This window comes from Giraffa tippelskirchi, chromosome 5 (assembly GCF_054371585.1).
Source record: "Giraffa tippelskirchi isolate mGirTip1 chromosome 5, T2T-mGirTip1v1.2.pri, whole genome shotgun sequence".
Classification (NCBI taxonomy): domain Eukaryota; kingdom Metazoa; phylum Chordata; class Mammalia; order Artiodactyla; family Giraffidae; genus Giraffa; species Giraffa tippelskirchi.
In genome coordinates, this window is record NC_137279.1 from 74,797,146 (window position 1) to 74,868,699 (window position 71,554).

At 40.3% G+C, this 71,554-nt stretch overlaps 2 protein-coding genes and 1 long non-coding RNA gene across 7 annotated transcripts; 2 read left to right on the forward strand and 1 right to left on the reverse strand.

The window, feature by feature from the left end:
- The first annotated feature begins 3,674 nt into the window (after positions 1–3,674).
- On the forward strand, positions 3,675–10,693 carry RAB29 (RAB29, member RAS oncogene family). Of its 4 annotated transcripts, none has more exons than XM_081491092.1 (6): positions 3,675–3,875; positions 4,052–4,302; positions 6,173–6,244; positions 7,418–7,599; positions 7,887–8,008; positions 10,599–10,693. In XM_081491092.1, the coding sequence occupies exons 2-6, from the start codon at positions 4,179–4,181 to the stop codon at positions 10,675–10,677; spliced, it is 579 nt and encodes a 192-aa protein (XP_081347218.1). In that variant the 5' UTR covers positions 3,675–3,875; positions 4,052–4,178; the 3' UTR covers positions 10,678–10,693. The 4 variants fall into 4 exon arrangements, with proteins under 4 accessions (XP_081347218.1, XP_081347217.1, XP_081347220.1 ...); XM_081491091.1 differs by lacking the exon at positions 10,599–10,693 and adding an exon at positions 8,287–8,805; XM_081491094.1 differs by lacking the exon at positions 10,599–10,693 and adding an exon at positions 8,287–8,805 and having other exon boundaries at positions 7,423–7,599.
- LOC145506430 (uncharacterized) lies at positions 10,250–24,565 on the reverse strand. Its single transcript, XR_014053916.1, has 4 exons — positions 23,891–24,565; positions 23,303–23,363; positions 14,582–14,724; positions 10,250–11,994 (listed from the first exon to the last, which is right to left on the reverse strand). It is a non-coding gene; the product is annotated as an uncharacterized LOC145506430 (long non-coding RNA).
- A 185-nt stretch (positions 24,566–24,750) lies between these two features.
- Positions 24,751–58,782, forward strand: NUCKS1 (nuclear casein kinase and cyclin dependent kinase substrate 1). Of its 2 annotated transcripts, none has more exons than XM_081491089.1 (7): positions 24,751–25,000; positions 42,592–42,641; positions 44,191–44,296; positions 47,159–47,214; positions 49,965–50,117; positions 50,935–51,084; positions 53,136–58,782. In XM_081491089.1, the coding sequence occupies exons 1-7, from the start codon at positions 24,984–24,986 to the stop codon at positions 53,333–53,335; spliced, it is 732 nt and encodes a 243-aa protein (XP_081347215.1). In that variant the 5' UTR covers positions 24,751–24,983; the 3' UTR covers positions 53,336–58,782. The 2 variants fall into 2 exon arrangements, with proteins under 2 accessions (XP_081347215.1, XP_081347216.1); XM_081491090.1 differs by having other exon boundaries at positions 50,938–51,084.
- The last annotated feature ends 12,772 nt before the right edge of the window (positions 58,783–71,554 follow it).

Consider the following 71,554-nt stretch of genomic DNA (forward strand, 5'->3'; position numbering starts at 1 on the left):
GTTCAGTCACTCGGTTGTGTCTGACTCTTTGCGATCTCATGGACTACAGCGTGCCAGGCTTCCCTGTCCATCACCAATGTCCGGAGCTTGCTCAAACTCATGTCCATCAAGTCAGTGATGCCATCCAACCATCTTATCCTCTGTCATCCTCTTCTCCTCCTGCCTTCAATCTTTCCCAGCATCAGGGTCTTTTCCAATAAGTCAGTTCTTCACATCAGGTGGCCAAAGTATTGGAGTTTCAGCTTCAGCATCAGTCCTTCCAATGAATATTCAGGGCTGATCTCCTTTAGGATGGACTGGTTGGATCTCCTTGCAGTCCAAGGGACTCTCAAAAGTCTTCTCCAACACCACAGTTCAAAAGCATCAATTCACTGGCACTCAGCTTTCTTTATAAGTCCAACTCTAATATCCATACATGACTACTGGAAAAACCGTAGCTTTGACTAGATGGACATTTGTTGGCAAAGTAACGTCTCTGCTTTTTAATATGCTGTGTAGGTTGCTCATAGCTTTTCTTCCAAGGAGCAAGCATCTTTTAATTTCATGGCTGCAGTCACCATCTGCAGTGATTTTGGAGCCCAAAAAAATAAAGTCTTACACTGTTTCCCCAACTATGTGCCATGAAGTGATGGAGCCAGATGCCATGATTTTAATTTTTTGAATACTGACTTTTAAGCCAACTTTTCACTCTCTTCTTTCACTTTCATCAAGAGGCTCTTTAGTTCTTCTCCACTTTCTGCCATAAGGGTGGTGACATCTGTATATCTGAGGTTATTGATATTTCTCCCAGCACTCTTGATTCCAGCCTGTGCTTCATCCAGCCCAGCATTTTGCATGATGTACTCTGCATGTAAGTTAAATAAGCAGGGTGACAATATACAGCCTTGACGTACAACTTCACCGATTTGGAACCAGTCTGTCATTCCACGTTCAATTCTAACTGTTGCTTCTTGACCTGCATACAGATTTCTCAGGAGGCAGGTGAAGTGGTCTGATATTCCCATCTCTTGAAGAATTTTCCACAGTTTGTTGTGATCCACACAGTCAAAGGCTTTGGCATAGTCAATAAAGCAGAAGTAGATGTTTTTCGGGAACTCTCTTGCTTTTTTGAAGATCCAACAGATGTTGGCAATTTGATCTGTGGTTCCTCCGCCTTTTCTAAATCCAGCTTGAACATCTGAAAGTTCATGGTTCATGTACTGTTGAAGCCTGGCTTGGAGAATTTTGAGCATTACTTTGCTAGCATGTGAGATGAGTGCAACTGTACAGTAGTTTGAACATTTTTTGGCATTGCCAAAGAATACATATGTGTGTATATATGTATGTGTGTGTATACATACACACACAATGGAATATTATCCAGCATAAAATGAATGAAACGGAGTCACTTTTAGAGAGGTGGATGGACTTATTATAGACTGTTATACAGAGTGAAGTAAGTCAGACAGAGGAAAACAAATACTGTGTATTAACACATATATGTGGAATCTGAAAAAATTGATATAGATGATCTATCTTATTTATGAAGCAGAAATAGAGACACAGATGTAGAGAACAAATGCATGGATACCAAGGAGGAAAGGGAAGATGGATGAACTGACAGATTAGGGTTGACATATATACACTACTGATACTATGTATAAAACAGATAACTAGTGAGAACCTTTTGTATTGCACAGGGAGTTTTACTGAACTCCTGAATTTACTAAACTCCACTGACTTCTATAGTGACCTACATGTGCAAGAAATACAAAAAAGAGGAGATACATTTATACACATAACTGATTCATTTGGTGTACAGTAGAGATCTACACAACAATGTAAAGCATCTATACTCCAATAAAAATTTTAAAATAGAATTAAAAGTTGTATATGCATACAATGTAATATTATTTGGCCATTAAAAAGAAGGAAATTCTGCAATAAATGACAACATGAATGAACCTTAAAGATATTAATTATGCTAAGTGAAATATCCAAGAAAGAAAAACTACTGCATGATTTCACTCATACAAGGTATCTAAAATAGTTAAATTTATAGAAATAAAGAACGGACTAAATAGTGGTGACTAAGGGCTGGAGGGAGGGAGAAATGGGGAGTTAATAATCAAAAGGCATAAGATTCATTTAAGCAATATGAATAAGTTCTAGAGATCTGCTGTACAACACTGTACCTCTATTGCACACTTAAAATTTGTATTTTTATATTACTGTGACTGCATACTTTAAAACTTAAAAAAAAAAACTTAAGAGGTAGGTCTCATGTTAATTGTTCCTACCACAGTAAAATAAAAAATTTCAGGTCTGAGTGGAAGGAAGAAATGATGAGGCCAGTGACAGAAATAGTTGTTTTTGAGGTGAAGCAGTGAGAGGGAGGCTCTGGCAGGACAGCCAACCAAACGTACCCTTATATCAGTTGAGCAAAACTGATTGGAGATGAAGATATAAATAAAACTTAGACAAAGAGAAATGCGAAGCCAAGGGCAATTCACCAAAGTAAAAAGTTTAAAGAATGATCAGCTCAGGGACCAAGAATCAAGCCTTTAGAAATACTTAAAGAGTGACAGAATGAAAGGAAACGGTGAAATAAGAAGGTGATCATCAGAGAAGAAGGAGGCTGAACAAGAAAGAACGGTGTCACTAAGTCACATGAGAAGCAAATTTCAAGAAATGGTCAACTATGTCAAAGCCAACGGGAATTGAGAGCAGACCATTGGGAAGGAAACTGAGACATTCCAAAAAGGTGAGAAGCCTAGCCTGACCTTCCTTACCTGGGTAACAAACATTGTGAACCATGCTGATGGTCTCTTCTCAAGGTTAAGAAGGTCAAGAGACCTGAGCAGGGCTGATATTTCCATCTTCCTGTTGCTTTCTCTTCTATTCCTGGGAAAAGCATAGAAAATGGAGCTTATTTTGTTTTCCATGAAGCTCACGTCCAGTTAACTCCTACCTAAAGGGCATGCAGGTCAGAAGTTACAGGCTAAAAAATTTAAAGTATTTGCAAAACTGTAGTTTAATCATTATTCATGAGCAACAGCAAAAACAAATGGAGGAGGACTGGCAGTGTACTTCAATCAGCTTCCAACTCAAATGATGTGAGCGGTGTAGTGTGACTGAAGATTGTGCAAGTGAGAATGAGGAACCGTCTGTTGTTTTCTGTCTTTACTGCAGTAGCAAGTTATTAAATATTAATAACTAACATTTAACGACATGGGATTTCCTGAGTCGGTCTTTTAATCTGTCCTTGAATTTGACTGGTTTGGGGTCTTTTGGAGTGGGTATGTTTATCCATTTGGAAGAATAGGAAATGGACTTGAAGCATGAGGGATGAGGCTTGAGCTTTTATTAGTGGAAATAATGTATGGAATAATTTTTTAATCTTAGCTCCATGAAACTTTTATTATTAAAGATGAGAAATGTATGTGGGGACAGATTTAGGAAGGTTAGATCATGTCGGACAAACCGCTTTCTGAAGGATGTTTTCTATTCCAGAATTATTTAAAAATAAAATCCCAAACCATTGAAGGAGTTTGAAACTGAGGGCAGATTTTTTTTTTTTTTAATAGTGCATAAACTACACTCCCAGGAAGCCATGCGGGCGACTCGCTGCGCTCGGCAAGTAGCCTTCGCCGCAAGTTACGCTGGGAAATGTAGTGCGCCAAGCGACGCTGCACGTGACACACGGGGAGACAGGCGAGGGGACCGCGCCACCTGAGGAGGTCCGGGGTCCAGGGGGGCTAGGCGGACGCCTCTCTTTACCCCCGAATTTGGTCTGTGCAGCTAGGGGAGGGCCCCCATCTCCTCCCCACCGTGAGGTGAAATAAGCTGGCCGTGTTCCGTCGCCCGCCGGAGCAGCTCCGGGGACGTCCGGATGGGTAAGGCATCGTGGTGCCTCGCCCCTTTTCTCCGCGGCCGGGCGGGCAGGGGAAGAAGGTAACAGCCGGGGGCTCGGAGCCTGCGCCCTGCGCCCCGCCCAGGCTGCGGCCGCGCGGGGAGGAAGCGCGTCTAGTTGAGCGCAAAGTTTCCTTTTTTTTTTTTGCTTTCTCTTCAGAGTCGCCCTAAGGGGCCGTGGGGCGAGCATGCCACACTTCAATTTGAGCGGGGGTCCCGAGACCAAAGGGTGGAAATAAACGAGCCTCCCCACTCTCCGCCTCCGTAAAGCGTCCATCACGCTAGCCATGAGCAGCCGCGACCACCTGTTCAAAGTGCTGGTGGTGGGGGACGCAGCGGTGGGCAAGACGTCCCTGGTGCAGCGGTATTCCCAGGACAGCTTCAGCAAACACTACAAGTCCACGGTGGGAGGTGAGACGTCGCTGCGGGGGGCGGCCAGGGGAGCGGGTCCTGGGACTCCAGCCGCGGACAGGAGTCGCCTGGAGGCCGGGGGATTTGCGGTCTTTAGGTCCTTCCCCGGGCCAGGAGGGAGCTGTCCGGGACCTGGTGTTTGATGTGCGTGCCTCTCGGGGCTTGTTCCAGTTAAGTTTTCCCAGTCAGAGCTGACTGTCTCCAGAGAGAAAGGCAAAGGTGTGACGGTAGAAAAGGGGAAGGGTGGGTGAGAAAATGAGCAGTTGCTGCGTTTCGCTGGGGAACTGTGAACTCAAGTCTCTAGCCTTCCTAGCCGTCACCGGCAAATCTCTGCGACAAGCGGACGCCGCTGAGACCTTCTGGAGAACCTGGTTAGGTAGCAGCTGGGGCTGCTGTTCTACCTTTCACGAGAGTTACAGACAGCTGTTGAAGGAACAGAAGGGTGTTTAACCTGGCCTCAAGGAGCCTGGCCTTGTTACGGAGATGCCTGCCTGGGAGAGCCCCTTGGACACTCAGTCAGATGCTGATGAGCTCTGTGGTTTTTGTCCATTGATTGCTTAAATAAAGACAACCTATTCCTAGTGTAAAATAGACCACTTTTCTGACCTATTTTCCCACCCTTTTTCTCTCAAACTGGGGAGGCAAAGGACAAAGGGAACACCCAGGGTTAATTCACTTCTTCCCAGGTGTGGCCTTTGGACTCAACTATCTTTCCAAAAGTGGAAGCATGCCTTTTAATTAGAAGTTTAGCTGGGGAGAGCTGGTGAAGAGGGAAAGTAACAAACATTTATTTATCTCCATTAAAAGAACTTTTGTAATGTACACTAGTCTTTATTGAAAATGTACACTAGTGTTTATTATGGAATAACATGCAATTACATTGCAATTAAAACAGCTTCCTTAAGAACATCCATCAAAATGAAGGGTTTTAAGTTTCAAACAAAAAAAAAAAAAAGTAACATGAGGACCCCTAATTCATGGATTTGGTTTAAAAATGTTTAGCAACTAATTTTTAGCAATTGCTCTAGTTTTCCTGTAGTAAAGAATATAATTGACTGTCTATTTTTTCAGCGTTTATTCTAAATTCCCCTAGCTTTCATTTCTGTCATAGATGTGAAGAAATATATTTCCAAACATCGTAAATTATCCTGTTTCTGTCTTCGTCAAAAGCTCTTCCCCCTTGGCCTTAACTCATGGAGTCTCAGCATCTACAGATGTGGCAGTAGCTTCCAACACAGCTCTTAAGCATCACCCATGGAGTATCTTCTTCCTGGTGAATCCTCTGGGACCTTTTCACTTTGTCCCATTCCTGCCCAGGATAATTCCTACAGCCTTATGAAGGATGTAGCATTCCCCCAAGGGTGTGATTTTCTCATAATACAATTGGATTAGAAACCAACAGTGAAATTGAATGTGGAAGATGCAAAGGCCAACACACTTACCTCATTTCCCTCTTCTACCTCATCATCCCTTCCCTGAGAAAGCCCCCTAAATCTTCCAAAAACTGTTTAACCTGAGATAAGGAGTTGTTTTTGTAATTACTCTCACCTAATATTCTCCAACTGAGTTTTCTCAGCCTGAGCTGACTGTCTGGAAAGAGATAAGGCAATATTAGTAGGATCAAATAATTGGTTTGACAAGAGAGTAAAAGCCAGAGATTCCTTCAGAAGATACATGTGAATTATATGTCCCATATTTAGTACATGGGTGTGGTCCATTGAGGGTTTAAAAATAACCAAATAAACAAACAATGAATGAATGAATGGGATTGGAGTTGTGTGTCCCTAGGGTTGTATCTGTATATTTGATATGACTTTGTGGACTTTTTAAAGGTAAACTTTATTCAAGTATATTATACATATATTTTCAGTGGATTTTGCTCTGAAGGTTCTCCAGTGGTCTGACTCAGAGATGGTGCGCCTCCAGCTGTGGGATATTGCAGGTAGGATGGGAAGACGGGACAAGAACAAGGGGAGACATTTTGGTTTAACCAACAAGCTTTCAGAGAAAAAGTAGAACCAGAAGTTTTTTCTGAAGCTGGAGTGATCAGACTGCTCTGAGGATATGTAAGCTGAATAGATGTAGAGCTTTTGTAGATGTGTCCTGTAAATGTTTTACCCTGAATAAATATAGAGCAGTCTCTGTGTGGGTGGAAGGGCTGGTGAGGTAGTGAACTATGAAGACCATAGGTGGATGCTCCCACAGCAGGCAGAGGGTGCTCTTTCTAAGGTTTCCAGCTGACCTTGGTGAGAAACAAGAGAAAAGAAAATAATAATAGCTATACAGTGTATTAAAAAGCAGAGACATCACTTTGCTGACAAAGGTCTGTCTAGTCAAAGCTATGGTTTTTCCAATAGTCGTGTAGAGATGTGAGAGTTGTACCGTAAAGAAGGCTGAGCACTGAAGAATTGATGCTTTCAAATTGTGATGCTGGAGAAGACTCTTGAGAGTCCCTTGGACTGCAAGGAGATCAAACCAGTCAACTGTAAAGGAAATCAACTCTAAATATTCATTGGAAGGACTGATGCTGACGCTGAAGCTCCAGTACTTTTGGCCATCTGATGTGAAGAGTGGACTGATTGGAAAAGACCCTGATGCTGGGAAAGATTGAAGTCAGAAAGAGAAGGGGATGACAGAGGATGAGATGGTTGGATGGCATCACAGAGTCAATGGACATGAGTTTGAGCAAACTCCAGGAGATAGTGAAGGACAGGGAATCCTGGCATGCTGCAGTCCATGGGATCACAAAGAGTTGAACACGACTGAGAGGCTGAACAACAACCCTTATTTATTATTTGCTAATCACTTTTCTAAGCATTTTAGATTCACTGACTCAGTAATCTTTACAACTAGCCTATAATAAAAAGCCACTGCTTTCCTCCCACTTTACAGATGAGCGATCTGAAGCACTGAAACCTTGACTTATCCAAAGTCACATAGATAGTAACTGACAGAGCAGCAATTTGGAAGTGGATGATCTGGGTATAGAATCTGGACTCACCCACTCCTCATACTGCTCTGTTTCCCTTAATGAAGATGGAAAGGGCAGGGTGTCAGAGAGGGTCCCCAAGCTGGTTCTGAGGATCACCTTCTCAAGAACTGTCTTACTTCCCAGGGCAGGAGCGCTTCACCTCTATGACCCGACTTTACTATCGGGATGCCTCTGCCTGTGTTGTTATGTTTGATGTTACCAATGCCACTACCTTCAGCAACAGCCAGAAATGGAAGCAAGACCTGGACAGCAAGCTCACACTGCCTAGTGGTGAGCCGGTGCCCTGCCTGCTCTTAGCCAATAAGGTATGTGGTCAGTCTTGGAAAACGGCCCCTGGCTTCAATCTGTGGTCAGAGTAAGTGAATCTAAAAGGCACTCTGATTCTAGGTTTCCACTTGCCCTTCTCAAGCTGGCAAAATCTTCTCTACCTCTTTTCAAGAGATGTTGAAACTTTGAGAACAACGTTGACTGTAGATTTCTGATGCTTCTGTTCTAGCCAGTGGGGGAACTATTTTAAATCCACGTGTATCTGAGCAATGTTCCTATTCCCAGGAAGTTAATGGTGTTGCCTTTGATTTATTTTCTTTGCCAGTGTGATCTATCCCCTTGGGCAGTGAGCCGAGACCAGGTTGACCGGTTCAGTAAAGAGAATGGTTTCACAGGTTGGACAGAAACCTCGGTCAAGGAGAACAAAAATATTAATGAGGCCATGAGGTGAGTAGCTTATGCTGTTCTAGGGATAGGCATACAGATTTACCCATCTTTCACTGCAGCATCTTGGACCTTCTTGTTTCTGAGCAAACAAGAACAGACTGAGCCAATGGAATGCCAGCTTCTGAAGGCCAGGGATTCTCTCTTCTCTCCTCAGATAATTGGGGACAATGAGGCATTTAAACCTTGTGGCTTTACTAAGTGCCATCTGGTGACGAAACAGACAATATCTCCCGTTTCTCCATTCAGTTTCTCAGGCTTATTTTTTATTTGATTTTTAGAGTCCTCATTGAAAAGATGATGAGCAATTCCAGAGAAGATATGTCTTTGTCCACCCACGGGAACTACATCAACCTGCAAACCAAGCCCTCCTCCAGCTGGGCCTGCTGCTAGTAGCATTTGGCATGTTTTCCCTCCCAGCTCCAGGAGGTCTTTCTCTTCCCTTGGGTTGCCCACCCAACAGTTTTACTAAGTACATTTGACCTGTCTGCTGGTGACTGTCTGATAAGGAGAGCCATCATCACTAAGAAAAGACACGTGGGACCCATGGGCATTTCTGCCTCTTGCTTGCTGCTAGCTTAGAGACCACTCAGTGTCTTCTGTCCAGACAAGGTCATCTCATCCCTCAGTTTGTGATCTGGGATTGATTTTGTGGGAAGGATTAGAAATTAGCACCTGTGTTTCAAGAAGCATAATTTTCACCTGCTTTTGAGTGTATTTTTCCATTCAATGTATGTTGATATCCCAGTCTGATAGGACTTCAGTTACAAGGAAAGTGAGATTAAAGCTCATTTCCCAAATTCCTTGTCGGCCATTGCTTTCAGATTCTTTCTGTTTTGCCTTTGAATTAAACATTTGATTCCAAGATGCAGGAGGAGTGGAGCCAGATAATATGGGTTTAGGGCTACTGGAGGTCCTAAACCAAAAGCCACTGTATTTTTTAAGATTCTAAAGTTGTATTAGCTTTCTCTTGTCTTGGCTTTAAGAATAGCCAAGCTTTAAAATGAACTCTTTGCTGAGAGCATTTCTTTCTCTAAAGAAATTAATTCTCACGTTAATGTTTTCTAGTCTCTTTTTCCCAGTGGGGTAGGGACCGGGTTTGCAGGTTTCTGGGTTGATGTCTTGCTGCATAATGCTGCAAGTGACATCAGTTGGCCATGGTGCCCTAAAATAGGTCTGTTCCTCAAAGCTCTGGGAGTCTGAGTGGAAGAAGAAGAAGAGGTTAACAGAACAAAATCCTGTGGGGCAACTTGCTTATGAGCACTTTTGTGGCGCTAGCCATAGGAAATAAATATTGTGTATAGACCTTTGCCTGGGGGTGGAAAGTAGATAGACAGAAAATCATTAGGTAATTTAAGTGCTAAATTGGGTAGAGTTTTTAGTATCCAATCACTTCTAGACAGTTTAATTTGTTAAATTATCACAGGATGGTGATTTATAACCTACCTAGAGTTATGAATATTCTTTTAGTGAGCTCAGACTTAGAGCTCTGTGAGAGACACTTAGCTAAATAAATGTTCTAAGTCTGTGGTTCCCACATCTGATCAAAACCACCTAGAAAGTTTGTTTAAAGATTTAAAAATAAAATGTTTTAAGATTTGTGTTTCCCAGTCTAACCTACTAAATCAAAATGTCCAGGAGTGAAACCTGGGGATTCATTGTTGTTATTTTCAAAACTTCCCAGGCAATTCTGATCAGCCCAGTTTGGAAACCACAGCTGGAGAATGGGGTAAAAATGCAGAGATCCAGGCCTTCCCAATGAAATGTTCCTGGGCTTCTGTAGGCTCCGTTATTTCTCTAGATGATTTTGACACACACCAGCCTGGGGCTTCCCAGGTGGCACTAGAGGTAAAGAACCCACCTGCCAATGCAGGAGACATAAGAGATGAGGGTTGGATCCCTGGGTCAGGAAGAACCCCTAGAGGAGAAAATGGCAACCCACTCCAGTATTCTTGCCCAGGGAATCTCATGGACAGAGGAGCCTGATGGGCTACAGTCCACAGGGTTCCACAGAGTCTGACATGACTGAAGACACTTAGCACTCACGCATGCAGATTGAAAACCACTGTCTTAAGAGATCAGAAGCCGGATACCAGAGCCTTTGGTGGTTTGTTTTTAATGCCAATTGTTATAAATTTTGCACAGTCTTTTTAGACCTTCAGGTTCTCTTTTGTATTACCCATTCCAGGTAGAGTTTTGATTACAATGATTCTGAAAATAATAGTGGAAGAACAAGTTCTCTGTGAGAAGAAAATTGATTTTATTCACTGATTTGAACCCCTGCAAAATCACAAATAAATGGGAAATAAGTGTTGTATTTATGGTAGTTATTGACCTTCAATATGAGTTTGTTAAAGTGTTATTTTATACTTATAAGAATATTGTGGAAACGGAGACTTTTTAAAATACCTTCTTTAAAATGAAGGTAAATGTTATTCTGTTTATCTGTTAATTTACTAATATCAGTTGCCTTGTTCCAATTCAGTACTTGATGTAACTTCTCAAACACTGCTTGGAAATGTGACCATTTAAAAAAAATTGAATATGCTTTCTTTTCCCACTTGCTGACTCAGGATATTTCTGCCTTTTCAAGCATTGCTAGAGGCTGGCCTGCCAGCCCTTCTGGATTTTCTCTCCCAGCTGGTGAACATTATGGCCCTGAAACCAATTAAAGAAAGTGAAATATAATTCCTCTCCATATCCCTATCTGTAAAGAAAAGAGAAAGTAATTAAGATAAGGAAGAATAAAAAAATATTTACATGATTAGAAATGTGATTATATTAAAAATAATTAGATCTAATCATTTGGATGCTACCTCTTCAGTAAAACTGTTCGGAACATGGATATCACTGTAGCCCTTCCCTAGAGAAATTTACATATTTGAGACAAGATGCCCCTCCACTCATCCAGCTAGTCTGTGGCCAAGAAGAAAACATAGGCATTCCCTGCAGAGTGTTCTAAGAGATGCAAGGAAGGGCTGAGAACAGAGCTGTGAGATTGTGACTTCCCTGGCTTGCTATTTTGAACAGAATAGCTGAGTGATCAAACATGCTGGGAAAGGAACCACAGGTCACAGAAGGCCCCTCAGCAGTAAGTGATGGTTCGCTCTTCTGTGCTATAATGAGCCAGAGTTGCTGTAAGATGATTTCTCTAACTCACTTAGCAGTAGCTGAGGAATATTTGGGTTTCTCATTTTCCCCTTATCTCCAGATTTAACTCTTTTCCTAAGTTGGTCTGTATTCTGTCCTGAGAACACTGTCCCATCTAACAGAAGGCCCTTCCTGCCTTTTATCCTTTTGTAGGCAGTGGCCAAGGTTAGCAGATGTAAAAATTTCCATGATAGATATTCTGTACAATCCAGTGATTAGATTGCTCAAGGAAATAAACTTCAGTGCCCTTTTCTCCTTTACCCCCTTGGTTCGCTATGTATAGGAAGAGGCCCCAGCTGTGTGACTCATTTATTAAAGGCAAATACCCACCATGCTGCACATTGGAATAGGTAGAAAGCCACTTGGAAATGTGCATTGGAAAGAACTCTACATGTATTTTTGACTTGAGAATATATCTACGCATGATCTTTGTTGTTGTTAGAAAAACCCTGCCCTCTCTTTGGCTTTCAAGCGTAATCCGAATTCTGTTCCGTTTTATCTACAGAGTTTTAGTATGATAATGGTATTGCTCTGCTTTAGGTTTCTCCAGGGAAATAGAGCTAATAAGATACAGATATGTATGTATGTATATGAATATGTGTGTGTGGTGTGTATATCTGTAAAGGGATTTATTATAAGAATTTGGCTTGTGTGATTATGGAGGCTGGCAGGCCTAAAACCTGTGGAGCTGATGCCCCAGTTCAAGTCCCAAGGCTGGCAGACTGGAAGAGCTGATGTTCCTGTTCAGAGGCTGTCAGACAGGAGAATTCTCTGCTACTCAGGATGGGGGATCAACCTTTTGTTCTGTCCGGGTCTTCAACTGATTGGACGAGGCCTACCTACATTAGAGAAAGCAATCTACTTTATTGCATCTACCAATGTAAGTGTTAATCTCATCCCAAAACACCCTCACAGAAACACCCAGAATAATGTTTGACCAAATATCTGGGCAAACCCATGTTCCAGTCAAATTGACACACAAAATTAACAGCTTTACTATGTAATGGTGCTGTTTTGATAACTTTCTTCACACTTAAGTTTAACTTGATTCACGCTTATCTGATTAGGAACTAACTACATATAATGGGAGTAAAGAGGAAAAGCAGATACAAAAGGAAGAAGATCAGATAGACATTTTATGATTTATCATGACAGAGAAGGGCAGCCTGGTAGTACTGGATACCAGTATCTGACTTTGTATAAACTCTTCCCTCAGATCTGTGAGTTGTGCCTGTTTCTTACACTACCCTGGGAATGAGAAAGCAAACAGTTCTCATTTTATATTTGAGGGAACAAATATCTCAAAATTTGACTAACGAAAGGCAGCCGTTTGAATCTGTAATAAAGCCAAGACATAACTGCAAATCTTCAAATTCCCCATTTCCATTCTATCATTTAGGTTTCTGGGAAGCATTTGACCTGAAAAACCTATTTTATTAATAGAATATGAGCCCAGACATTTAGAGAAAGAGAACTGGCCCTTTTTGGGTTTGAAATTTAGTTTGTTTTAGATAGACTTTGAGATCATGTTCATGTGTGGAACAGAGACATGTGTAATTAAATTTGGGGCCAAGTTCAGTGCTGTTTGATAGCACACAGCACAGATATGTCCTGAGATGTTTGACAAGTTCCAATGACTAAGATATGTCACCCAAATGCAGTGACTGTCATTTAATTTTGAACGTCAGCTTTCTTGTTTGCAAATACAGGAATTAAAAAAAATTATTCTTTTCCGTTATAGTTTATCACAAGACACTGAATACTTTCCTGTACTATACAGTAAGACCTTGTTGTTTATTGTATATATGCAAGTACATGGATTTTAACAGCCATTCCATTTTCAACTGTTGTTGCCAGTAGCTAACATTTGAATGTTTCTATAAGCTAAATACATATTCTTCTAAGCACTTCACATGGATTATTTTTATTTTCACAATGATCCCATGACTCTATATATATAGACACTTAAGGACAAAAATTAAGACTGCTCAAGGTTAGACAGCTAGAGAGTGACAAACTGATTTTTAACCTTTAGCAGTGTTAACTTCAGGAGCTCCTTTTACTAAATAAACTGCCTCCTGTTTTGTATGTGTCTGTTTTGGTGATGGCATCCTTGAAGTTTTCCCACATAAACAGTAATTTATTGAATGGGTGTACAGGTTTTAAATACTTCTATAACAATTTTAAATCTGCTCCTTAAGGAAAATGTCCCACAATCCAAACAAAACCTCTATTTACATTTTGATAAGTTTATGTTCAGTCCATTTTTTTTCATGTACAGACTTTTTTCATATAATTGTATTCACACTTAAGTCAGTTTTGATTGCATACTTTTTATGTATCCAGTATTGCAGTAGGAGTTTTGGAGGATATAAAGATCTATGCCGTAGAAGTTCATGGAAGGAGGTCAAGAAAGATTTCTTAAAGGGAAGTCGTACATGAAATGGATACCAATCGAGAAAGAGGTGGGATAGGATTTCAGGTTGGGAAGAAAGGGGGCTTAGAGTTTTTATGCTAAGAGTTTTTATGCAGGTTTAAGTAGTAAACAGTAGACCAAAGGGGTCATGTTATAGAGCAGTGGGAAATAAAGTTAGAAAGACCATGGAGAGATTATATAGGTCACTAATTAAGTGGTATACCTATCGTTATAATTGTGGGATGAGACCTGGGGAAGAAATGCTTTCTGTCCAGGAAGGGCAGTCCAGAAGAAAGCCAGGCATGTAAAAGAATTGCATCTCGCTGCAGGGAGTCTACTTCTTGTAGTGATGGAGGATAAAAAAGGAGGTCAGGAAAAACCACATGGAAGAGGGCACTCCAACTGGAGGACTACAAGAGGAAATGCATTCTTAGATAAAATAAAGTGGAGGGATTCACTAAACAGTAGAGCTTGCTGTAAGGGCGGTAGAGGATGTTAGACCTGGAGCTGTGTGTGTGTGTTGGGGGCTGGCTGGGGTAGAGAGAGGATGGATGGAGGAGAGCAGGGGACTGTGGGAAAATGAGATTGGAGATAGGGTAAATCAGGAAGAGCGCTATAGGCCATGCTGAGGCATCTGAACTTCATCTTGTTGGAGAACTGTTAAAGGGTTTAATTGTTTTTTAATATTTTTTTCTAATTGAAAAATACATAAGCATCATTACTTTTTAAAAAATGGCTTAAAACAACACAAATGTATTTTATAATTCTGGAAGTCAGGACTTCCCTGGTGGTCCAGTGGTTAAGACTCCATACTTCCAATGCATGGGGCGCGGGTTCAATTCCTGGTCAGAGAACTAAGATTCCACATGTGGCCAAGAAATAAAACAAACAAACAACAAAAGAAAATTCTGGCGGTCAGAGATCCAAAATAGGTTGCATTGGACTAAAACTGAGTTGTTAGCAGGACTGCATTCCTTTCTAGAGGCTCTAGAGAAGAATCATTTTCTTACCTTTTCTGGCTTCTGGAGGCCATGCACATTCCTGGGCTCATCGTCCCCTTCTTCTATCTTCAGAGCCAGCAAAGGTCCTTCAAGTCTTTCTGACAGCTTATCACTCTGACATTTCTTGTCCCTCTCTTCAACTTTTAAGGACCCTTGTTCAGATAATCCAGGTTAATTTTATGTTAAGATCAGATGATTAGCAATCTAGTTCCCCTTCCCACATTCACAGGTTCCAGAGGTTAGGTCATAGAACTGAGGAGTAGTGGGTTAAGGATCTTGTCTGGAGTCACACAACTAGCTGGTAGTAGGGCCAAGAACATTATTGTTATAATTCAAATAATATATTTTTTAGAAAGAAATAGAATTCTTTTATAATTTGACCTCTGAAAGACAACTTGATTAAAAGTATGAATATTCCTCCAGGATTTTCTCTACATATGCAGTCCCAGCTGTACAACTCTTTTTCCTAAAATCAAAACAAAACGAATTTATACACGGCTTCCTGAAACTTGCTTTTTTTTCTTCTTTAATGTATCTTGGATATCTCCCCTTGTTAAAATACATAGTTCTACCTCGTTCCTTTTACTTGCTGCATAGGATTGTATGGATGTATTATAATTTACTTGACCAGTTATCTATTAACGGATGTTTCGATTATTTCTTTTTCCTCTCTTCAAATAGTGCCACAAAATCTCTCTATAAATGTATAGACTTGTGTGAAACCTTTATGAACTCCTAGAAGTAAGTCAAAGGGTATACATACTTTAAATATAGTGCCAAATTTCCCTCCAAAATGTTGGTCCCATTGTATACTCCCACCAGTAGGATATGAGGGGCTAGTTTATCCATATCCTTAACAAGACTGTTTTCAACCTTTACCAATTTAAGTAGTGAAATGTAAAAAAAATTTTTGGTTATGATTAAATGTAATTGTCAATTTTTATTTCTTATGTTAGTCACCTATTTGTATCCTATGTCTGTTTTTACTTTGTTGTCTTTTTTTAGTGCTTTTGTAAAAGCTCATTGTATATTAAGGATATTAACTTTTTCTTGTACATATTGTAAATATTTTCCCCAGTTCATGGAGAGATTTAAAGTAGAATAATATTAGACTTGTGCCTGCGAAACTCTGGCAACAGCTTAAATGTTAGTATAAAGCATCAAGACTTTATTATGAGAACTGCAAGGACATATTGAAAATTTAAGTATAGGAATGCCATGAGTGCTGTACTTCAGGAAGATAGTATTGTCTGTTGTATCTACCACACATTCCAAAAAAGGAAGAGAAGCTGTTGCAGTAATTTAGGCATGAATGGTGACAATGGACATGGCAAGTGAATAGTGAATTTGAGAAATGCAATGAAGAAAGAATCAAGAGGTTTCCCTGTTGAAGACTAACAGTGAAGGGTTGGGGTGGAGTCAGTAGCACCAAGGATTTGAGCTCAGGCGATTAAGAAGATGCTGCTGACAGAAATGAGGAGTCAGGAAAAGAATGTGGGTAGGGGAGATAATCTGTTTGGCATAGATGAACTGAGCTTGTGGTATTCAAGTGGAAATTTCTGCTAAGCAGTCAGGATACTGGACTGGAACGCCAATATCCTGGAATTCATTGGAGGCAGAGAGGCTGGCAGCAGTTGGTAGAATCATGTCCATACTGGGTGTGGTCAGAATACAGTACTTCTCCTAGGAATGGTTAGGAGATAGTGGAGAATGAGTGACAGCACCTTGGACATGTTATTGTTGTTCAGTCACTAAGTCGTGTCCAGCTCTTTGCGACCTCATGGACTGCAGCGTGCCAGGCTTCCCTGTCCTCCACTATCTCCAGGAGTTTGCTCAAGTTCATGTCCATTGAGTTGGTGATACTATCTAACCATCTCATCCTCTGCTGCCCTCTTCTCCTTTTGCTTTCAATCTTTCCCAGCATCAGGGTCTTTTCCAATGAGTTGGCTCTTCACATCAGGTGGTCAAAGTATGGACATACCTCCTTGTACATTCATGGAGGTAAAAGATGACTGTCATCACTTCTCACTGTCACCTTTTCTCCGTGTGTAGCTGTGGGCACTCTTTGTTTACTCTCTTCCCAAGGATTGTTATGTTCCGGTGGAGGCATAAACCAGCTGTTGGATTTGGGGTTTTCTCCTCAGTGAAGACAGTGTAATCCATTCTATCTCCTACAGTGCTTCACAGTGTCCAACCTACTTTCACAAGGGAGCCCCTTTTGTTGCTTTTGTTGCACCGATCTCGTGAAGTAGGGAAGGACAACATAATTATCCCCATTTTACAGATGAAGAAGCAGAGGCACAAGAATTTAAAATTTGCTGAAGATCACCTAGGTAGTAAACCACAGTGCTCAAGGTCAGTATTCTTCATCACAAGTTCAGTGCTCTTTTTGTTATACCTTAGGGCCTCCCCTTTCAGCAGTGTTCACTTAACAGTGTTTGTTGGTGGTTTAGATGGTAAGGCTGTGTCATCTTCCATGTTAAAAGTGCAAGTTTTCTATGGATTTTACTGCTGTTGAGCAGAACAGCAAGTGTTAGTGTTTTGGGGTTTTCTCCTTCAATCTGATGTCGAGTTATACATCCTATTTTTCTTAGTAGCAGAAACCCACCTAAACTTAGCTCTTAACATTCTTTTATTTATTTATTTTTGGCTGTTCTGGGTCTTCCTTGCTTCGTGGGCTTTTCTCTCGTCACGTCGAGTGGGGGGTGCTCTTCCTTGTGGTGCGCAGGCTTTTCATTGCTCTTGTTGTGGCGCATGGCTCTAGAACGCAAGGATTTCAGTAGCTGCAGTGTGTGGTTCCCGGGCTCTAGAGCACAGGCTCGGTAGTTGTGGTGCACAGGCTTTGTTGCTCCATACTATGTGGGATTTTTCCAGACCAGGGGTTGAATCCATGTCTCCTGCACTGGGAGGAGGATTCTTTACCATTTAGCCACCAGGGAAGCCCCAGCTCTTAACACTCTTAGGAGTAGAAAGGAAGATGGAAGTCTGGAGCAGAAGAAATATACACTTGAGAAAATAAGAAATGCACACTTGAGAAAATGAATTAGAAAGTTTAAATTGACTTTGGCCCAGTCTTTCTATGGCTGTGACCTGAGGCAAGGGAGCATCCTTCTTAACCATGAACCTATCTCCAAGAAGGTTTTTGGCCCCTGGGGTTACAGAAAGACTAAACACACAGCTTCTCTATCTCACCCTTTCTTATGAGTGTTGTGATGCGACAGAGAGTCAGCAGGTTGGAGGTAAAAGATTTTTAAAAAGAAGGAGGAAAAAGAAAACACAACTCTGGAGAATCTTTCTTTAATTTCCCGGCAGGGTCTTCAAAGACAGGTCCCTTTCTGAGCTCCTGTAGACAGTAGAAGCAGTGTCTATCTTTATTTTTTTTTTTTTAATGGACAATGCGGAATCTTTAATTGAAGTATTTAATGTAAGAAAGAACATTTGTCATTCTGTTATGGTTGATGTAGCATACAGCCTTACATAGTTTCTTTTTAAAAAATTTTTTTATTTATTTTAATTGGAGGCTAATTACTTTACAATATTGTGGTGGTTTTTGCCATACATTCACATGAATCAGCCGTGGGTGTACATGTGTTCCCCATGCTGACCCTCCCTTCTACCTCCCTCCCCATCCCATCCCTCAGGGTCATCCCAGTGCACCAGCCCTGAGAACCTTGTCTCATGCATCAAACCTGGACTGGTGATCTGTTTCACATATGATAATATACATGTTTCAGTGATATTCTCCCAAATCATCCCATCCTCGCCTTCTCCCACAGAGTCCAAAAGTCTGTTCTTTACATCTGTGTCTCTTTTGCTGTTTTCCATATAGGGTCATCGTTACCATCTTTCTAAATTCCATATATATGCGTTAATATACTGTATTGATGTTTTTCTTTCTGACTTACTTCGCTCTGTATAATAGGCTCCAGTTTCATCCACCTCTTTAGAACTGATTCAAATGCATTCTTTTAAATAGCTGAGTCCCTCTTGATGAAAGTGAAAGAGGAGAGGGAAAAAGTTGGCTTAAAGCTCAACGTTCAGAAAACTAAGATCATGGCATCTGGTCCCATCACTTCATGGGAAATAGATGGGGACACAGTGGAAACACTGTCAGATTTTATTTTGGGGGGCTCCAAAATCACTGCTGATGGTGATTGCAGCCATGAAATTAAAAGACGCTTACTCCTTGGAAGGAAGGTTATGACCAACCTAGATAGCATATTTAAAAGCAGAGACATTACTCTGCCAACAAAGGTCCGTCTAGTCAAGGCTATGGTTTTTCCACTGGTCATGTATGGATGTGAGAGTTGGACGGTGAAGAAAGCTGAGCGCCGAAGAATTGATGCTTTTGAACTGTGGTGTTGGAGAAGACTCTTGAGAGTCCCTTGGACTGCAAGGAGATCCAATCAGTCCATCCTAAAGGAGATCAGTCCTGGGTGTTCACTGGAAGGACTGATGTTGAAGCTGAAACTCCAATACTTTGGCCACCTCATGCGAAGAGTTGACTCATTTGAAAAGACCCTGATGCTGGGAAACATTGAGGGCGGAAGGAGAAGGGGATGACAGAGGATGAGATGGTTGGATGGCATTACTGACTGGATGGACATGGGTTTGGGTAAACTCCGGGAGTTGGTGATGGAGAGGGAGGCCTGGCGTGCTGCAGTCCATGGGGTCGCAAAGAGTCGGACACGACTGAGCGACTGAACTGAACTGAACTGAATATTCCATTGTGTAAATGTACCACAGCTTTCTTATCCATTCATCTGCCGATGGACATCTAGGTTGTTTCCATGTCCTGGCTATTGTAAACAGTGCTGCGATGAATATTGGGGTAAACAATTCTGGTTTCCTCAGTATGTATGCCCAGCAGTGGGATTGCTGGGTCATTTGGCAGTTTTATTTCCAGTTTTTTAAGGAATCTCCACACTGTTCTCCATAGTGGCTGTACTAGTTTGTATTCCCACCAACAGTGTAAGAGGGTTCCTTTTTCTCCACACCCTCTCCAGCATTTATTGTTTGTAGACTTTTTGATAGCAGCCATTCTGACCGGTGTGAGATGGTACCTCACTGTGGTTTTGATTTGCATTTCTCTGATAATGAGTGATGTTGAGCATCTTTTCATGTGTTTGTTAGCCATCTGCATATCTTCTTTGGAGAAATGTCTGTTTAGTTCTTTGGCCCATTTTTTGATTGGGTCACTTATTTTTCTGGAATTGAGCTGCAGGAGTTGCTTGTATATTTTTGAGATTAATTCTTTGTCCGTTGCTTCATTTGCTATTATTTTCTCCCATTCTGAAGGCTGTCTTTTCACCTTGCTTACAGTTTCCTTCATTGTGCAAAGCTTCTAAGTTTAATTAGGTCCCATTTGTTTATTTTTGCTTTTATTTCCATTACTCTGGGAGGTAGGTCATAGAGGATCCTGCTATGATTTACGTCAGAGAGTGTTTTGCCTATGTTTTCCTCTAGGAGTTTTATAGTTTCTGGTCTTACATTTAGATCTTTAACCCATTTTGAGTTTATTTTTGTGTATAAGGCAATGGCACCCCACTCCAGTACTCTTGCCTGGAAAATCCCATGGACAGAGGAGCCTGGTAGGCTGCAGTCCATGGGGTCGCTAAGAGTCGGACATGACTGAGTGACTTCACTCTCACTTTTCCCTTTCTTGCACTGGAGAAGGAAATGGCAACCCACTCCAGTATTCTTGCCTGGAGAATCCCAGGGACGGGGGAGCCTGGTGGGCTGCCGTCTATGGGGTCACACAGAGTCGGAGACAACTGAAGCAACTTAGCAGCAGCAGCAGCAGCATGGTGTTAGAAAGTGTTCTAGTTTCATTCTTTTACAAGTGGTTGACCAGTTTTCCCAGCACCACTTGTTAAAGATTCTTTTCTCCATTGTATATTCTTGCCTCCTTTGTCAAAGATAAGGTGTCCATAGGTGCTTGGATTTATCTCTGGGCTTCCTATCTTGTTCCATTGATCTATGTTTCTGTCTTGATGACTGTTGCTTTGTAGTATAGCCTGAAGTCAGGTAGGTTGATTCCTCCAGTTCCATTCTTCTTTCTCAAGATTGCTTTGGCTATTTGAGGTTTTTTGTATTTCCATACAAATTGTGAAATTATTTGTTCTAGTTCTCTGAAAAATACCGTTGTAGCTTGATAGGGATTGCATTGAATCTATAGATTGCTTTGAGTAGTATACTCATTTTCACTATATTGATTCTTCCAATCCATGAACATGGTATATTTCTCCATCTATTTGTGTCATCTTTGATTTCTTTCATCAGTGTTTTATAGTTTTCTATATATAGGTCTTTTGTTTCTTTAGGTACATTTATTCCTAAGTATTTTATTCTTTTCATTGTAATGGTGAATGGAATTGTTTCCTTAATTTCTCTTTCTGTTTTCTCATTGTTAGTATATAAGAATGCAAGGGATTTCTGTGTGTTAATTTTATATCCTGCAACCTTACTATATTCATTGATTAACTCTAGTAACTTTCTGGTAGAGTCTTTAGGGTATTCTATGTAGAGGATCATGTCATCTACAAACAGAGTTTTACTTCTTCTTTTCCAATCTGGATTCCTTTTATTTCTTTTTCTTCTCTGATTGCTGTGGCTAAAACTTCCAAAACTATGTTAAAGCAGTGTCTATCTTTAAACACTGTGTCTATCTTTAAACAGTGTCTACCTGGCTGGCTGATTTTCACATGGCCACAGAACTGGAAGTGCCCAGCATGGAGTAAGTGCTCAAAAATTTTTACAAAGCTCCCAGAAACTATAGCATAGCCTTAAAGGGAATGGGTCTTTGTTAGGGGTAGGAAAGAATCATCAGACCCACTGCCCCCATGCTGTCACTTCTTACTGTCTTTAACATATGCAGGGGAGAGGGAAAAGGCTAATTCTCAAAATGTAACTAAAATCATAGGGAAAATTAAGCATTGGGTTCCAAAAGCCATTAAATCTCATTTCCTGGGAAAAAGAATAACTGTCTTTTCTGTCTCCTGAGCTTGTTTCATTTTTACAATTTCATATATTGTCTCTTCGAGGTTAACTGACAGTGCATCTAAGATCTAATGCATCAGATGATCAGTGTCTTTATTCAGTTTCCTACAGAATGGCTGTGCTTGAGACATGTGTCCAGGGAAGATTGTGTGGGGATGCACTGGCGGGATCTGACCTTGGAAATTGCATTTCAGATTCTCCTGATGGCTAGGGAGACAGTTCTAGGGGTCTTGTAGGCATAACTCTGCACTTGCTCACTAAAAAGTAAACTAGAAGTTCAAGTCTTACTTTTTCCCTGAGAGACAGTGTTTGTTGAAATACTGAGTAAAGGGACTTCCCTGATGAACCCGTGGTGAAGACTCCCCACTTGCACTGCAGGGGGAACAGGTTTGATCCCTGGTTGGGAAACTAAGATCCCATGTTCCACACAGTGCAGCCAAAAAAACAAAAAGAACAGTACCTTGAACAAATGAAAAGGGTATCCAGTGTTTTAAAAAAGAGAAAAAAAAATTAGTGAATAAACAAGCAAACAGAAGCTGTTCACTGAAGCTGAGATAAGGAGAAAGATAGGATATGACCCTCACTTTGGAAGAGGAATAGCCTTCATTCAGTGGCCATCTGTACATAGGCCTGGAAGTAAACTACAGTGCCAAGGCCTGGAAGACCTGTTCTGAACTTTCCATCTGCCTGGATATGTAGACTGGCCAGTTCCTTTCATTGCCTAATAAATGAATAACAAGAATTCCTCTGCCTCATCTCACAATAACAAATAATGGTATTTGCTAAATAACAGCAATCTGACCTAATAAAAGAGCTTCCAAGAAAGTCACCTGTGACTGCACCATGCCAGCCTCTGCACTGGTATTTTGACAATAATAGATGACAATACTTAGTCAAAACATATTTGGACATCCACTAAGACGACTATCACCAGAAAGAAAAAAAAAAGATTACTACCATCAAAAAACACCGAAACAAGGGTTTCCCTGGTGTCTCAGGGGTAAATAATCCACCTGCCAATGCAGGAGATATGAATTTGATTCCTGATCCAGGAAGAGCCTATATGCTGCGAAGCAACTAGCCTGTGCGCCATAACTATTGAGCCTGTACTGTAGAGCCAGGGAACCACAGCTGATGAGCCCATGTGCTGCAACTACGGAAGCCCACATACCCTAGAACCTGTGCTCTGCAACAAGAGAAGACATCACAATGAGAAGCCCTTGCTCTGCAACTAGAAAAAAGCCTGTGCAGCAATGAAGACCCAGCACAGCCAAAAGTAAATAAATTATAAAACCAAAAAAAGTGTTGGCAAGATATGGAGAAACTGGAACCCTTGTGCACGGTTGGTGGGAATGTTAAATACTGCACCTGCTATGGAAAATAGTATGGAGATCCCTCAAAAAAATTAAAAATAGAATTACTGTATGAGCTAGGATTTCCACTTCTGGGTATATACTCCCAAAAATTGAAAGCAGGTGCTGGAAGAGCTATTTATATATCACATTCATAGCAGCAATTATTCACCATAGCCAAAATCTGGAAGTGACCCAAGTGTCCACTGACAGAGGAATGGATAAACAAAATGTGGTATATACATAGAATGACATAGTATGCAGCCTTAAAAGGTGGAAAATTTTTATACATGCTTCAATATGATTGAACCTGAAGGGACATTATGCTAAGTGAAATAAACCAATCACAAAAGGATAAATACTATATAATTCCACTTACGTGAGGTTCCTTGCGGAGGTCAAATTCATGAAGACAGGAAGAAGAATGGTGGGTACCAGGGCTGGGAGTGGAGGGAATGGGGGATTGTGTTTAAGTATAATGTTTAGTTGAAAATGTTCTGGAGATGTGAACGTACTTAATGGTAAGCTTTTTTTTTTTTTAACTACCAACAACATTCGGGGGGAAAGGGTGGAGTGACATGGAAGAGAAAATGTAACTTGTTTAACGCTTTACTGATGGACTGTGCTATTCTTTTCCCTTAGGAAAGCCAGATTTTACAAGGGGAGACATTCAGAAGGCAATAGTAAAGGTTTGGTTTGTTTGTTTATGGACTGTGGCTTCAGTTGGTTATTAACAGGCTGCCTGTGACAGGGATTGAAGTCTATTTTACAATGGTCGGGTAAACCTTGGCCTTTCCCATAGGGATCCTGAGCTCTACCTCTGAGAATTCTATGCGTCCAACACGTTCATAGATTTAAATGGAACGATCCGAGTTACCCTCAGTTATATGAATTGAGTCTTAAGCCAGCCCCTCCCCCACACCACCAAGGAATTAGGAATATGAATTTACTAATAACAAATACTTACATTCCGCTTACTGTTCCAGAGACTGCCCTGACGCCTTTTAATATATCAACTCATTTAGCCCTAAGAATCCTATGAATTCAGTACTACTGTTGCCCAGTTTACACATGAGAAAACTGAGGCACAGAGCGGTAAACTATACACCTATTAAGTGGTGGACCTGAGGTTCAAACAGAAAAACCTTCTGGCCCAGCGCTCTTGCTCCTAATCTTTAGGCCACTAAGGTCCACGACTGGGACGTTAATGACCCTGAAGTGATCTCAAGGTCCTGAATGGAGAGTGGAAATTGGTGGTGAAGTTATTCCTTGACTGAGAACCTGCCTCCCTGCCCCAGCAGTTGTTGGGCTCCTGAGGTCTAACGGTGAAGCAAGGCGAAGGGGTTTGTGGGTTTAAGGTCAAAATTTTTGAAGCTGTTAAGTTTCCCTCCAATTCAGAAGCAGCCCCTTGCTGACGAATCAGCTGCCTAGCCCACAGGTTTTGCTGTCAGTGGAGTTTATAAATGACCAAGACAGGCGAAATGATGTATCATTAAACTAACATTAAATAACACTGAGCCCTTCATAAACCTATTTTCTCAGTCATCCTAAGACGCGACCCAAGACGAATCTGCAACTCCGGAGCGGCAACCAGGGGGCGGGACAAGCAGCGACCATTTTTGTTTTGCGGCCGTGCGCTCTCAGAGCATCTTGACAAACAGGACCTCACGGAGGAGGTGGGGCCTCTCCGCGGGCAAGGCGGAGCCTGGGGGACGTGATGATTCAAACGGGCCAATGAGCTCCGCGCATCTGGCAGGAGCTGCCAATGACCGGTCGTGCTGGGGCGGAGCCCACAGGCCCTAGTGTGTTCGGTTGTCCGGCGGCTTTGGCGCATTTTCGGCTGGTTTGATTCATCCATTTTGAAGAGACTGGGGAGCGGGGGGCTCGTCTGATTAAGGGGCCCTGAACCAGGGAGCGGCGGAGTCTGAGAAGCCAGCAGCTCGGGGCTCGGCGGCAGCGGCCTCCTCGGCCGAAGTTGGGGGGGGTGGGGCGCCGAGCGCGCGGGGTGGGGGGGGTCCTGGTCTTTGGCTCTTCGACTCGGTCCTGTTTCGACAGCGAACATGTCTCGGCCTGTCAGGTCAGTGCGGAGTCCGAGGCCTGGAACGGGCTGGAGGGGGCTGGGGTGAGTGGTGAGGGAGCGGGGGGCGGGGGGGCCGAGGCGCAGCGCCGGCCCTCTCCGCGCTGCGCGCGGCCTCCTCCCTTTCGGGGCCCGCGCGCACCCCTGAGCGCGGGGGGCCTGGCTGGCGCGCGGGGCTGCGCGGGGGCGGTGGCCGCGCGCCCAAGCGCGGGCTCCTCCCCGCCCCGCGCCGCTGCAGGGCCCGGGGCTGCGTTGCCGCCTCCCCCACTCGCTGCACTGGGGCGGGTCGGGGGGGAGGGGTGTGAAGTCGGCGCCCCCGCGCAGGCCCCACCTCCTCGGGCTGGCCCCGCGGGCTTGGCCCCCGGCCTCACTGGGGGTGGGGATGGGTGGGTGGCGGTGGGGGAAGAGACGCCGTGGAGCGCCTGCCCTGCGCGGCCTGCTTGGGGGTGGGGGGAGGCGGCCCGCTCTCTCCAGCGAACGGGGGTGCTCCCTGCCGGGCGGGAGGAGCCCCACGGTCGGCCCCGCCTCCGTCCTCCGGGGTCTCTGCAGCGCCCCGCCTCCCGGTTCGGGGCCGGGCGTGGGCGGGACGCCTTCTTTTCCCCTCCGGCCGGAGGGAGAGTTCGGGGCTGGGCCCAGGCGCGGACCGAGGCCTCTACCCCGCCTACGGGTTTTTGAGCGGGGTGACCCCCCGCTCCTCCCGTCCCGAGTTCGCTCTCGGTCCCCGTCTAGAAATGCCCTTTCTCGGGAAAGCGTCCCTGCTCAGGGAGGTGCGGGTCAACTTGAACGGCCCAAATCCCGAGTGCTCGTCCTTCCCGCTACCCCGCTCTCCTCTCACGTGGCCGAACACGTCTCGGGTGTGTTTGTAATCTTCTCTTCACCCCCCGAATAACTTTAATAATAAACGAGCTAGGGTCGGGCAATCGTTGGACTTAATTCTGAGACTGTCAACAAGTTTGCCGTTCCCCAGCGCCCGGTGGAATCGCCCTCTGCCCTCCTCCTGGCTATTGTATGGAATGTGCCATTTATGGAGGGGTGTGGCTTAATCCAATCTGTTGCGGCCTTAAGAAGGAGCGCTGTTGCTAATAAATGTTATTTTTAACATAATGTCCTTGAGGCTTTCAATGTAAGGATTGGCTACTTGGCTTAGTGTTTTTTGGATAAATAGGTTTCGTTTTTAGGTATTTTAACAGTTTTCTTCCCCCTTCTCCATTCCAAGTTTTGTAAGAAACGGAAGTATTTTGACCTAGAGCTGTAAAGGGAGGTTTGGAACCCCGGAAAGGGTTTTTAAATGTTGCACACCGTTCTGTCTCCAGACTAGACTGTCCGCTCCAACTGGTGGTGGTCTGGGGCTGCATACTCCTGCGCTCCGGGTGGGCCTGAGGAGAGTGCTCACTAACTACCTGACAGCCTTTCTGCTTAATTTCAACCCGCATCTCTGATACCTTACCATCGCCACTGGGAAGAGTTATGCCTGCATTTTTGCACGGAGTCTGAATCGATATTTCAAATTATAGTATGCATACTTTTTTGCATAATAATTGACCGATGTATTCGGTCAGTTTTTGTATTTTCTTTAGGATCAGGACAAATAAGACAATTATCATAATAAAAATTTGTTTAAACGGGATTGGATCTTCTGTCTTCTGAAAGTAAATTACTGCGTGATGAAAATGGATTTATTTTTCTCTACCCTCTAACCGCAGTTCACTAGGTTTTGATGACTTGTCATTGTTGTAACTTTACTCCTCTGCCTGAGTTTGTGCTCCCAGATTTATATGTTGGGACAGGAACATCTTTTATCTCTTGAAAACTTGGATTTTTTTAATATCAGCAGGTGGGAATAAATACATTAAGCATGGTCTAATGAGGTTTTTTGTAGGCATTGGTATTTGTGCACTTTTTTCTTAGTATGTTAAAAGTAATTTTTTTTAAGTGTTTATTTGCCCCTAATTGAAGAATGAAGTTAAATATATTGTAGACTTTTTTGGGTCACTTTCAAATTATTAATTTCAAGCAACTTGGTTTCTGACTATATATTTAGTGATGAAGTCTCTTTGTAACTGTTTTTTAAGTCTTACGTACTCTTGATCAATAATAAAGCAGAAATAATTAAACTCGAGTTTGGTGGTTTGTTAAATTTGCAATAAAAAAAGTTCTGTCTTAGGGAAGTGCTTTTATTTCAAGGTGTAATTAAATATTTACTCGAGGGAATGTAACCAAAAATTACAGATGTTGACCCAGTATCAGAATGATCAACCTCGTTTAAAAACAAACCAAAAACAAACAAAAGCACGTGTTGGATAAGTGTCTATGCAGCTTCTTTTGGGATATGTTTCTGTCCTTAGGCCTGTATATAATTTTGAGAGTTTTCTGGTTTTCGTTTTTACTATGACTATTTTAATGTTAACCTAAGCATTTAAAGAAGATTTAGAAGTGTACTAATGACTGCTTGACACCAGTTTCCATATAAGTGGAATGATGAATTGATGAGCTATGGCAGGATTTTCCATAGATGTGTGCGCAACACATATCTAAGTAGTTTTGTTTAGGCTGTATTGCTCTCTTCACCTTTTATAGTATATGACTCACATATAAATGAGAGCTCAAATATTTTAGGCCTTGGGTTCAAATTTATAGCATAAAATTACAGTCTTAGAGCCAGAAAGAAATTTAGGCAAATTCATCTTGCGAATGACTTTATGTGGGGACCTGGACAAGTGAAGTGCCTTGTGTACCCCGCTAGTACATGCCGATATTGGGCCTGGAGCCTGGATTTCTTCATTTCCAGCCCTGCTTTACCTGCATCCTCCCCCTTTCCACATAAATGCTCTACCTTCTACCAGATGAATATTGATGGTATTTGATCGTATGACACTTTTAACTTTTGTTTTTATGACTCTTACCCTTTGGGGTAGGGACTAAAAATGCTATTACTTGTAAAGATGAAAAAGCTCAGAGATTTACTGATTTGCCCAGACTAGAAAGTGGGCTTTTTGAAATTCAGCTTGGTGTATTCTCCAGAGATTGTCTCTTACTGAAAATAGTCCAAGTCACTCAGATCAATCTATTTTTCCTTTCTTCATCTTGTAAGTGTACTTGATACATGCCTCTTTTTGTTTAGTACTTGAGATTGCAAAGAACCTTTAACATTGAAAGTTTAGATGTGAAAGCATAGGCTCTTACAGATTGATAAAAAATATTTTTGGTCTTGTTTATAGTTTTGTTGAGAATTAACAGGTTGTCCAAGATTTCAGATTGCATTATTTTCAAAGAGAATTTTGTTTGGAATGTGTCTGGATTTCTTATTTAAAAAAAAAAAAAAACAAAACACCATTCTCTCTTACTGGGAAATTAGTTTCAAAAAGGCCTGTTAAAGGGAAAAACTTAGAAACCTGAAAATTTTAGATAGTTTGGATTTTGATTCCAAGTATACACAGTGCCAAGTCGACTGCGACTGTAGCCGGCCAAGCTCCTCTGTCCAGGGGATTCTCCAGGCAAGAATACAGGAGTGGGCTGCCATTCCCTTCTCCAGGGGATCTTCCCTACCCGGGGATCAAACCCGCATCTCTAACGTCTCCTCCTGCATTGGCGAGCCAGTTCTTTACCACTAGCGTCACCTGGAAAGCCCTCAGGTAGACACAGGAAGATACTTAGAAGTGTCATGTACTAATAAATGTGGTTTTAGATGAGCCTGGTTCCTTGTATCTCATCTTATTCTCTATGTCCATGGTGTGTGTGTGTGTGTGTGTGTGTGCATGTGAAAGAAGTGTGATTTTTATTAACCTTGAATCTGTACATTGTTACTTACATGTCACTTTCCTCTAAAAAGACAAACTCTTCACAAACTTTACCTTCCAAATTATCTCACATAACTTGCAAAGCCTGAATAATGGAGGAGTTAATTTTATAACAACACTTAAATACTCAACAATTCCCAACATATATATATTTAATATGAAAACTATAATAAGACAATGTTGGGAATTCTCTGGTGTTCTAGTGCTTAGGACTTGATGCTTTAACTTGGATGGCCCAGGTTTGATCCCTATTTGGGAAACTTAAGATCCTCCTGCAAGCTGTGTGGCACAGCCCCCCCAAAAAAGTGTTTTGATTTTAGAGAAATTACCAAATAAACATTTACTAAGTATAAATACAGAATCAGGTACTCTGCTAGAGGATTTCACTTTATCTTGTGTTATCTTTATCACCCTGTAATAGAACATTTTTTTAAACTTCCAAATAACAGATGACAAAATAAGTTTCAGTAGTATGTTACTCAGTGTCACAGAACTATCAAACAGAGCCAGTATTTGAGATTTTCTGAATACAATGCTGGCATTCATTCTGTGGTACCACTCTTTCCTTCCTAGTGTTTGGCATGAAGATGGACAAATGCTACTTGATTTAGTCATCTCTAATGGTGAGTGCATTCTGTATGCACTGGTGGTTAAGATTTATATAGAAAATAGTTGAGGGGAAATATATGGCCAAAATGTTCTAAATGGCAATCTGTGTTTTTTCCCAACTCAAATCTTCAACTTTCAGAGATAAGTTTTAATTAAAAGCATTTTTTAAAAAAACAACTAGAACTTCAGCTTAGTCCAATACCATCCATTTAAAGTGATAACTTTGAAGTCAAGGAGCTATGGTGTAGAAATAATAGTAAGGGTGGATTTAGGCTGCATGAGTCTTACTTAATTTAACTCTCTTCCAGATTTGTATTCATTGTATTTGATTACACACCGAATGTATTACAGGTCCACAATCCTTAGTTTGAAACCATTAGGGGACTATATGTGTTTGAGAGTTCAATATTTTCAAAAAATGTAAGCAGGTAACAAGATTAAAAAACCAAAAAGGAACAGGTTTCCTATACTGTATATACAATGTACCATCACCAGTCTGGGGTAGTGCTCCTATAATGAAATACATTAATCTCTGGTAAAACCTAGGAATTTTCGCACTAAAGTTCTGAAAATCCTCTCATTTGCCCCTCATATGTTTACCATCATATAAATTATGAAAAAACTTGGTTTTCAGAACTTTTTGAATTTCCAAATCATAGATGAGAGAATGGACCTTTTAATAGTGCAGTCCCTTTCTCAATCTTTAATTTTAGAAAAAATCACTCAAAACTCAATAGAGCTATCACTGAGAAACACTTTGTGCCAATTCTGCAGGGTGCTTGACACATTTTTCAAAATCTTGAAACAACTCTTTAAGCAAAGTGTATATATTATCCCTATTTTGTATGTGAGATAGCTGAAACTTAGATAATTACATAATTGGCCCAGTTGACCTAACCATTAAGAGGAAGCAGGAATTCAAATAGAAACTATGGCCAATTCAAAGCCAGTGTGATCTTTTTCTGTGAGTCACTGCCACAGGGTGTTACTCACATGGTAGTAGCACACTTTGCCATCTTTGAAGGGGTTTATGGTTCATAGCAGGACTTCGGTGGGCAAGACCAACTTTAAAGTGAGTGGGGAGGGGTGTGAATGGAGAAAAGGAGAGTTTGGGGGGAAGAATAAGAGAATATGTGAAGAGGTTCATTAAAGGAAAAGAACACCTGAATGTAGAGGAAAATGCACTGAAGTGTGGTGTGAAGCTTTTGTGGGAAGAAAATAGCATTGCTGTAAGTGAATACAGTTCATAAGTTGGGCATTTTTCCCCTGACCGAAATAAGTGAATGGATTCCAAAACCACCTAAAGGACACCACAGGAAATGAATGGGCTCATTTTACGTATACACATAGATGCAAGAATGCCAAATATAGCTAACTGAATCTACTATGTATTAAAAATATCAAGTAGAATATGTCCCAGAGACAAAATGTAGAATCTTTCACTGATTTCATCATATTATTAAACAACTAAAGGAGAAAGACCATAGCATTTGAAAAGGTTCAGCACCAATTATAAAACTCATTGCTGCTAAGTCGCTTCAGTCGTGTCCGACTCTGTGCGACCCCATAGACGGCAGCCCATCAGGCTCTGCCATCCCTGGGATTCTCCAGGCAAGAATACTGGAGTGGATTGCCATTTCCTTCTCCAGTGCATGAAAGGGAAAAGTGAAAGTGAAGTCGCTCAGTCGTGTCCGACTCTTAGCGACCCCATAGACTGTAGCCTACCAGGCTCCTCCGTCCATGGGACTTTCCAGGCAAGAGTACTGGAGTGGGGTGCCATTGCCTTCTCCGATAAAACTCATTAGTATACTACAATTAGTAGGAAATTAAGATTAATAAATTGGAGTTGATTTAACTTGACATAAGTTATAAATTAAGGTAAGTGGTTGAGTTTTAGTGATTGAAATCATTTAGCAGTACAACTCATTAGTAAGGAGAAAGTAATTTGGACTAAAGAAAGGGAGATTGGTTTTATTTATGTTTTTGGTCTGTTTTCCCCAGAAGTAAAAAACAAGGCCACCATTCTGTGTAACTCGGGGATACCCCACATTACAGTCCATGTGAATGGTGCCTCTGGAGTTGAGAGTTAATGATATACAGTCACATAGAGTTTGCAAATGAGTCACTTGAACTTAATAAAGTTGAGTATCCTGAGAAGTGTTACTTCTGTTTGCCTTTTTAAAATTCTTAGCTGCAAACAGAGATAAACATGATATCACTCTGGATTATGAAGAAGTGGCTTCTTGGATTGTTGTGTCTAGAAATAGAGACTGCAGTGTTGTAGACAGTAAGAGAAAACATTTGATCTAGCACATGACAACCTGATCAAACTGGGGCATCCCTTTGTTTTGTGTCAAAAAATGTATTACTATCTAGGTCCTAGGAAGTGGAACTGATTGTTACAGAATTGCAGTGCCATATTTTAAAATAACTAGTATCTAAATAGTCAGAGGTGTTTGAAAAACTTTAGGTTGCCAGAGTGTTTCAACTGGCTATATTTTCAGGTGCTTCTTAGTATTTTTTGAACTGTTCACCTGTACAGTTACCTGCAAAGCAAGGTGATCTTCAGGAAGATTTCATCTGTCAAGATAAAATGACCCAGAAAGTGAATTTGTTAAGAAACTAAAACTTAGCTCCACTGAGAAGTAAAAATCCAGCCAGCTATTCATTGGGCTGGGATAACAGACTATCTTCCACAGAAGCTACAACTGGAAAGATTTATAATAATTTATAATAATATAAATGATGTATAAAAATATTTTGACTACTGCTTTCCCACTGAGTTCTCTAAAATCAAACCGTCAAACTCTGCTGTTTGATATTGCGTCATTTAGAGTGAAACATCACACTTTTGTCAGGAAAAGCTGTCCTTTTGATGCAGAGAACTGTCCTTGATTTACAGCTTTAGAGCTTCAAATAAGGGCTTCCTGGGCACAAAATTCACATCTACCTTGACTTCTTTGCCAAGAAATAGGACCCAAGATCCACTTCACAGTCTAAACCTGATGAAGACCTCTTTTCACACAGTCCTACTGTGCTTTGAGTCCATCAAGACACTGATTCATTTAAATTTCACTTAAATTTACCCTTCCCCAAATCCTTTTCGGTTTTTCTGTTTGGTGAGATGCTCCACACTTCTGATGTTCCATCATCTTTATTGTAATGAATCAGTAAATCTGACTTTGTTAGGCTACAGATTTGTCCCTGATAGTCGTGTTAAGACAACTGGAAGAGTCCACTGAAGTTTCCAAGGCTTTTCTGCAGACAGGACTCTACTTGGTAATGTGCTCCTCTGAGACCCCTTTAATCTCACCTGCTTGAGGTTAATTGCATAGTTTTTTGCACTAAACTTATGCTGGGAAATGTTTTCCTATATGGAGGAACTGAATATATTTTGGGAGTAAGGAGTGCCATATTTATTCACCTGGACTGAAATACCAGCAAGTTGATAAAAGGTTTAGGAGGGAATTGTGATAACTATCTAATATATATCTGGCTCATCATTCAGAATGCCTTTATTCTCGTGCAGAAATTAGAAATTTACTTTTCCCATTTGAAGAACTGAGAACTCTTTGCTGTAATGTTCTTGATTTTTTAATTTTTATTTAAAAGTTTTTGCTTTCTTCTTTCTTGTGACTGGATTTGAACTCTATTTAATTGTAAAAAGCAGAATGATATAAGATACAGTTAAAGCAACATTTCTTAGCCAAAAGGAACATGAAGCTCAAAGATAAGCAATTGTGAGAAATTACCCTGAATTGAATTTACGGATCTCAGCTTCTATGAACTAATTTTCTTACATCCTGAGAAAATCTGGCACATGAATAATCTTGAGAGCTAAAAAATGGAGAGAGGCAAATGTCCGAAGTTTTAAAGGGGAGAGTGGATAGTGATTGTTGATAAGCAGAAACTTTCATATTTAGCCTTGAAGGAAAGAGTGGAAACGGTCACATCAATTTTAAGGGCTGCTCTATGGAAGAAAGTTTAGATTTAGACCATGGTAATACCAGGAACTAGACAAGACAATTGGTGAGTGGACTTTCCAGGCAGATCTTGCTGCACTGGAAACTTCCATTATGGAGTTTTCTTAGAATCGACAGCCTTGGGAGATCATGAAAGGTCCTCAGTCAAGCCCTGAGGTACATCTGTTAATAGGATAACATGTTTTAGGTAAGACTGGATTAGCTATCTAAGGTCCAGTACCTGGTGGTATAATATATCACCCATCCCCCGACCCCCCACAGGCCACTAATCTTTGATAGGCTTTATGAGTGCTTAAGCTTAAAAAAGTGATTCTCTTGAAGAGATGAATTAAAGTAGAAAGAAATGTTACACTTTTGTGGCCATGGATTATAAATCGTTTCTTGTAAAAGTGAAACTACTTTGGAAATCAGTATATTCTAAAGCAGTGGCTCTCGACATTTTTGATGAGGTTCCTGTAAGAAATAGGTTTGACATTGCAATTTTGTTACACGTGAGAATACAAACACTAGAACAAGCTTCAGGCACTTGTCAGTTATTTAGGATCAATTTTCTCTGATATTTTCTATTTGCTGCTTTTTCTTTTAAAGAGCTAGTTACAGGGAATTCCCAGGCGGTCCAGTAGTTAAGGCTCAGTGCTCTCACTGCTAGGGAACTTGGGTTTGATCCCTGGTGGGGGGAACTAAGATCCCCTGCCTGTGTGGGAAAAAAAAAATGCTGATTACACATCAGTAAGGGCTTCCCTTTGGAACAACAGACTGGTTCCAAATTGGGAAAGAAGTACATCAAGACTGTATATTGTCGCCTTGCTTATTTAACTTAATATGCAGAGTACATCATGTGAAGTGCTGGACTGGATGAAGCATAAGCTGGAATCAAGATTGTTGGGAGAAATAGCAATAATCTCAGATATGCAGATGGCATCACCCTTATGGCAGAAAGCGAAGAGGAACTAAAGAGCCTCTTGATGAAAGTGAAAGAGGAGAGTGAAAAAGTTGGCTTAAAACTCAACATTCAGAAAACTTAAGATCATGTCATCCTGTCCCATCACTTCATGCAAATAGATAGGGAAACAATGGAAACAGTGACAGACTTTATTTTTGGGGGGCTCCAAAATCACTGCAAATGGTGACTGCAGCCATGAAATTAAAAGACATTTGTTCCTTGGGAGAAAAGCTATGACAAGCCTAGACAGCATATTAAAAAGCAGAGACATTACTTTTCCAACAAAGGTCCATCTAGTCAAAGCTATGGTTTTTCCGGTAGTCATGTATGGATGTGAGGATAAAAGAGCTGAGTGCCAGAGAATTGATGCTTTTGAACTGTGGTGTTGGAGAAGACTCTTGCGAGTCCCTTGGACTACAAGGAGATCAAACCAGTCAATCTTAAAGGAAATCAGTTCTGAATGTTCATTGGAAGGACTGATGCTGAAGCTCCAATACTTTGGCCAGCTGACGTGAAGAACTGACTCATTGGAAAAGACACTGATGCTGGGAAAGATTGAAGGCAGAAGGAGAAGGGGACGACAGGATGAGATAGTTGGATAGCATCACCGACTCAATGGACATGAGTTTGAGCAAGCTCCAGGAGTTGGTGATGGACAGGGAAGCCTGGTGTGCTACAGTGCATGGGGTTGCAAAGAGACACGACTGAGCTACTGAACTGACTAACTGAATGACTTCCCAGGTGGCTCAATGGGTAAAGAACCTGCGTTCAGTGCAGGAGACGCAGGAGTCGTGGGTTTGATCCTCGGGTCAGGGAGATCCCCTGGAGGAACGCATGGCAACCCACTCTAGTATTCTTGTCTGGAGACTCCCATGGACACAGGAGTCTGGCAGGCTACAGTCAACAGAGTCGCAAAGAGTTGGACCCGACTGAAGTGACTGAGCACACTTGCAGGCATAAGGATGCATCAGTAAATTGACTTCAGGACCCAATGATGGGTTGTGACTGACAGACTGAAAAACATTGTTCTAGATATTTATCACTTACATGATTAGTGAAAAGAGCTATGTTAGCTGTTTTGGGTTCCTCAAAACTCAGATTTCAAGTGCATTTTAAGTGCCTCTAATGGGAAACTAAATTCTAGAAAATTAGCTAGGTATTTCTTCTTCCCTGCATTGACCATAGCAGTGTGATTTCTTCAGGGTTACAAATGGAGGGATAGTCTGCTTGAATGAGCTAAACAGTGTAAGTTGTTTATAAGTTCTCTCTGGTTTTCCTTGAGAAAATGATTTTGTGCTCTTTAAGTAGTATAAAGCTTAAGGTGTCAACAATTAAATGTGTGTTTCTATTTTAAAGTTCTGCTTCCTTACCTGGAATTTGATGTGAATGTTTGTTATAGATTAGCATCAAATTTTGTGGTTTTAGGTGTTTTCTCATCTGTAAGGTTAAAAGGGTTAGTTGAGATCCTCTCAAAGGTGTGGTAATTTTCATCTCTGAAATGCTGTTGATTCCCTGATAGCTCAGTTGGTAAACAATCCACCTGCAATGCGGGAGACCTGGGTTCGACAGCTGGGTTGGAAGATTCCCTGGAGAAGGGAACAGCTTCCCACTCCAGTATTCTGGCCTGAAGAATTCCATGGAGTTGCAAAGAGTCGGGCATGAGTGACTTTCACTTCACTTGATCTTTAGAATGTTATTCAAATATTATTGACTTGGTCTTAGATGGTTGCTGCTATAAGAAAGAAAAGATATTTTGGGGGTAGACTTACCATTATTTAGTAGAAGGAAGTTGATGATCAAGAGAGAGGAGAAAAAAAATCCTATTGCTTGAGTTAGCCGTATTTGGTGCCAGAAATGGATCTTTTCTTGTTCTTTGTCTAGCTTCCAATTTTACCTTTCATTTTTGCACTTTATACCAATGCAAAAGTGAGGACTTAACTCAAAGCCGTCTGGTGATCATCCAGGAATTGGTTCATGTGTAACCAAGTTACCTTTAGAATCTAAATATAGTGATTATATCAGCTTTTAAAATAAGAGCAGGCACATAATTGAAGTTTTTGTCTTCCTATAGTTTCTATTTTAAACATTTGTTTTCCTTACTGGGTTACAGTTCTGTTTTCTAGTGAATTTTTAGACTTATTTAGATGGAACTCCATTTGATTTGAGTGATAGAAACTGATCAAACTTGAATGGTAGATTTAAAATAGCTTGTATTACTACTTCTCTGGCCTAAATGGTAGCTGGAAACTTTATCATAGAGTTGGAAATAATGTTAAAATAGGTATTTTGAGATTGCATTTTAGTGAAATGAACAACAAACTTTTGAACACGATCTTTCTAAATAATACTAGAACCAGTAGTACTCTTAAGACACAATGTTTTTAAGAGGAGTGATTTAATAGTGCCATTCAGATAAATAGTTCAAGAGTGTTGTGTATTCAGGTGGGTTCAAGATTGCAGTGGTATTCTGGATGGAACAGGTTAGTGCTTACAAGAAATAATGGCTACTATTTATTGGATAATTGTGTGCCTGGCACTCACAGCAACCTTGAGAGACAGGTGTTGTTATTTCTGTCTTACAGGTGAGGAAACTGAAGTTCAAAGAGGGGAAGTAACTGGGAGACCCAGGATTTAAACCCAGTTTTTAAAATCCATGTTTAACTTTTATGCTGTATTGAAATTTTTAAATTTAATTTATTTTAATTGGAGGATCATTGCTTTACAATGTCTGTATTGAAATTTTGTGTTCTCCTCCCAGTTTGAGTTTTTGATGTTCATTTTACACTGAAGAGTTGGTTTTGGCATTTGATAGTTGCGTTTTGAGGAAATAAGGAAGTTTTCAGCTAGAAGTAGGACTTCCTGTGTCTCTAGACTTAAATATTGTACTTAAATGTTGTGCATCTTTCTAATTTGTCTTCTTAATTTCTGGTTTGACTAAGAATACAACCATCAAAAATACATTTCAAGGGGCTTCCCTGGTGGCCCAGCGGTTAAGACTCCATGCTTTCAGTGGCATCATAACATGTTTGTAGTTTTCCTGTGTTGAAAACTAGGATAGAAAAAAATATATTGATACGAAATATGGGACTTCCTTAGTGGTCTTCGTTGCCAAAGCAGGAGGCTAGATCAAGAAACTAAGTAAGATCCCACATGCCATGCAGCATGGCCAAAAAGAGAAAAACATAGTAAATAATTTTTTTGGCTGTGCCAGGCGACTTGCAAGGTCTTAGTTCCTTGACGAGTATTGAACCCTGGACCACTGCAGTGAAAGTACTAAGTCCTAGCACTGGACTGCCAGGGAATTCCCCTTTCACATCTCTTAAATCTAAAATAAAGTTTTTTAGTTTGGAGAAAACTGAATTTTCTTTTGTTGTTAAGGGCAGTGGGATTGAAAGTCTGATAGGTTAAAACCTCTAGTGGCACATACATCCTCTCTTCTGTTGCCCTTTCTCACCCTAATCCTTTGCAGAGGCCAAATCCATTCACTCATCAAACCTTCCTTGAATCTGATGTTCTAAGTGAAGGAGAGATAGCCTCTGTCCTCAAGAAGTTCACGTTTAATAGAGACAGACATTAGTGGTTTATGTAGTACCAGTAAGGGATTAAAGGTGTTGAGAGGTGATGTAGCTGATGTGAATGAGACTGATATGAATAGCATTCTAAGCAAGGAAGCTGCAGGACCAAGTGGTAAAAATTAAAAGAAAAAAACCTGATTGGTGGGATTATGCCTCCTGGTGTTGATTGTTAAGTGGCAAGAAATGAGATCCAAAAAGACTTTAAGGAGATTGGATGATTAACCTCTAGAATATTTTCTAGAATTAGATTTCTAACAGAGCTCTTAAAATTTGGCTCTAAGAGCAAAAAGTTCAGAAAATATTTGAGTGCCTACCTTTTACCTGTTCTGTAGCAGCAGTGTGGACATAAGACATAATTGTTACCTTCAAAGAGCTCAAATTAGTGAAGAAAACAAATGGTATAGCAGTATGTGTTAAAATGTGTGGTGCCCAAAAGGATCATTGACTATTTGAATTGAAAATGTCATGTTTTTCCTTAAACTTTGATAATTGTGTTTAATTTTATAGAGCAACTTTTTATATCTATCTGGCAACTTAGGTCATCAATTCCAACAGATGAGGAACTGAGGCCCAGAGAGTAAGTGATTGGCCTGAAGTTCTAGAACCAGAATCTGGGATTCCTCTTGGTAGATTCTGTATTTATCACTACATAATTCCTTTCTAAGGAGTGTTTCTAGGGACAGACTAAAGAAGTATAACTATCATTAGCAAACTGTTAGAAAGTTCTTTATATTGAACCCATATTTAATCTGACCACCAAATCTAACATGTTTTCCCTTTTGCAAGTTAAAAAAATCCCAGTTTATTCAGTTGTTCTTCATACGAAGAAGGAAGGAGAAGAAGAAAATGTCTACCCACTCCAGTATTCTTGCCTGGAGAATCCCCATGGACAGAGGAGCCTGGCGGGCTACAGTCCATGGTGTTGCAAAGAGTCAGACACAGCTTAATGACTTAAGAATAACAGTGATCCTTTTCCATTATGATTACTTCACTTTATACAGTATCACAGGATATGTCTACCGATACCTGGAAATTGTACTATATTTTAGCCGCAATTCCACCAGCATGGATAACCTAAAATTATTAAACCTGCAATTTCAGAATCTGTACATAATTATTGGAAGTTGAGGTTTAAAACTCCCTCTCCTGGACAGAATAAGAGACACAGATGCATAGAACAATTTTATGGACTCTGAGGGAGAAGGTGAGGGTGGGACGTTCTGGGAGAATAGCATTGAAACATGTATATTATCATATGTGAAACAGAACACCATTCCATGTTCCATGCATGAGACAAGGGCTCAGGGCCGGGGCAATGGGATGGCCCAGAGGGATGGGATGGGGAAGGAGGTGGGTGGGGGGTCCAGGAAGGGGAACACGTGTAGACCCATGGCTGATTCACATCAATGTATGGCAAAAACTACTACAATATTGTAAAGTAATTAGCCCCCAACTAAAATAAATAAATTTATTAAAAAAAAAAAAACTCCCTCTCCTGGATCCTTTCCCCCTGCTTCAGTGTCTCATTTTCCTTGATACTAAGTAATGCAGAAAATGGTCATCTTTGCATTGGGTTCATAATGTTGTTTTTTATAGTATCTGTCATTAAAAATCACTATTTGCTAGAACATGAATATTTACTAGCTCCCCCAATTGTTTTTTTTTTTTTTTAAGAAAAATTTTTGTTGTATTTTTTTTTAATTGGTAAAGTAGCATATTTACTATCTTAACTGGGTTTTTTTTCCCCCTATTCTTTTATATAATTTTATTTACTTGTTTTTAGCTGTGCTGCATCTTCATTGCTGTACAGGCTCTTCTCTAGCTGCAGCGAGCGGGAGCTACTCCCTAGTTGGGATGCTCAGGCTTCTCACTGCAGTGGCTTCTCTTGTTGCAGATCAAGGCTCTAGGGCTCACGGGCTTCAGCAGTTGTGTACATGGGCCCAATAACTGTGGCCCACAGACTTAGTTGCTCTGCCACACGTAGGATTTTCCTGCATCAGGGATTGAACCCGGCCTCCTGTATTGAAAGGCGGATTCTGTACCACTGAGCCACCAAGAAAGCCCCATCTTAACCATTTTTAAACGTACGGTTCAGTAGTTAGATACATTCACATTTTTGTGCATTCAGTCTCCAGAACTCTTGTAAAACTGAAATGATGCATACCATTGACTTCTCCATCTTCCTCTACCCCACCCCTGGAGACCACCATTCTACTTTTTGTCTCTCTGTATTTGACTAGGTAACTCATGTAAGTGGAATTAATAGTCATGTTTTTTAAATTAACTTTCCTATTAGAATAGTATCTTTAATATATAAACTCAATTTCTTATAACCAAACATAGTTACAATATATTTTATAGTTTTGCATCTTGACTCATTGAGGCAATAAAGTCAGAAGATAGTTCATTGTTGGTAGACTAAAGAAAAACAAGGCAAAATTCCTTACAAGTCCTTTTTCTCTCTCTTAAATTAAGAGTGTGTCCATAGGGCTTCCCTGGTGGCTCAGCGGTAAAAAAAAAAAAAAACAAACCTGCCTGCCAACACAGGAGGCACGGGTTTGATCCCTGATCTGGGAGATTCCACATGCCGCAGAGCAACTAAGCGCAGAGGGCCACAGCTAGTGAACCGGTAGCGCTCGAGCCCGTGAGCCTCAGCTATCGAAACCCAAAGGTCCTAGAGCCTGTGCGCCATAGCAAGAAGCCCCGCTCACCACAGGCGGAGAAGAACCTGTGCGCATCGAAGACCAGCACAGCTTGAGAAAGTGTGGCTATACCTTCTTTCACGTCTAAGCCCCAAGCATATGTTCAGAATTCGCTCCTACTCTATCATTTTGCATATTATATAGACGTTGCACCTGTACTTGAATTCTGATTGCCCTGTTTTTGCTTTTAAATGGTATCTTAATCTATTGTTGTGTTGTTATTTAGTCACTAAGTTGTGTCCAACTCTTTGCGACCCCATAGACTGTAGCCCGCCAGGCTCCTCTGTCCGTGGGATTTTCTAGGCAAGAATACTGGAGTGGGTTGCCATTTCCGTCTCCAGAGGATCTTCCCCACTCAGGGATCAAACCCCTGTCTTCTGCATTAGCAGGTGGCTTTTTACCACTGAGCCATCTGGGAAGCGTCTTAATCTATAAAACCAGGAATAGTCCTCAGCTTAGGTTTAAGTATAGTTGGTGGTATGTTTCTCTTAGTTCTTTCAATTCATTTATTCAATTTCCCCTTAGTTACAGTTCATCTAAGGTTCTTCTAAATGCCAGGCTGTTTGGATACTAACATGGAAGCTCTTATATCTCTTAAGGGAGAAATTTTAAACTTTTAGGTTTAGAATTGAAGTAGAAAAATGGGAATTAAATTTGTTTGAGATATTAAAGATGCTTTACCTAGTAAGAAATACTTTTAAAAGTACTTTTAAGTACTTAAAGCTGAGCCATGAAGAATTGATGCTTCTGAACTGTGGTGTTGGAGAAGACTCTTGAGAGTCCCTTGGACTGACTGCAAGGAGATCCAACCAGTCAATCCTAAAGGAAATCAGTCCTGAATATTCATTGGAAGGACTGATGCTGAAGCTGAAATTCCAATACTTTGGCCACCTGATGCAAAGAGCTGATTTGTTGGAAAAGACCCTGATGCTGGAAAAGATTGAGAGAGGGAGGAGAAGGGACGACAGAGGATGAGATGGTTGGATGGCATCACTGACTCAGTGGACATGAGTTTGAGCAAGCTCTGAGAGTTAGTGATGGACAGGGAAGACTGGCGTGCTGTGGTTCATGGGGTTGCAAAGAGTCGGACACAACTGAGCGACTGAACTGAAAGGACTTAAATATCACTGAGCCAAGTAGATAGATAATTTTGTTTCTTTAGTAAATACTCTTTAGGGGAGTTTGCTGGCTGCACAGTGGGTAGGATTCCATCCAAGCTTTCACTGCTGTGGGAAGGGAACTGAGATCCTGCAAGCTGTGAGGTGCAGCCCCCCAAAATGCTCTTTAACAAAGAGCATCTTTATATATATATATATATATATATATTTGGCTGTGCCAGATCTTAATTGCAGCATACGGAATCTAGTTCCCTGATCAGGAATCGAACCTGAGTTCCCCTCATTGGGAGCACTGAGTCTTAACCACTAGACCACTAGGTAAGTCCCAAAGAACAGCTTTTGAATTAATCAGTTTCTTCCATTCCCTTCTGTGTAAAGCTTAACTTAAAGTCACCATAGTTTGTATATTATAATTAACTGTATTATATTTAAAAGCTAAGACACTTTGCCGTGAAAAAAAAAATAGTAGTAACCTTATTTATCAGGAATATGTGTGAATAAAATAACATTTACAGTCGTGGTTTGTGTGCATATGGTATCAGACTCTGTATATAAAGAATATATGGTACTATGATTCATTTTGCCATTTTATGTACTCCTGGGAGGTTGTTTTGTAGGAAAGGATAATATTTGAGCTATCCCTGAGATGAGCATTACAAGAATTGTCGTTTGAAATACTTTTGTTTTAAGCTACGCTTTCCTATAATACGATGTGACATTTTTTTGGCTGAGATGAGGGCTTTTTGAAAAATAAATTTCAGAGAGCTAGTTCTAATTCTGTTTATGAAGTAGAAATGTGTGTTCTAATATCTTAGAAAAGTCCAATATTTTTATGATCTTGATTAGATTCTTTTCTTTCTACAGAAATAGGAAGGTTGTTGATTATTCACAATTTCAGGAATCTGATGATGCTGGTAAGTTTTATGATTTTAGTAAGTAGTAAATTGAACTGATTAGTGGAAGAATACCTAGCTTATTTACACTTTTTTTCTTTTGAAATAATTTTTAATTTTTAGACTATTTTGATGTATATAAATTACATCAGTCTGTGTCACTCAAAATGAACCTGCATGGATTTTAATTTTTCCTTAGTAAATCATTGATAATAAACACTTGAATAATTTTTTTTATTACCTAGTTTTGGAGTTCAAAGTTTAAATGTGTGATAATTCTGATGCATTGTTTATTAGTTAATATATCTCCTGCTATAATCACAGTAAAACTCATATCTTATAATAGGGATCATGTATGTATTTTGCATGCTGAAGTAAGATGAGAATATTTTGTGAAACACCTTTGATTTGTGAACTAACTATAGAGAGGCTAGTATATCATAAATCTTAGCCATAAAAGGTTTCTTTAGAATATGTCCTTATTCTCATTTTCAAGATGTGTTTACTGTTCTTTTTTCTTTATTTTTTTAATTTTTTTAATCTAATTTTACTTTATAAAGATAATATTATGTGCTTTGGGGAAATGTAGGAAATGCACCAATGTATAAAGAAGAATAAAAAAATAACATAACCCAACTTCCCAGAGGCAATACTTGCTAAATATTTTTGTTTACTCATTTAATCCTTAGCTCAGTCCTGTTAAAATGGAGTTATAAGTATTGCTATTTCCATTTTACAGATAAGGAAACTGAGACAGAAATATTATTCAAGGTCCCTTAGCCAGCAAGTAACCTTTTTGTTTAAAAAGGCTTTGGTCTCTTTTTTTTCCTTTTAAAAGTATAGTTGACATCTTTCTGTAGAATTTTAGATTCTGTGCCCCTCCCACTGCCCCTACTTAGCTTTCTTGTGTTTCTAAAAGTTTATGCTTGTTAGTGGTTGTGTGGTATTCCATAATTTCTAATTATTCATTTAATAATTGCTGAAGCTTCACACTGTTCTAGATCCTCATGATTGTATATAATGCTGTAGTAAACAATTTTGGAAATAGTCATCTTTTAAGGTTTTATGGGACTTTTTAAATTGAGGGTGTTTTCCTCAAGTGTCAGAGTGTGCTATATATAATACTTTAGCTTAAAAGGAATTTGCTTGATAACAGTAATTGTGGTAGGATTGTAGAATTGTGGGTTCTTTATATTCTAAAATGCTTAAATATAACCATGTTACTATAATAGTTTCCAAATAAATACAAAGATGTGGAAGTATGTAAAAGGCTTTAAGAAATTAAAAGGGTAAAATATAAAATAAGAGATATTTGACTGTGAGTATATAAAGTATACACACGAGGACTAGAAAGTAATGGGCAAAAGTAAAAATGATTGAGTCAAGAAGGAACTAGAGTGGAAAAGAATTTTTTTTCGTAATGAAAGAAAATTATTTAGGAAAGTCTGCCTTCTTAGCTTTTAAATAGCTCGAGAGAATTATCTCAGTAAATACTGTGGTATTTTTGACATGTAAAAATCATAATATAGTTCATTGAATTTGAAAAATTTTATCTTCATAATCTGTTTAGATGAAGATTATGGAAGAGATTCAGGCCCTCCAGCTAAGAAAATTCGATCATCTCCCCGAGAAGCGAAAAATAAGAGGCGATCTGGAAAGAATTCACAGGAAGATAGGTAAGAGGCATTGCTAACCTGTTTCTACTTACACTGTCACCACTCTGAAATGAGGGCAGTCTCTGATCTCTAAACTGGTAGAATCTTCAGTTACTTTGGGAAAGTGCTCATTGTTCACTTAGTGTTGTTCTGTGTATTTCATATTATCTCATGCAGTGCTTTGATTCTAGAGGTTAGCCTCTTTAAGGTCATGGAGGCTTGCTTAGACTCAACCTGGAGTCTAAAGTGAGTTCTGGGAATGATAGAATGATTCTGTTGCTACCTCAAACCTTTGAACAAAGGCAGAAAGATTGTTTAAGTATGTATTGATAGTTTGCTGCTCAAGGTTACTATTGGCATTTTCATTGTAGAAAGAGCAAAGAATAAGTGACCTTTCCTATTCAGAAAATCACTGGCACAAATCACAGACAGAATTATAACTAAAGCTTATAGAATCTTAAGTTGCATTGCCTGCTGAGTTTTATATGATCAATCCTACTTTGTTTAAATAATTTAATCATTTTGAGCTGTTCCCTTTCCCTTCGTTTTATAAATGAGTTCAAATGAGTTATATTTTTAACTGTAATTGCCTCACAAGACCAGGGTACTGTAGCTTTCATCTCTCCTCTTACAGGTATACATGTAAGCTCTCAAATTCAGTGTAGCATGACTATACCAATACCTTCTTGATGGTGGTGGTGATGATAGTTATCATTTATGATTTATGTGCCAGTATCTATTATGTGCTAATTTATAATCATTATCGTGTAATTCTCACAAAACCTTTATTAGGGTAAGTAATATTAACTCAGAGGGGTCAGTGATTAAAATGAACCAACAGGTTTTGAAACCATGTTTATTGGACTCCAAAATCCTTTTTTTTAGCCATTAGACTATACCACTTCCAAACAATACTGTTAAGTATGAGCATTTCAAAGAAATGAAATTATAATTCTCATTAGTTCTTCTAAAATACTTACTTTTGAGCACTAAAATCAGTATAATAAAGCCCTAAGTAGAAGTCTGAATTCACAGAAAGCTAAATTTATAGAAATAACAGTTAATACGTTTACCTAGCATTTTATGTTTGCTCAAATCACTGACCTCTAATATTTTCTTTCCTGGAGAATTTCAGAAATGTGGAAAAATAAGATAAAATTTTAGTGTAGGAAGATAACTCTTCCATAGTTTCATTAATATATCTCTAATCCAGTTTTTTTAAATAATTTTTTTTGATGTGTACTATTTTTAAAGTCTTTATTGAATTTGCTACAGTATTGCTTCTGTTTCATGTTTTGGTTTTTTTGGTCACAAGGCTTCTGGGATTGTAGCTCCCTGGCTAGGGATCGATTCCACACCCCATGCATTGGAAAGCGAGGTCCTAACCACTGGACCATCAGGGAAGTCCGTACTCCAGTTTCATACAGCAGTCCAACTTAGAACTGTCTTTTATTGTATTTATTTTATTATATTTTCCCTAGGAATGAGCATCTTCATTGCCTGTTAGCCTGTCTCATCAATATAATTGATATCTAGACTACATTTTTCACGTTTCAATCATTTGGTTTTATTACTCTCCCCTAAGTGTCCAAGAAAGGTTGAAATACAGTTTTTGTTGCCATTTGTATTGTCTCATATGTTTATTCCCTCAGACCAGTATTATGTTGATTTTTCTATCGGTCTCTACTTAAAAGTTTAGCTATTACTTGACGTCACTTTAAAGGGGCTCAAGGATTAGTGGTCTCTATAAACTCAATAATAAGAGGATGAGAGAAAATGATTTCATTCTTCATCATTGTAATAGGCTTGTGAATTAAATGCTTATTTTGGATAAAATATTTAGATAGAAGTCACAATTTTCAAAATTACAGTATATTTAGATCACATTGCTTAGTAAAGAAATGTGTTTGGTTTTTCTCTTTGCGTAGGAATCTTGGGCTTAATAGTTTGTCATTTGAGTGTGATCTAGATTATGGGAGTACCAAAAGATTTACAGGATCTACTGTTGAAAAAAAGAAGGCTATGAAGACAATTTTATGTATGACTTTTTTGTTGTCAGAATTTCTCATGGAATCATAAAATTTTAGCACTGAAAAGTACCAAGTGAATTGCCTAAGATCATACAGTTAATTATGACAAAGAACACTGACACCAGATTTCCAAGTTAAAATTTGTGAGGATATAAAATGTGCATCTTTGTGACATAAAAAATTATTTTATAAAACTTTCCATTTAACTTTGAAGTTCCTTAACTTTTACCCTGCAATGATCTTTAGCTTGGTTTTATTTTCTCCATGATGTAAGGCAGGGCTATTGTTGAGATTTCTGATATAAAGCATACTGGATTCCTAAATATTAATATTAGGAGATAATTTTTTTTCATTTTGCTTTAGATAAATTTTTAGGCATATTGTAATTTATATAACTCCAGTTTCCTTTAATAATTATAAAAGTATTTGTTGCATTTATGTTTGATACTACCCACTTGTTTGCCTTCTTACCACCATTGATACATTATATGGTTTGTTTCCATTTTATTCATACTCTGTCTGTGACAACAAAATTTTTTTCTTAGTAAATGTTCTTGTGAACCAGGACTTACGCAGAGGTAAAAAGTTTTTAGCCTATGTTGAGATACCTTCATTTTTTCCTTTGGATCTTCAAAGGAAGCAATATTTTCCAAAAGTGGATAAAATTGTTTTTAATCACCAGTATCTCTATATATTAGGGAAATAATGGAAACAATTTCACTCCTCAGCATCTGAATTATTTTATGTATAGCAGAGGTTTTCTTTAGCATTCTTCTCCAGTCAGATTCCAGAGATTTATGTTCGCTTGGATTTTGATCTAAGACTTTTAAACTTTTCCTCCTTCTTCTTTTAGTGAGGACTCGGAAGAAAAAGATGTGAAGACTAAGAAGGATGATTCTCATTCAGCAGGTAGTAAACAATTTTTAATGTAATAGGTGTAATTCTATTTATGTATTTATTGGACATTTTATAATTATATATATGTTTTATATAATTATTTATAATATAATTATATATATTATAAATAATATATATAATTATATATAATATATAAATATATATTATAATATAATATATAATAATATATAATAATATATATCTATGTATTTATTGGACATTTTATAATTATATATATTTATATATAATTATAATTATATATAATTATTTATATTTATATACAATTATAATTATATAATTATTTTTATTTATATATAAATAATTATATTTATATAATTATTTATAATTATATATAAACATATATAATACATATATTATATTATTAGATTATATTATATATTATATTATAATATAATATATAAATATATAACTATTATATATATTATATTATATAATTATTTGTAATTATATAATATATATAATATATAATTGGACATTTTAATAAGTGATTTCATAATAATACCAACCTTTGTGATAAATACCACATTACATACAGTAAGTGTTTCCATCTTCAAAGAGCTCACAGTGATTCTCAGTCCTGGTGGCTTATTACAGTTTCCTGTGAAAGTTTTTTATTTTAGCATACTTATGTCCATCCCATCCCAGGACTTCTGATTCAGTAGGTCTAGGTGGGATGTTGGGGCTTTGTTTTTTAGAAGTATTTACAGATTATTCTCATGCATAATTGAAATTATGCATAATCAAAATTGAGAATCACTTACATGAACAAATAAAAGATATAAAACTGGATAGAATATATATAATACTAAGTGAAATCAAGGTATAAAATACAGGAAGTGATGACTCTGGGTTGAAAAGCAAACAATTAGTTTTAGTCTGACTTTTTAGGTGGAAGGAGATCCTTTGAAACAGTAGCCACAGAGAAAGCTTTTTTATAAGAAGTTTAACTTAAAAGAACTAATTGAACAGACTCTGACTAGATTAATGTTAAATCCTGATTATTTGTTGTTGGTATTTATTTTTTAAAATTTAATTCGTACAAGAATTGAGAGTTCCACCTTGCTCCCAACCATTTTAGTTTTGGTCTACAGTCCCATGCTATTTAGGTAATATGTAAAGGGTAGACAAAGTTCCACCGAATTCACTCTACTGAGCTATTTTTTTCTACTCATTTAATTAATTTGTTTATCTTTGGCTATGCTCGGTCTTCGCTGCCGCGCAGGCTTTTCTCTCATTGCCGCAAGCAGGAGCTCCAGGGCACACAGGCCTCGGTAGTTACCGCTCCCGGGCTCTGGAGCTCAGGCTCAAGAGTTGTGGTGCAGGGGCTCAGTTGCTCTTCAGCATGCGGGATCTTCCCAGAACGGGGATCAAACCCGTGTCCCCTGTGTTGGCAGATGGATTCGTATCCACTGAGTCACCAGGAAAGCACTCCACTGAGCTGCTTTGCCTCCACTTGTTCAAGCCTGCTGTATGATTGTCTGAAAAGAAATTAACTCTTTGCACTCTCCAGTAATGTGATAATGTAACATACACTTTTATTCATTTACCTTGTAAACCCTAATTTGAATCTCTTGTGTTTGTAAGCGTTTGAGCACTTCAAGATGAATAACTCTGTACTAGTGTTAAGCATACCTCCTACAAAGTGGGTTTAGTTTTGAGTCTGCCAAAATCAGCTCTGTTCTTGTGTCTGTTGTCTTCAGTTGAAGTTTTTGGTAGTGAAAGTAATGACTTGAACACTGACCATAACAAGACTCATAAGACTCTAGAGTTTCCAAAAGAGTAACAGCTAAACCTTGACAGAATAAGGGAGCTTCAAAGTCTAGGAGAAGGGCTGTAGGTGAAACTAATACAAATATAACTTTATCTAGAGGCAGTAAGCTGGCATCCTGCCCTTTAACTCAGATTTATGCACGACCACAACTATGTGCTGAAAAGTTTTTAATTAATAAACTATAGTATATGAGAGTAATTTTTATTATAAAATTGTATTAAGATCTGATTGATCTAAATGTGTGTTTTGAAGATTTCCCTCCATCTCCGCTAAAGTGAAATGGCCACACCTCATTCGCTGAAAAGGATAGTAGTTGGGCATTATTTTGAGTTCTGTATGTTTTGTATTGTAGAATGAATATATTGGAAAACAGTCTTCCCCGTTCTACTATTTAAAATATTTTTCTAACTTTAGTTTCTAAAAACTGTGTAGATAGGTTTGAATGTAATTGAGAATTTTAGGGTACAGCAATAATGTAAGTTTAAAGCATGTTATAGGAAGCATGTATTCATACCTAAATTCAGCTTTATTACTTCTTAAAACTACATGCGTAGGTTATTTTATATGTAATAGTGGGTGAAAGTGAAAGTCACTCAGTCCTGTCTGACTGTTTGCAACTCTTTGTCTGATTCAGTCTATGAAATTCTCTAGGCAAGAATACTGGAGTGGGTAGCCTATCCCTTCTCCAGCAGATCTTCCTGACTCAGGAACTGAACTGGGGTTTCCTGCATTGCAGGCAGATTCTTTACCAACTGAGCTATCAGGGAAGCCATAATAATGGGTACATAGCCTTATTCAAGTTAATTCTTTGAATTTTACCTCTTTTTGCATATTTTGTAGACATTTTTAGGAATAGAATTTTCCCTTTCTGAATGAAATAAAGCTGCAGTTTATATCTTGCATTGCCTTTTCCAGTCATCTGTCAAACCCATAACTCTTTGATCATTGCATTATAACTTTGATATTGCAGAGGACAGTGAAGATGAAAAAGAAGATCATAAAAACGTGCGCCAGCAACGGCAGGCAGCCTCTAAAGCAGCCTCTAAACAGAGGGAGATGCTCATGGAAGACGTGGGCAGTGAAGAAGAGCAAGAGGAGGAGGATGAGGCGCCATTCCAAGAGAGTGCGTAACGTGCCTTGCTATCTTGCTCGTGGTTGTAGTTTGTGACCTCAGTTTTACTTCAGCAATTTTTTGGATGCTCAGTGTTAAAATCAGCCCCTTAAATTAGATACTCAGTGTTATTAGAGATGATTGTTTGATATCTATTTATATTTTAAAAGACTCAGAGATTCTCATGATTATCTGATTGGGTACATCAAATAAGTACTCAAGTACTGATTAAATACTCAAATAGTGATTAAGTACATCATTCATTCTCATATACTGAATGAACCATTGTTAGAATAACAGTTACCTGGTGGGTACTGTGATTAAGATCTGTATTTTGTCCTAGTGGAGAAAGGGGTAGACCTCTCCTTGCAAAAAAGGTGTTAACAGAATTTAGATGTTTCACAGGTTACTCAGATTAATGAACTATATGTATATTTGCTTTGTATGTAGGTTTCTTACTTTGTTTATAGTTGGGCCAAACACACCAAATCAGTTCACTTTGATTTCCCTGGTCTTATCAGGACTATATGGAAAATATAGAACTACCAAGAGTTATTTGATGGCTTCAGTTTTTATCCTCATTAAGCCTAATCTCTTCCTGTTTTCTGCCTACTCTTCAACAAGTCAGTCATGTAACCCTCCTGCATGTTAAACCATTTCACAGGTGGGGCCAATGACAGCTCCAACCGAATTGGTAGTACAGCTGCAAACAGAACCCAAGAGTGTCTGACTTCCAAATCCCACCCTCCACCCTTAGCAGTCTCTCCCTTTGTTCGCTTGGAAGGATGTGTACATTAAGTTGGATGTTGAAATTCTTCTTTCCTCTCAGAAGATTCCGGCAGTGATGAGGATTTCCTAGTGGAAGACGATGATGATAGTGACTATGGCAGTTCAAAAAAGAAAAACAAAAAGATGGTTAAGAAGTCCAAGCCTGAGAGAAAAGAAAAGAAAATGCCCAAGCCCAGGCTAAAGGCCACAGGTGAGCCCTGCAGAAGTCAGGTTAAATCACCAATAAACTTTGTCTACAGAAATCCTTCAGTAGGGTTTGATAGTGGTCACATAACAGAAATAAAAGGATCCTGTCTTCTGTACCTGGAAGTATCACTTATTTATTATTAAGTATCACTTATTTATTAATAAGTATCACTTATTATTAAGGACTCCAGCCCCTCCAGGAGTTTGGTGGCTTGGCTTCAACTAATGCTGTTCAGAAGGCAAGATTTGGGAATAACCTATTAACACTGCACCAGCTTAGCTATTACTGCCTTTTTTCCCCACTGATAACACAATCCCAGCAGCTACTAAAGACTTAAAATTGTGAAAATACACACCTACAGTAATACATTTAAGGGTTCTGATTTGTACAGAGAATGAAATCACTCTCAACAGCATAGGTTCATTTTCTTTGGGCCCTTGTGGTTTCTGTCAGATATTCTTCTGGGTGAAGCTAGTTTGTCATTAAATCAGAAAGCTGGATTTGCTTTTTTTTTTATTCTGGCAAATAGAACTTTTATTCATCATGTCTTACTGTTTGGTAATGATGGAAGTATTAAAAGTTACTTCACGGGGACTTCCCTGACCCTCCAGTGGTTAAGACTCCCAGCTTCCAGGTCAGTGGGCACAAGTTCGATCCCTGGTGAGGGAACGAAGATTCCACATGCAGCATGGCCAAAAAATTTTAAAATAACAGGTATTTGATGGCTTTTTATTCTGGTTAAGTTGCATCCCCTCTTCTTCACTCAAGTTTTAAACATAAACAACTTATAGTTTTGCAAGCCACTAAAGATTTTATGTAGTTTCTATAGCATCTTGTTTCTTTATTACAAACATTACTGTTAACATAATAGTGTTGGCTAAAAGTGTTTGAAAGCCACTAGTACCCCCACCTTCATTTTCAGTAAGTCAGGGTGTCGTCTTTTTTTTTTTTTTTAATAAATTTATTTATTTTAGTTGGGGGCTAATTACTTTACAATATTGTAGTGGTTTTTGCCATACATTGACATGAATCAGCCATGGGTTTACATGTGTTCCCCATCCTGAACCCCCCTCCCACCTCCCTCCCCATCCCATCCCTCTGGGTCATCCCATTGCCGCAGCCCTGAGCATTTGTCTCATGCATCGAACCTGGAATGGTGTTCTGTTTCACATATGATAATATACATGTTTCAATGCTATTCTCCCAGAACGTCCCACCCTCACCTTCTCCCTCAGAGTCCATAAGACTGTTCTATGCATCTGTGTCTCTTATTCTGTCTCACATATAGGGTTATTGTTACCATCTTTCAAATTCCATATATATGCATTAGTATACTGTATTGGTGTTTTTCTTTCTGGCTTACTTCACTCTGTATAATGGGCTCCAGTTTCATCCATCTCAATAGAACTGATTCAAATGTGTTCCTTTTAATGGCTGAGTAATATTCCATTTTGTATATGTACCACAACTTCCTTATCCATTCGTCTGCTGATGGACATCTAGGTTGCTTCCATGTCCTGGCTATTGTAAACAGTGCTGCGATGAACATTGGGGTACACGTGTCTCTTTCAAGTCTGGTTTCCTCAGTGTATATGCCCAGCAGTGGGATTGCTGGGTCATTTGGCAGTTCTATTTCCAGTTTTTTAAGGAATCTCCACACTGTTCTCCATAGTGGCTGTACTAGTTTGCATTCCCACCAACAGTGTAAGAGGGTTCCCTTTTCTCCACACCCTCTCCAGCATTTATTGCTTGCAGACTTGGATAGCAGCTATTCTAACTGGTGTGAAATGGTACCTCATTGTGGTTTTGATTTGCATTTCTCTAATAATGAGTGATGTTGAGCATCTTTTCATGTGTTTGTTAGCCATCTGTATGTCTTCTTTGGAGAAATGTCTGTTTAGTTCTTTGGCCCATTTTTTGATTGGGTCGTTTATTTTTCTGGAGGGTGTCGTCTTTATAAGATTTTTTTTCTTACAGATTGCTTTGTAGCTGATTTTTGTTAAAAACATTAGACATTTCTTCCCTTCCCCAACTTGATATTTTTCTTCTTTCAGTGACACCAAGTCCTGTGAAAGGCAAGGGGAAAGTGGGTCGCCCCACAGCTTCAAAGGCATCAAAGGAAAAGACTCCTTCTCCCAAAGAAGAAGATGAGGAACCAGAAAGCCCTCTGGAAAAGAAAACGTCTTCAAGCCCTCCACCTGAAAAATCTGGGGATGAAGGGTCTGAAGATGAAGCCCAGTCTGGGGAAGATTAAAAGTGATGATGGTCTGGGGAGAGATTTTATTTAAAAAAAAAAAAAAAGAGAAAAAAAGAAAAAAGAAAAAAAAAGAGGGGAAAAAAAAGAAAAGCTACTTAAGATAGAATATGGTTTTGGCTATGGCTTGACTCATGGGCTTTCAATGCTTTTTTTCCCTTTTGTTGAAAATAACATTTTCTTCTTTTCTTCTTCTTTTTCTTCTTTTTTTTAAAGAAAAGCATTGTATGTTTAATTTACCTTTTTGTCTATTGGTCTCTTCGTCATGACTCCCTCTTCCCCCTCCCCCCTTTTCCCAATGAAAGCCATGTTAAATTAATCACTGGATTGACTGCTTCATCTTTTTATTCTTAATGGAGGGTATGCCACAGTTGTAAAGCAATAAGATTTGAGGTAAACACTATGAAAATTTTGCTTTTTGCTAAATGGTAGCAAGTTGAACAGTAATCAAAAAATGTAGGAGGTTTTAGTTAAAAGTTATTGCTTCTTTCTCTACCTGAATTAAAAAAAAAAAATCAGTTGTCATCTAATACAAGTTTATATTCTATATACAAAAATATGGATGTCTAAAAAAATCATGATGTTAAACTTCCACTGATGGGACGGGTAGGAGATAAAGATGAATTCTGAACTGCTACTAAAGGTATTCATGTTTTTTACTGTGGGGCAGGGTAGGGAATTGAGGTTACCTGACCCTGTTTGGGGATGTAGGTTTGCTTGTTTTTAGTTTCATCACTTGTTATCTCTAGGAGACTCGGAGCCAGTGATCCTTTTATTCAGCTACAGTCTTTAAAGAACTTAAAAAAAAGCAAGGGCCACCAAAACTTAAATCTTTCTTGATTTTCTATTTCTATTTCATTCTCTAATGGTTCATGTTTTTAAATATATATATGTATCTATTCTGTTTCTTGGATAAAAAAGTTTACCGAGGATCAAAAGAAGAAACCCTACAATTAAAATGGGGAGATCTATATATCACAGTGGATTTCTTCTCAAACTGACAATGTTTAGGTTTTAAGCAAAATAAAGTGCCAGTTAATGTGAAACTCAATCACAAAGACTTGAGATTTTTGCTTTATGAAAACAGAACTGAAATTCTATTATGCCATAAATGTGCACTCAGAGTCCATGAACCATGCTCTAGTTCTATTGAGGGATAGAGTGTTTTCCTGTCAGACCTGTTCTCCCATCTCTTGGTAGGAACATGGTATGGAGCGCGTCTCTTGGCTTCCTGCTCGTGCACAGGGTACTCCTGCACAGCCCCTCGCAGGCCCACCAGCCCTGCTCCAGGACATGGTTTCTCTTGCTTCTGTTCTCCACTTCATATCCTGTACTTGGTGGAAGTATGTGACATGCTTCTCCAACACTGTTCAATCAGCGTTTGTCTTTATACTGGTGCCCTTGCTGACCGCATATGTCACTTACAGCAGCAGTTTACAGGGCTCTGCAGAGCTGGATAAACCATGCATTCAGGAGGCCTGTGTGCAGTGGGTAACAGTTACATGCCTGATGAAGGTAGTCAGGAGACAGATCTGTGGGTTTGCTTCTCCACATTCTGATACCATTAGCTAATGGGAACAAGGTTTAGGGGGTCTTAGTGTGCTAATGGACTTCCCAGGTGACTAAGTGGGTAAAGAAACTACCTATAATGTAGGACACACCGGAGATATAGGTTCGATTCCTGGGTTGGGAAGATCCCCTGGAGGAGGGCATGGCAACCCACTCCAGTATTCTTGCCTGGAGAATCCCATGGACAGAGGAGCCTGGCGGGCTACAGTGCATAGGGTCACAAAAGAGTCAGGCACGACTGAAGCAACTTAGCACAGGACACGGTGTGCTAATAAATTGAAAAAGTAGTGAAATTTAACATCTGCCTTTTTATCTAGATTTGCTTCCTCAGTATTTACTAATGCAGTTTTCTTTCTGTCTGCTGTTATAGCATACTTTCCTCTCAAACAACCTGGCTTTCCTACAGATGTTCATAGAAAAAAGGTTATTTAAGGAATATTTTTAAGACACTGTAAGGAATATCCTTACTCTGTGATTTTTTTTTTTTTTTTAAAGAAAGCACCAGTGGCAGAGAGTCATTTCACTGTTGAGCTGTAGGGGGTTAAAGAATGAATTTGGAGATTCTAGTACTCAGCCAAATATGTAAAACTTGAACATAAGTAGCAATTGGACTATTATCTTTCATGATGGTTGACTTTACAGTTGTGAACTTTGTAATGAGGTGTTAAAGATTATTCTTTTTGCTTTATTGGTTCAGGTATTTTAACAAGAAGGTTTGTGTTCACATGTTTTTTAAAAACCTATCAGTGTTTCCACCATGCACTTCTGTTTTTAGGGGTTTATAACTTTTAAGTCTTAACATTCCTAGTAACATGTGTGCTTTCCTCGCGAAGACTAGGGGGAAGGGTCTTTTAAACTTTAGCCTTAGTATTTTATGCAACAGTCTCTTTAATGTATTACTCTGCACTAACGTTTCTGTGATATATGCACATCCTTTAGAGTAATCACCTTCTAGGTTATTTGTGTGCATTTGGTTGGGCTTTTTGTTTGGGATCCCTTTTTTAAAGGTTAATTCATGAGATTAAAAAATGTATATTTCTTATAGACTGGACAAAAGGATCTGTGTCCCCAAGAGAGACAGGCTCTGAAGGACTTTGTTTTCTCCAGTTTTTGCTGATGATTTAAAACACTCTGGTCTTCCCCTCAAATCATGCATGCAAATAGGACAGCTGTGGTGTCTCAACTGGAAACAGGTGCTCAATAGTCAGGCTTGGTAGTGATGTCAGGACAGGTTTCAGGCGATAAGCTGCTAGTGACTGGCCGTTGGCACCACCCTTGACTAAACGCTCTCTTTGTCTAGAGTGCCTCTGAGGAGGTGGCAGTAGTGCTCGCTGTCTTGTTTTGCAGCTACTCAGGAAGTGGGACATTCACTTTGAAAGTGCTTGTTTGTGTTTTCTCAGTTCTGTTAGCTCTGTTAGGTTTACCTCTGGAACATGGATTTCGGCAGCTACGCTGACTGACACTACATTCTAGTTCTTCAGATTCTTGTCTCAGACTTCCCTCCCTAACACACACATAGAGCTAGGTAGCCTGCACCTTTTATATCTATTGTAGCCTGCTGCTGCTTTTAGCCTTTCCCACCTCGGACTGTAATCAATGGAGTGGGCTCAAAGGATACGTTTCAGTTTTCGTAAGGGTAGATTTGTCCTGCTTTGTAAAACATTTCTGCCTCTCATATCTCTGCTCCCTGTTGAGTCCAGGTAGGAAAATTAATGGGTGTTTTCCTCCTTTAGGGAAGTAGTGAGTGGAAATCTTTGAATCTGGAAGAATAGTGGTTGATTTCCCATTATGAAGCTTTTGATAACCTTTTTTGTTTTTTCTTATAATAACTGGCTTGTTCCAGGTTCAACCCTTAGTTCAATACTTAATTCTTGGTACTGGTTCAAACAGCATTTTCTTACAGGTAACTAATCAAGAGTGGAATTTGAGATTAACAGTCCAGTAAAGTTTTTGAGATGCTTACAGATATGATCAACTAAACTGAACTTGACACTTTTTTTGAGGCTAGTTTTCCAGGGGTTGTTTGTTTTTTAATCCATGCATTGAGGTGACAGTGGGTTTTAGAGTCCTTATTGGGGGAAGGCAATAGTGCTTGTTTTCCCTTTTCTCTTCTCTAGGAGAGGCTTTGAGGGTGTCAGAAAGGCAGGAGCAGAAATTAATTCCAGGAGCTACAGGGAAAGCTTTATAAAAGGTCATGTGACCACCGTGGCTTTTATGGAGAAAGGGAGTTTTGATTTGAACTCTTCTTTCTGTGCCTGCATCACCAGCAGCTGTGCCTAGAAGAAGCTATCACCTTAGGAGTTTGGAAAGGCAGAAACCTGGCCTCCAGTTTTTATGACATTCAGACAGAACAAGCAATATTCATTTTCTGTCAAGGGATAGCTCTTGAGGTTAGAGAGTTGTCCTTTTCTCTGTGCAGGGAGCTGGGTTTATTTGAAAAGGGAGTTTATTTGAATATTGGGACGTCAAACTACTTAAAGCCAAATTTCAATCTGCAACCAATTTTCCCTTTTTCTTGAGATAAGCTTGATACAAAATGAGTTTTCTTGACTCCCAAATCCCTAAGTTGCACTTTTTTCTCAAAGCCTAATTCAGAATTCACAGTGGTGCTTTCTGTGTATTAACCACTATTGGAAAAAAATCCTGTAAACCTGCCTGTTGCCATGCCATGGAGTGACTGGACTGGTGACATCTGTATGGGCATGCTTTCTGTGGCTGGTGGAATGCCACCATTGTGCATACACTTTGTACATCAGGGGTGAAGGGAGGGTTTTCTAGGTTATGGGGGGAGGGTAAAATTTGGATTTTTTTTGTTGTTCCTTTTTTGTTGGGATGTAGGGGTATAGTACTCAGTTTATGCCCTAAATAACTTGTATAAAAATCCCTGAAGTATTGTGTGGGTGTGTGTGTGAGTGTGTGTTTGTCTGGCAATTAAACCTTTGTCTTCTGGAAATTAGCAAATTCTTTTTTTTTTCCTCCAGAAGTATTTGTTACAAGATTTGTAAATAAGAGCTCTACTTAGTTTGTTTACCAAGAACATGTTGCAGCAAACCTTTTACACCTAATTCCCGCAAGGCTGAAGTAAAGACTTTTAAGATTTGCCAGGTTAAGCAGCAGCCAGGTTCTCAGTCATTGTTGGCCTTGATTCATCTTTCAGACTTCATTTTGCCAGCTCTGAAATTCCCAGTCTTCCTTAATTATAGTCCTTAACCTTTTATGTTCTAGAAGCAGGAAGGGTGAAAGAGAAGAACCTGCTTAAATGTATTTAATTGTCCATGGGCTGAGACCCGGGCATCCCTAAAGACTGTGATGCTGGGTGTATGTGATCAGACGCCAGAGGGCTGGGCATTCCTGCAACACCTTAACAGTGCTGACACCTGCAGCATGGTACTAAGAAAGTTAAAAGTTTGAATGTAACCACTTTATTTAAAAGTTTTTTTCTTTTAATTTAAATGAAATGGGGGTTGAGGTGAACATGATTTTGTTGACCATGTCCGTGAATTCTAGATGCAACATGCATTGGTAGATTTGTGCGATGGTCTTTTGTGATACTTAATTTTTACATATCCCAGTCTCTGTATGTATCTGCATAAACAAAGAAAAAACAAACTCCTGCTTTCTTTTATTGAAGGGTTTCCGGGACTGCGTGTCTGTTCCTGAGCTCTGTTTAAGTATGTGTATCCTTTGCTTGTATTTTGTATTAAAAAATAAGAAAAAGAACACTTTACTGTTGAGCATGTCAGCATTGTCCCTTTTATTTTTTTTCTCTTTTTGGGACATATGAAGCAAGTTATTCTTTTTCTGTATCTTTTTTTCTTTTGTAAACTTTTTTTTTGTTTTGTTTAAAAATGGCTTTATAAAAGGGCTTTTGTAACCCAGATGCGTGCTCTGTGTACTTCTTGTAATACTCAAGCAAATACACTGATTTACTGTACAACTGGGCACCTTGGCCTGTCACCTCCCAGTCTAATTTGACTTTAGGGGGAAACTGCTAGATGAATGAATTCTTTAGAAATTACCAGTGACCATCACTGTTGTTGGTAACAGGAAAAGTATGTTTTGTCTTAACTAGGACTAGAGTTAGGAATCAAGAAACACACTCATTAACTTTTGATTAATCAAGGGAGCATGAAGCTGGGTGCATGAGGAGTCCTAATTAGTGTTTTTTCTCACGTTCATGTCCAGGTTATGAAGTCTTACGAGGGCAAAATTCTTTCAACAATCATACATAATGAAGAATAATGTTTATACGTGTAAAATAGACACTTGCATTCAATTTCAAATACCTGTAAAAATTACACTCTCTTGCAGTTTGCAGTTAACTATTACCTCTTTGATGGAGAATATGGTACAAAATACTGTACGTATTAGGGATTTATCCTTTTCAACCTTTCCCCTGATTTACATTCTTGCCTTGTCATCCAAACATTGTTAATTCACGTACAAATTCACCTTGGCTTTGAAATTAAGTGCTTTTTGCATGCTGTTACCCTTTAGTGACTAGCTAACTTGGCATTTATTTTTTATAGAGTTGTTTGTTTCAAGCCAAAGTTTACTTCAGAAGAACGTTAACCAGCCACTTTTCCTTCTGTCGATGTTTTATGATTAACATCAAATTTCTGTTTCAGCACAATGCTGAAGAAATAGTCTGGTTTACAGGACTTCAAAGACCATCAGGTCAACAAACATCAGAGGCATAGTTTATGTTTGGTAAAACACATTTGGAACTCCTTCCCTCCTTCGACTCCTATCTGTGAGCATTACTCTACAGTAATTTAACATTGCAGCTGTATAGCACTTTGAAGTTTATGGAGAATTTTTTAAAATTTATTTTTGATAGAAGGATAATCACTTAACAGTCCCATATTGGTTTCTGCCTATGAAGCATTTCTATTTACGTAGTACCTCTTTCAGTTTTCCCAACAACTGAGATTGCTCAGATGTTCCTCCAATTTTGTAGAAAATAAATTGGCTCAGGTAGAATGTGATTTAATGTGGCTAATATGTGACAAGGCTTCAGATCAGGTCATTCTTTAAATTGTCACAGCTGTTGGTTCTAAAACCAGCTCCTTCATACTGATGATAAACTTTTTAACATATTCTTCAGCATCACTACAGCAGAAACCAAATTCTACAGCAGAAACTTTAGTATAAAAGTTCAGATTCTACAGCAGAAACCGATCAGTTCAGTTCAGTTCAGTCGCTCAGTCGTGCCCGACTCTGCAACCCCATGAACTGCAGCATGCCAGGCCTCCCTGTCCATCACCAGCTCCCAGATTCCACCCAAATCCATGTCAATTGAGTCGGTGATGCCATCCAACCATCTCATCCTCTGTCGTCCCCTCCTCACTAACAGTGATACTTGAACCATTCAGTGTTACATCAGAGATTTAATGGGAAATTTTCTTTTCAATAAAATACGAAAATTTCTCATTAAATGCTTAAATTTGCTTGAAAATCCCTGTGGCCCCTAGATAGGAAGCTTCAGCTTATGTGAAAAGCTTTCATTTCTTTCATCTGATTATGTTTTAAGGTAGTAACTACCTAGAGAAAAATGTTATCTTGACTGCCACTCTGATCCCTTGCCAGTAGAGGGCGGTGTCCTCCATGTGCTTAGCCCATTCCTTTATCATCTCTTTCCATACTGCCCTGGGCTCAGCATCCACAGCATCAAGACACTCTGCCATCTGCTTGTGTTAGCAATGTTCTGTGATCAGTGTGCCTGCTTAAGATCCTAGTGTATGCAGCAGTAATATTTCCTGATTTTAAGTGCAAAATAGGATCTCTTGATTCATGCACATCTGTCTGCTTATATTCCCTTAACAATTCCCAAAACCTTTGTGCATAACATTCCCAAGATGAAAGTATATGTTGAGATTTCAAAAATGTAGCTGTGAACTCTTGGCCCCATTTTGAAACAAGTATTGCCTTTTAAAATTGCCACATCTTTTTGCACAAGCAGCACTGATAACCTGTGTGTGTACAAAATTACTGAGACTTCAAAGTAACACGGTACCATGTGTTCCTTTACATTGATGGCATGCTTCTCTTTCCCTCCATTATTTTACTAGAATGGACAGGTACCCATTTGCCATGTTTTGGCTGGGGCACCACCAGGAGCAGTCAGCACTGCTCATGGGTGTACCTCCTGTCTCAGTGTTAAAGTCCTGGACAAATATTGTGAAATAAATGTGTGTTGATTCTGGGGTCAGGGAATGAGAGCACAGCCAGAGTTTACACCCTAGTAAAATAATTACTTTAAAATATGATAGCATAAAATGTTAAAAGTAATAGTTTGCCTTGATTGAGCTCCAAACTGGCACCCAGAAGTGATTTGTTTAAAAATCTAACTTTAAGGAATAAATAAATGGAAGATCACATAATATGACAATTGTTGGTAATATTTTAGCTATTCAGTTGAATAAATATAGAAGGAGAGGCACACACACACGCAAACCCTTTTATTAGAATGTGTAAGACCACTTCCTTGGCTGATATGTAATGTGTCTAGTAGATAATACTTTGTCCACCTTGGGTAGGAACATGAATACATAAGGCTTTCCTGATTACAAGAGATGGGGAGAAATGGGTTTAGGTAAGGCTCTGAAGGAGGTAGAAAGTCACTGGCACAAGGAAATCAGTGACCTAAAGACCACTTCCTTGGCTGATATGTAATGTGTCTAGTAGATAATACTTTGTACACCTTGGGTAGGAACATGAATACATAAGGCTTTCCTGATTACAAGAGATGGGGAGAAATGGGTTTAGGTAAGGCTCTGAAGGAGGTAGAAAGTCACTGGCACAAGGAAATCAGTGACCTACCAAATTGACTACCAATTTGGTAACTAGATGATTAGTTATGTGGTAAAAATTGATTCTCATCAATGAACTCAATGTGTATAGTGATATAATTAATATAAAGTTGACGACGAAACACTTGTTTTTACCCAAAAACTTTAGAGGCAGTCACATACACTGAATCCTCACTTTGTGACTATAAATTGATTCTCTAGTTTGACTTAATGAAATAAGGTACTTGTCATTTTCAAAATACAGTTTTACCTCTAAATGTAGTTAAGAAAAATGAAAGAGCAAAGCACTTTTCTAAGACACTGAATGTCTTTAGGAGTCATAGAGGACTCAGCTGACATTCTAGGTAGATCTTGGAACATAATCTGGGGTTTTGGTAACCTGACTTCATATCTAATGCATGCCACATCTCAGTTAGACTCCAGGCTCCCCGATTTGGTCTTCTGCTTCTGACCTAATTTACCACCATCTCTCTTCTTTTTTTGGTGACTAAACAGTTGCTATGGGCTTAGTGTTTTTGAGGCAAATATGTTGTTTATACATGAATCAAGTAGCCCTAGAAGTCGTTGGGGAACCACCTGTCCTGTAGAGTCACACAGTTGGCCCAAGTACAAGATAAATAGCATTTCCTGGTAAACCTGGAACAATGTAGAGCTTAGATTCCAAAGCTCCATTGTAGGGAGCTGCTGCTGTGACTTCAGGTATACAGGATGTACACATACACAGTGCCCAGTCAAAGGGAGTGCTTGTTGCTCTAGACCTCGCACAATGGGCTAGTCTTTGGTCATTACAAAGCAAATCGTTCCTTTTCTAATCTTGCTTTCCCTCTTTCTCTTCCCACGCCCTCAAGTAAAGCAATAAGACCGAAGCTTTGGCTCATGGGCCACTAACTGAAGAAGTCAACAGTACTGAGCAGCCACTGAGAAGCAGATGCCTTGCTCTGGGAGATTCACGTCTAAGAGGGGACATGCTCCTACTGCCAGACAGTGGCAATGAGAGTTTCTAGCTCATCTGTTGCTTCTGGAGTTTACCTCTGAATTAGCCTGCAATTTTCAACAATGAAAATTATGGTGACTATATTCCCAGCCCAAAATTGGGACCTGTGGTATGATGAAGTTTTGTCCTACTCCTTATTGGATAAAACAGTCTACGATACAGTCTGGATCTCAGAGTATTAGCATTTCTGTGATATTTTCATAGTTTAAGGAACTAAAGCATGAAATACTTAAAACTGGATTGTTCCAGAAAATGCATGTGCCTTGTATAAAAAGTGTAACAGATGTTAACAACAGAGTTGAGAATAGTATATAACGCCCACTAAAGCATGAGTTCCTTTTTATTGAAGCCTCATGTCATCTTTCCTCATCTTGATACCTGCTTTAAAAAAAGCTTTGTGGCTGGTTGTGGATCAAGCAGATCAGCTCAGAGAGTGATCTTAGGCTAGTCACTTACCTACCTGGCCCCTCATCTCTCCGCACCCCATGCGCAATTCTCCATTTTATATAATGGGACTGATTTTCCTTGCTTTGAAGGGATGCTATGAGCCTGAATGAGGCTGTGTGCCCCTAATGGCTTGAACCTAAGTTGCTGCTGACTTTGTAGACTAACTGGCTTGAAACAAAAGCCGTAGTGTACCTCTAGGCAAGGTACAGGGGTGGTGAAAACCTCATTCATGCAGAACTGAAATCCTTTTAGCTTTGTCTCTGAAGTACAAATGAGTTATTTATTAGTAAGAACACTTGCAAAAGGGTAAATTTTAACCAGCCCACAGTGTAGGGTGGCTTTAGAGGGGAAGGAAGTGGCAATAATTCCCAAGTCTACTCTAGTGAAAGTATTTTTTTTTTAATTTTTAAAAGTAATTTATTTATTTTTAGTTGTGCTGGGTCTTCATTGCTGCACAGGTTTTTCTCTATTTGCAGCATGCGGGGCTACTCTCTAGTTGTGGTCCTCAGGCTTCTTATTGTGGTGGCTTCTCTTGTTGCAGAGCACAGGCTTTCTGGTGCATGGGCTTTAGTAGTTGCAGCAAGTGAGCTCAGTAGTTGTGGCCTTTGGATTCTAGAACATAGGCTCATTAGCCCATGCAACACATGGGCTTCCTGTAGGATCTTCCCCGTTGAGAGATCGAACATGTGTCTCCTGCATTGGCAGGCAGGTTCTTTACCACTGAGCCACCAAGGAAGCCCGAAAAGGTTTTTTAATAGTGGGGGTACACAGAACTGATTGGTGTGTGAATATTTCTTCAGCTTCTCACACACAAAAAAATTCCACCCGGTAGTTACAAACTGTATTTCTAGTTATGGGACATACTTTTAAAAGAGGGAATGCTCATTTTCACTGGAAAGCTGATTAGAAATACTTGTCAGGAGCATATTTCTGGTGTATGAAATCTCTATATTTTTGTATCTTTGGTTTTTCAAGTTTAATACCAGAAAGGAAGCCACAAAACTATCTACTGGAGCCATTATCAGGGACAGACCCCCCAGGGGTCAACTGAACTGTTTTACTGTTGCAATGTGATATCCTGTGTTCTCATGACACTGGGGCCTCGCTGGAGTGCTTTCTGTAGAAGGCCCCTGTCAGGAAACCCTTCTGTAGACAAAGAGCATCTTGGCAACCGGACCCCAGGGATGAGCTAGAAGATGGATCCTCCCTTCTCCCCCACAAATTCTCTGCAGTCTGAGGGGAAGGAAGATGCAATTTCAACAGATATGGAAGAGGCTTTTTTTTTTTAAGTTTGATTTATGTGAGTTGAGTAACAGTCAGACTAAAAATACTGAAATTCTGGTCAGAAGCCTGTTATCTTGAACACTCTCTTCCATCAGATTTTTAAGAAGATCATTTGTGCTTCTCGTGTAGATAAAATAACTCCCAGAAGTTGCAAGTTCCTCTTGTCATGCTATCTCGCCTAAAGAGATAGAACTGGTCATCTGGGCTTTAGTAAAATTTTCACTTTTCGCAACCCAGTTAGCATCTCTGAGCTCTGTTAGTGTGCCTGACACATGCTTCCTCCTCATTAGGCACTTTGGATAAGTGTCAGCATTTAAGGTCATGAGAACTGGAATTTTATTCCCTATTAAGAGTATGGTATTAAAAAAAAAAAAAAAAGAGTATGGTATTAAGAAAACTGAGCTATGCACCAGGATGGCTCTCTTCTCCTCAGGCTTAGCTTTCACAACATTCTTGCAGAGTCAGAATGTGGGCTTGGGGGCAGACAGACATATAAGGCAGGTTCTCAATAGAAAAGCATCCAGTGGTGACCCAGTGTGAGGGATGAGAAAACTGCCTTCCTCAGCCCTGTTTCTCTCCTCACTTGACAGGCCAAGTCAGTTCTCGCTTGTGTCGGTCAGACTTTCCAAAGAGATTTCTTTGTTATGGGGTGTTTATTTCTTTTTGTGTTTTCCACGTTCTTAAAATTCTTAATTGAGAATACACATATTCATTTTCTAATCAGTGTGATGGAGTTAAACGACTAGTAACTAAATGCAACTGTTATACGTGTTGGAAAGGAAGGTATTAAGGATTCTGCAATTTGATACACTTTGGCTGCCCCTGGAAAAGGGCTTTAAACCAGTGGTTCTCAAATTGTGATCTTTGGACCAGCATCAGCTGGGAACTTGTTCAAAATGCAAAATCTTCAGCTCCATCTCAGGCCTATTGAATCAGAAACTGGGAGTAGGGCCCAACTGTTGGGGTTTAACAAGTCTTCCGGTTGATTCCAAAGCACACTGAAATTTGAGAACCTCTGCTAGTTTAAATCATGACAAAGGATCAGCTGGACCAGATCCTTGCCCTTTTCTTCTTATTGGAAAAGGCGACTTGGCCTAGATAGTGCTATTGTGACAGACCAGTTATTGCACCCATCTCAGTTTGGCTCAACAGCACCAATTAAACCCCATAACTACACCTTTATTTGCCTTTCCTGGAAATGATTTTCTTCACCCCTAGATGCTTCATTCCTCTCTAAGAGTCTCCAAAGATGGAAACAGCCCTTTTCTCTAGGATGAATCCTGCTGTCATCTCACTGGTACCTCTGATTTTTTTATCTTGTGCCTTAAGAATCCTGCCTGCTTTTGGACTTACTACAAAGCCAGGCCTTGGTCTTAAGTTGTTTTTTTCTTTTCAAATTCTTTCTGGGAAGACCACTTGACCTTGGAAATGTCTTTGACAAACCACAGATGTTCATGTTCAAAAGCGAAAATACATAGTAACATCCTTTAATAATCTACATCTCACCCTGGAGAACTCATTTGGGCCGTTAACCCTGTACTTCTTCTAACATTAGTCTTAATAAGAATATCTCTTGTTTTTGAGTGTTTATGTTCAAGGAATCATCTTGAGCACTTATCATGGCTTCTATCAATGAATCCTTACAACAGTCCCATGAGATCCAGGTAATATCATGATCCCCAAATTGCAGAGGAAGAAACCGAGGTCTAGAGGGGGTGCCCCAGAGCACATGGCCTGACAAGCACAACATTCTGCTCCTCTTTTTTTTTTTTTTCCCAGCTACTTTTTTATTGACCAAGGCCAACCTTGATAGGTTGCATTTGGCTATTCCCTAGAATATCCAGCCTCTAACAGAAATATCAGGGAGCAGTGAATTGACCAAAAAAATAGATTAAAAGATATATAATGAAGAAAAATAACTTTAGACAGAAAGTTGGGGATCTGGGTTTGAGTTCTGGTTCTCCACCACCAGGACGCTGACTTTCCCAAAGGGTCCATTTTCTCAGACTATTACCTGTGTCTGTGACGCCCACTTCTCAGGGTTGCTGTGAGGGTCGTTCCAGGGGACGCAAAGCTAATGATGCATCATTAATATGAACGAGGAGCAGCCTTGGCTGTCAAACCAGAGTGCCCTTCATTTGTACTGCAGAGACAAGAGGCAGTTTCTCTGGCTGTGCCTTCTGTAGGGGGTGGTCTGCGGGGGCAATCCAGGTAAGTGAGGGGATGGGACCCACGAGGGGATGGGACCCACCCAGCCAACGGCTCCCAGCTGCCCACCCTCTGTGCCTCCCCAGAGCTTTGCTTCAGGCACTGTCTATTTATACTTGGCCTATGAAATAGCTGGCAAACAACAGGATTCTTATGTACATTTTGGTATTCGAGGATAGAACCAGATGGGGGTCTCTGATCCGGAATGTCGCAGCGCCGGGAAGGGCACAGGCTAGGCCTGCCTGAAAACAACATTCTCCTGACTGCTCAGACCTCTCTGCTTAGGGGTGAGAGTGATGCATGGTGGAAGCACAGAGAAACATCTAACAAAGAGGCTCTGACTGGGAAATAGGACTGTAGCGATGTGGCCTGGGGCTGGGGAGGGTTGGGAGTGGTGTGAACGCCCACTCAGCCCCCCAAGACCCCTCCGATGCAGTGCTGCAGCTCCTATAGAGCAGAGAGGTGTGGGTGGGGAGGCCCCGGAGTTCCAGCTGCACCTCCGTGAACAGGCTGCAACTGCCTGCCGAGTGCAGGCCTGTGAAGTCGAGGTCCTGGGGGAATAGCTGGTGGTGAGTGGAAAGTGACATGAACCAGGAAGCTGGGAGGGAAGGATCCCAGGGGACCACCTTCCTCTAGCAAGTTGTTTGTAGCTGTGGTCGCCCTGCATCTTCCTGCCTCCTGAATCCACCACGGTGTGCTCCCAACTCAACAAGATTTCAAAGGTATTCCATTTATTCCAGCACACCTAGTATTTCGTTTTTGAGTGCGGCCTGTGTGTGTGCATACGAGAGAAACAGGCAGAGCATCAAGGGTTTGTGTGTTGCAGAGACCGGGAGGCTGGGAGGGGGGCTTCCCATCCCCCTGGAGCCCCTCCTCTCTAGTCAGTGTAACCAAAGGACACATTGACTGTGGGGTCCTCCCGTTTCCCCAGGCTAATTACATGCCTCTTTATGAAAAGAAATAGTTTCTCGGCCAAGCTGGGAAACCCAAGTCCCCGGTGCCCCCTCGTCGCGGGTATCATGGGAAGGACAAGAAAGGAGGCAGCTGCTCAGTCCCCCCTGCCTTCCTCGGTCTCGCCCGGGGCGCCCAACCCGGCCTGGAGACGCGGAGGGCCTCCTCCTCCACTCAGACACCTCGGAATCCACCCCTGGGCCGGGCTGAGAGACGCGGATGCTGGGAGGAAACCCTGGCGAAGGATGCGAGGAGGTGGGGGACACGGGCTGGGAGTCAGAAGAGACCCCGAGGAAGCGGAGTTGTTTCCTCACAGCCCCTCAGCTGCCGCCCGGTTGGGAGAGCGGTGTGGCTGCCCCACCCCTGCTGCGCGCAGCTGCCAGGGATGGAGCCGCCGCCCGGGATGGAGCCGCTGCTGGAGCTTAGCCGGGGGAGGGCTGGGGGAGGGAACGGAGGACCGGCCCGGGGCTGCCGGGGAGGTTGGCGAAGGCCCGGGAGGGACGAGGCTGCAATCCTCCTCTCTCCTAGGGCTTGCATCCTCCACCCTCCCAGTCCCCGGGAGCTGGGTTTAGAAATCGTCCCTCGTGGGATTCCAGGTGAGGACGTGGAGAGGCGGGTATGGGAGCAGGAAACAGCTGGGCTGCCGCTTCCAGGGAAAGGTCGCTCGTGCGGCAGAGACCAGGATGTGAGGGTTACGGGCACCTCTCCTCTTTCCTCTGTCGGTGAGACAGACAGACGGACGCAAAGAGACGCAGAGAGAGAAGACCCCACTATCCACAGTCGCTGCGAGACCCACAGCGAGAGGGAGGAAGCCGCTGAGCGGGGCGGGACCCGGCCGTGGAGCCCGGGAGAGGCTGACCCTGACCCTGACCTCGGGGCTGCCCATCCCAACTTCTAGGGCCTCTATCTCCCCGCCCAATTCTTGTTTTAAAAAATGCCAAAGTTGGGGAGACTGGGAATGGGGAAATCACGAAGGGGAGTGAAGATTAAGCTGCATTTGTGGTCTTTCTGTGGCGATTCAGCAATCTCTTTCCTGAGGAAAATCTGCCCACTGATTTATTATGCCTCAGTCAGTTCAGTGGCTCAGTCGTGTCCGACTCTTTGCGACCCCATGGGCTGCAGCAGGCCAGGCCTCCCTGTCCATCACCAACTCCCGGAGCCTGCTCAAACTCATATCCATCCAGTCGGTGATGCCATCCAACCGTCTCATCCCCAGTCGGCCCCTTCTCCTCCAAGAAAGCCCCTCAGTCATTACACCTCAGCTGCAGTCAACTCAGAGCTGGGTAAAGAAGCAGAGGACACTGGAGGCTGTGAACCCCTTGAAGGCAGATTGCTCTCTCTCGCATTTGAAATCTTTATTGATATCATTGCAAATTCACACACAAAAAACTACTAACAATAATACAGAGACCATTCCTTGTACACTTTGCCCAGTTTTTCCCAAAGGTAACATTTGCAAAGCTATAGTATAATATCACAATCAGGATATTGACCCTGATATAATCCACAAATCTTATTCAGCTTTTCCATTTTACCTGTGCCTGTGTGAGTGTTTAGTTTTATACAGTTTTATCGCCTGTGTATGTTTGAGCTGTCACAATCCAGATTCTGAAGTTACAACAAGGAACAAGGATCCCTTGTGTTGCCCTTTTATAACCATCCCTGCCCACCATCCCTGGCAGGCACTATTCTGTGAGTCACTTCTAAGGTTTTATTTCAAAAATACTATATAAAAGAAATCACGGGCTTCCCTGGTGGTCCAGTGGCTAGGACTCTGAGTTCCCAATGCAGGGGGCCCAGGTTCGGTTCCTGCTCAGGGAACTAGATCCCACATGCCACAACTAAAAGATTCTGCATGCCACAACTAAGGCCCAGTGCAGCCAAATAAATAAATAAATGTTAAAAAAAAAAAAAGAAATCACATAGCTTGTGTCTTTTGGGGATCGGCTCTTCTCTCTGCATAATTCCCTGAAGATCCATCCAAGTTGTTGTGTACATCAATAATTCATCCCTTTTTATCCTTTTTATTGATGAGTAGTAATTTGTGATATGTTGGTACCAGAGTTTATTTAACCATTCACCTTTTGAAGGACATGTGGGTTGTTTTCAGTTTGGGGCTATTACAAATAAGGCTGCTATGGATGTTCACTTTATGTGAGTATCAAGTGATTTTCTATCTAATGACCGCATTGCATGGGCACACAGTGGGTCCTCAGTCAATACTCCTTTGAGACTGAGGACAACTGACTTTGGCACTTCCATCCAAGGGGGAGCGAGGGAGGATGGGAGGATTACAGTATATGACAGGAGTTACCCTCAACAAGGAACCAAAAATCAAGGTGCCATCTGAAGAAAGGACTGATCAAAAGACACAGAGTCATCAGCATCAAGCAGTGGGGACAATGAGGGCAAGATTCTATATAGAGACAAAAGGTAAGGTTCAACACACCACCTAGAGTAATGGAAATAAAAGCAAAATTAAACAGGTGGGACCTAATCAAACTTAAAAGCTTTTGCAGAGCAAAGAAAAGTGTAAACAAAGTGAAAAGACAACCCTCGGGATGGAAGACAATAATAGGAAATGAAACAACTGACAAAGGATTAATCTCCAAAATATACAAGCAGCTTATGCAGCTCAATACCAGAGAAACAAACAACCCAGTCAAAAAGTGGGCAGAGACCTAAACAGACATTTCTCCATAGAAGACATACAGATGGCTAATAAGCACATGAAAAGATGCTCAACATTGCTCATTATTAGAGAAAGGCAAATTAAAACTACAATAGGTATCACTTCACACTGGTCAGGATGGCCATCATCAAAAAAATCTACAATCAATGCTGCAGAGAGTGTGGAAAGAAGGGAACCCTCTTGCACTGTTGGTGGGAATGTAAATTGATACAGCCACTATGGAAGACGGTATGGAGATTTCTTTAAAAACTAGGAATAAAACCACCATATGACCCAACAATCCCACTGCTAGGCATATACCTGAGGAAATCACGATTGAAAAAGACACATGTATCCCAGTGTTCATCTCAGCACTGTTTACAACAGCTAGGACATGGAAGCAACCTAGATGTCCATCAACAGATGAATGGATAAAGAAGTTATGGTACAAATATGTAATGGACTATTACTCAGCCATAAAAAGGAATGCATATGAGTTAGTTCTAATGAGGTGGATGAACCTACAGCCTATTACACAGAGTGAAGTAAGTCAGACAGAGAAAGACAAATATCATATATTAACAAATAAATCACATAGATATGAAATCTAGAAAGATGATACTGACGAACCCATTTACAGGGAAGCAGTGGAGACGCAGAGGAGCCTGCTGGCTTCAGTCCATGAAGGTCACAAAGAGTTGGGCACGACAGACTAACACTTTCTTTCTTCAACAGAGGCATAGAACAGACTTGGGGATACAGTGGGAGAAGGAGAGGGTGGTTTGATTTGAGAGAATAGCATTGAAACATACACTTTACCATATGTAAAATAGATAGCCAGTGGGAGTTCGCTGTATGACAGGGGGAACCCAAAGCCAGCGCTCTGTGACAGGAGAGGAGAGACGGAGGCGGAGTCCCCCTCGGGTGTGCCCAGTCACAAGGAGCCCTTCCCACCCATTCAGGGCCCCCCTGGCCGCTCCAGTGGTCAGCAACTGTCCAGTTCTGGTCCAGATGTCTTTGCACCCATCATCACCTTTTTCACTGGAGTTATTGATACTTCTCTCTGCCAAGCTCAGACCTCCTAAAGTGAGCTTGAAAAATATCAAGTAGATCATGTAACTCCTCTGCTTGACTCCTTCTGGTGTCCTCCTGCTGCGCAAGAGTGAAACCCACACTCACACTCACTGATCCAGCCCCATCTCTGCCTTCCTCTCTTGCTCTGGCTCTCTTCCCATTCCTGGCACGCACCTGCCTCAGAGGCTGGCCCTGCCTCAGGGTCTTTG

Bases quoted from the DNA above. Each gene is read 5' to 3' on its own strand.
- RAB29 (XM_081491091.1), top strand. From the start codon at position 4,179: ATGAGCAGCCGCGACCACCTGTTCAAAGTGCTGGTGGTGGGGGACGCA. The intron at 4,303-6,172 runs GTGAGACGTCGC...ATATATTTTCAG, and splicing joins CTACAAGTCCACGGTGGGAG to TGGATTTTGCTCTGAAGGTT. The intron at 7,600-7,886 runs GTATGTGGTCAG...TTTCTTTGCCAG, and splicing joins GCCTGCTCTTAGCCAATAAG to TGTGATCTATCCCCTTGGGC.
- NUCKS1 (XM_081491089.1), top strand. The intron at 44,297-47,158 runs GTAAGAGGCATT...TTCTTCTTTTAG, and splicing joins AAGAATTCACAGGAAGATAG to TGAGGACTCGGAAGAAAAAG. The intron at 50,118-50,934 runs GTGCGTAACGTG...CTTTCCTCTCAG, and splicing joins TGAGGCGCCATTCCAAGAGA to AAGATTCCGGCAGTGATGAG.